This window comes from Solanum pennellii, chromosome 10, assembly GCF_001406875.1.
Source record: "Solanum pennellii chromosome 10, SPENNV200".
In the NCBI taxonomy this organism is placed as follows: Eukaryota; Viridiplantae; Streptophyta; class Magnoliopsida; order Solanales; family Solanaceae; genus Solanum; species Solanum pennellii.
Window position 1 is genome coordinate 82,380,842 of NC_028646.1, and position 54,130 is coordinate 82,434,971.

At 30.3% G+C, this 54,130-nt stretch overlaps 4 protein-coding genes and 5 non-coding genes across 10 annotated transcripts; 3 read left to right on the top strand and 6 right to left on the bottom strand.

The window, feature by feature from the left end:
- The first annotated feature begins 4,544 nt into the window (after positions 1-4,544).
- On the top strand, positions 4,545-7,279 carry LOC107032514 (tropinone reductase homolog At5g06060-like). The gene is made up of 5 exons (XM_015234117.2): positions 4,545-4,717; positions 4,837-5,044; positions 6,483-6,702; positions 6,776-6,882; positions 6,962-7,279. The coding sequence occupies exons 1-5, from the start codon at positions 4,626-4,628 to the stop codon at positions 7,154-7,156; spliced, it is 822 nt and encodes a 273-aa protein (XP_015089603.1). The 5' UTR covers positions 4,545-4,625; the 3' UTR covers positions 7,157-7,279.
- An 8,440-nt stretch (positions 7,280-15,719) lies between these two features.
- Positions 15,720-15,793, bottom strand: TRNAI-AAU. Its single transcript has one exon. It is a non-coding gene; the product is annotated as a tRNA-Ile (tRNA).
- A 6,767-nt stretch (positions 15,794-22,560) lies between these two features.
- TRNAV-CAC lies at positions 22,561-22,634 on the bottom strand. The gene has a single exon. It is a non-coding gene; the product is annotated as a tRNA-Val (tRNA).
- Positions 22,635-23,023: 389 nt separating this feature from the next.
- On the bottom strand, positions 23,024-25,504 carry LOC107032202 (BEL1-like homeodomain protein 9). The gene is made up of 4 exons (XM_027912045.1): positions 24,509-25,504; positions 23,908-24,197; positions 23,757-23,817; positions 23,024-23,687 (listed from the first exon to the last, which is right to left on the bottom strand). The coding sequence occupies exons 1-4, from the start codon at positions 25,094-25,096 to the stop codon at positions 23,439-23,441; spliced, it is 1,188 nt and encodes a 395-aa protein (XP_027767846.1). The 5' UTR covers positions 25,097-25,504; the 3' UTR covers positions 23,024-23,438.
- Positions 25,505-34,628: 9,124 nt separating this feature from the next.
- On the bottom strand, positions 34,629-36,531 carry LOC107032056 (aldehyde oxidase GLOX). The gene has a single exon (XM_015233615.2). It carries the CDS (start codon positions 36,367-36,369, stop codon positions 34,765-34,767), a length of 1,605 nt encoding a protein of 534 aa, XP_015089101.1. The 5' UTR covers positions 36,370-36,531; the 3' UTR covers positions 34,629-34,764.
- A 3,838-nt stretch (positions 36,532-40,369) lies between these two features.
- TRNAG-GCC lies at positions 40,370-40,440 on the top strand. The gene has a single exon. It is a non-coding gene; the product is annotated as a tRNA-Gly (tRNA).
- A 3,748-nt stretch (positions 40,441-44,188) lies between these two features.
- Positions 44,189-44,260, bottom strand: TRNAP-AGG. Its single transcript has one exon. It is a non-coding gene; the product is annotated as a tRNA-Pro (tRNA).
- A 1,562-nt stretch (positions 44,261-45,822) lies between these two features.
- On the top strand, positions 45,823-45,894 carry TRNAP-AGG. Its single transcript has one exon. It is a non-coding gene; the product is annotated as a tRNA-Pro (tRNA).
- Positions 45,895-46,059: 165 nt separating this feature from the next.
- On the bottom strand, positions 46,060-49,686 carry LOC107002442 (rop guanine nucleotide exchange factor 7-like). 2 transcript variants are annotated; one of them, XM_015200477.2, is made up of 7 exons: positions 48,841-49,686; positions 48,351-48,467; positions 48,094-48,248; positions 47,761-47,835; positions 47,381-47,668; positions 46,928-47,284; positions 46,060-46,817 (listed from the first exon to the last, which is right to left on the bottom strand). In XM_015200477.2, exons 1-7 carry the CDS (start codon positions 49,388-49,390, stop codon positions 46,347-46,349), a joined length of 2,013 nt encoding a protein of 670 aa, XP_015055963.1. In that variant the 5' UTR covers positions 49,391-49,686; the 3' UTR covers positions 46,060-46,346. The 2 variants fall into 2 exon arrangements, with proteins under 2 accessions (XP_015055963.1, XP_015055962.1); XM_015200476.2 differs by having other exon boundaries at positions 46,101-46,817; positions 47,381-47,671; positions 48,841-49,555.
- Between the last annotated feature and the right edge of the window lie 4,444 nt (positions 49,687-54,130).

Below are 54,130 nucleotides of genomic sequence, written 5' to 3' on the forward strand. Positions count from 1 at the left end.
AATTTTTTTTTATAAATCGCTGCCCTGGCAGCGATTTGTAAGAAGAAAAAAACTTTTTGGCAAAATCGCTGCTGGGGCAGCGATTTTACTTTTTCAGTTGAAGTAAATCGCTGCCGGCGGAGCGATTTTACCGTTTTGGTTTATATAAAATTTTATATACCCTTTTGGAATTTTTGTTAATATTTTCTACCGTTTGAGTTTCGGACTCCCCTTTTCTCTATGGATGTTATTGGAAGGTGCAAGAAGATGGATTTTATTTTGGACGTCGTCAAGATGGTAGATTTTATAAGGAACACTCATGGTAATTAACAAAATGTTGCATCTACATTAATCTCAAATTTGGATAATTATATAGATTAATTTCATATTTTTTTCCAAGACATGTTTGTTTATGTTTTGCCATAGACTAGGATAAAATCAAAATCTTTCAACTCAATATTTTAAATCTAAATTTGTGGCTTATTTAGCATTATATAAGTGGAATGGATGAAATCCTTATTTCCCCTCACACTACACCTCGATCTACAAGAGGATTTGACAAACACTTTGTCTTGCATGATCAAGTCAATGGGTTTAATACTTGAAAGTTATCTTCAATTAAAAGAAGATATAATAAAGTATAGAACTTGTAAAATCATGCTAGTTATTTTTAATTGTTCTATGAGTATGATTAATTATGTCATCTCTAAAAATAATGAGCTTAGATATTATCTAAATTATTCGCATTTTGGCACCTAATCTTGTCTGGTCACCTCAACTATTTAAATGATTATATTATGTTATAGGATTGATATTTCCCTTATTATTTTCATTTTACATAAAATTGTTTCCTTTTGGAATGCATACACATATACATAATATTAATCTTTCTTTAGAATCAATTCCAAAGACAAAAATCTCACTTATAAGCTAACAAAATGTAAGGAACTTAGCAAGATTCGCCTTTCTTCTCATCATAACCAAAGAAAAATAAACCAAGTCGAGGTCAATCTTAGGGGTGGTAATTGGATGGGTTGTGTCAAAATTTGGGTGGATTATAGTGGCTTAAGATAATAATTGAGTCAAGATCACCTAATTCAACACAAATTTGGCGGGTTAGGTAATGGGTTGTATAATTGGCCAAGACTCGATTCAATTTAAATTTTACTAAGCTTAATTATTTTTTTCTTTATTTTGACTATGTATAATATGAAATTAAAAAAAATAGTCTTTTAAAAGTATTTTGACGAGATTTTGCCATGAGCTAATTTAGGTTACGTATCAACCCAATTTTTAATGGATTGAAATGAGTTGAGTTGAAATTAGTAGAGATAATAAATGACCCGCCTAAACTTGAACAAATTGGACTGATTGAGTTTAATTTTGCCAGAACTTCTCAATAGTGCAAGGTTAAGTGCAAAAATTAATGATAAAGAGAAAGGTTGTAGCTCTTAAAATTACTCATGCTTTATATTGGTTCTTTCTTGTCTTGAATCCATGTATATTTAATTTGTGTTATTTCTTCTACATCAAAATAAGCGTTATTTTAGCTTACTATCGTCATTTAAAAAAAATTGAAGGTATAGTTTACATACTAATAAGCATATCTCTATTGATGAGATATTTTTTAGAATTGAACATTTTATTAGTAAGAAGCAATAGATATTTAAAGTAATAATTGAAAAGATGTAAAAAAATTTATTTTGAATTTTTGAAATAACACTTATTTTAAAACAGAACGAATATGTAAGACTAGTTCACTCTCACTATTTCCCCATTGGGTGGTTCCTTATAGCCACGCATTGACATAAGTGTCTTTATTGATCACTGGATTGTCTAGTCTACATTATATGATTCAAACAGATAGTGTCAAGTAAAAACATGTTATGTGCATATTAATTGAGTTGCCCCCCCAAGGATGCACTACTGGTTTGAAAAAAATCACCATGATATAACCAATATTATTAGGTGGTCACCTTGTCGGGATTAGGGGGGAAATTTGGACACCTAACTTTTGTGTTACTATTTCATTTTTGATTAGACATATTTTGTTGATTTCTTAACATCTATGTTTCTGTTTTCTTTTTTTGTTCAAATTGATAGTGTGCTACTGCTAAGTGTTAAGTCAACAATGAAAGGTGATAATTGAACATAGAGAAAAGTTCAAAATATTGTCGTATGGTGTGAGATAATAAGTATTATAATTTGATGAATAAAATATAGAATTATTTTTGTTCAAGTTGCTGATTCTCAATTTGTTTGTTGTATAAAGCTTTTGCATGTTTCCACTATTTTGCTAGACATAGATGACGGTGAATTCAGAATTTAAAATTTATAATTTTTATTTATTTTAAATTTAAAAATAAAAAGAGACGGAAAGGTAACAAAGCTAAAGAAGTTTTATTTTTGTATATTGGATCAACAATACTCTCTATTAATGAAATCTCAAATTAAATCATATTTCTTATCGATTAATTATCAAAATTTTTAATATAAATATAAAATTTACACAAAAGTTACTAAGTTCCAGAAAACTATCCAATTGAAGATGATGATGATGTGAATATATTCTATGCTTTTAACCTAACTCAAGCCGAATTACCCAAAATCCACCCTAATATATATACTAATTCACTTATCTTGGTTTTCTCCAACTCTTCCTTAACTAACTCCCCAAATCTTCCGATTCGTTATATTAACAGAGAAGTATTAAAAATATTCATAAATTTCGTGTGAATTATTCGTTTCATTATATAGAACTATTGATAACCTTAAAAATAACATTTCACTTGACTAAGTTAACTTAAATACACTCCGATCTTGCAACATGAATGAAATATGTACACCCCTTATAAATTCTCACCAAGTTTAGGGGTGTTTTCAACACTTCTCTTGGCTTTTTATCAAAAGTCTCATGCTCCTACAAAAAATTGAAACCACTTGCTATGTCATGTTGCACTATGAGGGTGTATCTAAGTTTAGTTAATTAATTAAAGGAGTGTTTTTAAGAAACGAATGATTTGCATTAAGTTTAAGGATGTTAAACTGGCTTATTAAAATGTCTCAATTTTAGGTCACTATTAAAATTGTCTATTTTAAAAATATAAATGTAGCTGTTGAAATATTTAGAAGTCACTGATTTCTTACTTTACAACCTTTTTATTATTGGCAAGTAGTGACTAGTTGAGGCCTAAAATTGTAAATCACGTTTTTAGAAAGTATCAAACCGGTATATATATATATATATATGTATATATATATAGGTTGCTTCGCCCTGAACTTAATTATTACCTCATAGTCAAGGTCATAATGCGAACTATTTTGATCCTAAGTAAATTTTGGACTGATTAAATCATGATCCACTTATTTATTTGATCCCTTTGCCACCTCTAAACGATTGATAGCAATTGGTAGATAGATGGAATATAAATTGCAGCCGTTCTATGTTATACCTGCCAATGAAGAAGTGTTGAAATTTGGGGTTAGGAGATGGAAACTCGAGAGAGGAAATTATAAGGTGGAAAATTAAATTCTTATCAGTAAAGTTAAAATTAATAGTCAAATCAATTAAACTTCAACTAAGTATATGTATTATTGTATTGAATTTAACGAAATAAGTTGTCTAGCCTCTTCTTTTTCTTTTTCCAAGTAAACTTTTACCTTAGTCCCAAGACAATTATATTTCACCATAGAATTCTTACTGATTATATTATTTGCTTGAATTCATTTTATTTCAACATTTTACAAAGTAAAAATGAAAAGTACTAGTGTATCTATATTTCCAATTATCAATATGAATTCTAGTAGACTAACAAGACTCCATGAAACTATTAGACCTAAATAAAACTATTAAGATAATTAAACAATTTTTAATTAATTCGTATCATCTGTATAAATATATTTTTCATCGTGCTTTATTTTATTTTTTTGCTAAATGTAGATTGATATTTGATAACAAGATATTATAGTCTTTCTGAGACAACTTCCTTCAAAAGTAATTTTATACCTATGATCCCCTTTCAAGATCTTCATTTATTATGGTTGAAAATTTGTTAGTTTCACACATTAAAAGTATAACATAATCAAGATAATTGGTCCATAATCCAACCACTCAACACCTTCTTGCTTTGTTTTTGTTTTTTTTTTCCTTTCGGTGTTCGGGCCGTATTTTTAGTGTTTGAAGATTGTATTATATCAGAATTTATTCATTTTGAGTGACATTTTCAATATGATTTTTTTATATATATTTGAATTTTCGGTGTTTGAAAATTGTATTAAATTCTTACTATATCAGAATTACGCATTGTAAATTTCATTTAGAGTGACGCTTTGAATATAATTTTTTCCATATCCAAGCTCGAGCACGAAAATCCCGAATTATAATAGTCTTAATTATTGAGTTAATGTAAGTATCTCGGAAACTAAGAAAATAATAAACAAATAAATGACAACCGTTTAAAATCGCGTCCATCATTTCTAGCCGTTGATCAATTTGCATTGACTTTGTCTTGTATTAAATCTTAGGATGGGATGAAGTTGTATTTATAAATAATAATAAAGCCCTTTGTTGTATTTAATTCTCATTCTAACAAGAAAATACTGAGAGTGTTGGATCTTGAAAATTTGTGTTCTTGAGAAAATCAAAGATGGAAGAACAGAGTAGCAGTAGTAACAGAGTCCAGAAATGGTCCCTCCATGGGAAAACAGCTCTAGTTACTGGTGGAACCAGAGGTATTGGGTAAGTTTAAATAGTCTGAGGTTCAAAAAAATTACAACTCCTCTTGTTATTGGTTGAACCAAAAGTTGAGAGGTCAAAAATTACGTGTCTACAACTGACTGAGGGATGATTTTTGTTAGGAGTGCAATAGTGGAGGAATTGGCAGGATTTGGAGCAAGTGTTCATACATGTTCAAGAAATAAGAAAGAGCTTGATGACAAGATTCAAGAATGGGAAGCAAAAGGATTTAAGGTGACTGGCTCTGTTTGTGATTTATTTTTTAAAGAACAGAGAGAACACCTTATTCACACGGTTTCCTCTGTTTTTGAGGGCAAGCTCAATATACTGGTAACTCTTCTAACTAAATACTTCTTTCTTTTGTTCTCATCGTTTAATGTTTAGTATTCGTATTTTAAATTCGAAAAAGTTAGGATCCATTTGAGAGTTTAATTAAGAATTTTCTTATACCCAAAGTTTGAAATTGATACTTTTAATTTAACAAGGAGCAACATATTTACTATATCATATCTTTAGATGATTTTTAATTAAATATTATTTTTCTTTAGAAGAAGGAAAAAAGAATTAATGAATTGAGTTCTAGAGCCAAACTTTTTAGTAATGTTCGATTTATGTTTGTAATATTATTATAAAAGAAGTCATTCTTTTTGTTTGTTGGTATTAAACCATAACCACCGGCCAGATTAAATTGGATTATATTGGGTAGGGCTATTAAAAATTTCTTCTATTTTCAGAGTTTCAAATTGAAATTTCTAATTTGTGAGTGAAAAGATCATATCGATACGTTCTAATATTCTATACATATTTTGATAAATCTTTTTTCTTTATTTTTGTTCAAGAAAAGCAAGTTATTATATTAAGTACAAATTAAAAAGTTTTACTAGAACATAAAGCCTAAAGGATCTGATCTTGTTGGCTCAATATCATCATAATCTTAGCAGAAAGTAAATAAAGCATGAAAATAATGGTCGCTCCAAAATACAAACATCTTTCGTCATGTCCTATGTTGTGTTGTTCGAATTCTATAGAAATATCAACAAATATATCGAATCCTTCATTTTTAAAGAATTTAACATAATTACAATAATATTTTTGAAAATTCGATCAACTTCAATCATGCGAAGCGTTTGTTTACATTGTTAGTTATCGTGTTTGTCTCCCGACAAATATGATAAATATTATACATGATTATTTAAAAACTTAGAATTTGGTTAAAATGAGGACGGAGCACTTGAAGTACATAAAAGTTAATTAAAAGCCGCATCTTTTATAAATCTTTATTACTTTGAGAATTAAAAGCATGTATATTAAATAATATATGTAAAGAAGTACTTTTAATGTTTTTAATTCTTTAAATAGTAAAATCATATGTAGAATTAATTAAATAAATGTATAAAAAGGAAGGACGTCAGAACTAGTATGCTGAATTTTGCAGACATATATACGTAAAACAAGGTGGTTAATTAGAGACAAAGTGAAATAAGAATAGGACTATGGATGGCATAAAGCCAAATTTAGGTGACAAATTTCCAACAACATAATAAATGATAAAGACAAAAATGTTATAATATAATTCTCAACGTCACTTTCTTGTATTTATAGCTAATTCCCATCTCTTGTAACTACTTACTGACATATAGGGTCATCCCAATTCTTATAATCCAAAACATATCTGATATCCACGTTAACTAAATTTGAATTTGTCTCAATTCATATGGTATTTTTTTAAAAAAAAAAATTCAAGGCAACATATTTTTTTTTATTGTAGGTGAATAATGCAGCAATAAGTATGATAAAAAGAACAGCAGATATAAGTGTGGAAGATTATTCAAAAATTATGGGAACCAATGTAGATTCACCTTTCCACATCACTCAAATTGCTTATCCTCTTTTGAAAGCATGTGGAAATACTGCTAGCATTGTTTTCATTTCCTCCCTTGCTGGTTCTCTAGCACTCCCTGCTCTTTCCGTCTACGGAGCCTCTAAAGGTAAAATTATATTCATTAATATCATTTTGACGAATAAATAGTTTTTAATTTCAATTTTATGAATTTTGAATAGGTGCAATCAACCAACTTACCAAGTTTTTGGCATGCGAATGGGCTAATGATGGAATTCGCGTTAATACAGTCTCTCCATTCGCTGTCAAAACTAGTATTTTAAAAGCGGTAATGTCCCAATTAACATTTAAAGTCGTTATTTTAAAAATTCAAAAAAATTTAAATTCTGACTCTGATGACATGACAGGAGGATATTGACCCGTCATTGGTAGGGAATTATTCAGAATTGATGTGTAGAACACCATTGAAACCAATAGCAGAACCTGATGAGATATCTCCATTGGTTGCATTTCTTTGTCTCCCTGCTGCTTCACATATTACTGGTCAGATCATTCTTGTTGATGGTGGATTTTCAGCTGGTAGTTTCAAGTTTCAGTCTTAATTAATTAAATATCAGAAAAGAAAAAGAAAAATACTATATGGGATGGCAAATTGTTTTTTCATATGAACAATATTGTTCTTGTAAGCTAAGGGTGAATCTATCTTTTCGCGATATTATTACTCATGTTTGACCATAAAAATTATCCACTTTTTATTTCCTGAAATAATGTTTCACTTTATTTTTTTTTAAAAATAGTGTTTGGCACGTTAAACATTACCTTGAGGTTACATGTTATACTCAAATATAGGCATTATTTTGAGTAACTAATGGTCAAAAACATATTTAAACCATCAATTTTAGCGAATTTCATACCTTAAATATTACTCTCTTTTTAATAAAACACACACGGATGTTGAGTTGGTCAAATATTTGCTCCCAATTAACAATAAGTGTGTGCAAACCAACTCTACATCGAGGTGTGTTTTGATATAAAGAGACTGATAATTAAGGTTTAAAACTTGTAAATTGGTGATGAATTAGGTAGTTACGTAAATAGAACAATGGATTGTTAAAGATATGAAACTCGACCGCAAAAACGTAATAGTTTAAATGTATTTTTTTACTATTAAATCTTCCAAATATTCTTTGTGAAAAATATTATCAAACTACAATTTCAATTTCAAAAATTCTAAATGAGTTGAAAAATATTTGAAATCTAAGCTCAACCACCTACTTAGTTTTGCTAATTATTTTACGAAATTCTTAAGTTCAAATAGAACAGTATTTAGTTGAGTAATGGTCTAATTAATACTTATCTAAGTGACAGTTGTGTCATTTTCTCCTAAATAATCAATGAATAATTAGGACTATGATTACGTAGAAGATAATCAAGAATTACTATCAATTTTCACTTTTTGTTTTTGTCAATTTCGTTGTTGGATATGACGTGAATAGTGGTCTTGAACATGCTTGAGATATTGATGTGACTCTCAGTCAATTTTTCGTCTATCAACTAATTCATGTTCAAACGCCTATTTAATATTTAATGTAAATTGAACTATCGATTTATAAAGCAACTAAATTAAAAACATTTCAAAACTATATATGAATTATGTAATCGCAGTTACTACAAAATTTTAGAAAAGAATTATTTCTTTAAAAAGTTTTTGCAAACAACTCAAGGGAATGTAATGTTTTTCTTTTCCCTCGGAGAGAAAAGATATTGAGGTTGAAGTTTAAGGAACAAAGATATTCGAGTATTGTTTAGTTTTTCTTATTAATATTATTATCATTACTTTTCTACTATTTTATTTTTTTATTCTTTTTATTTTATCTGTTGTTTACTTTGCTTCGGTTGATGCATTATTTATCGATCATTGTCATTGTTCTTTTCTTGTTTGTTTTTAGTAAGATTTCTTCATTACTGTATTTTCTTTTCGTAATTATTATTTATATGTTTTACTTGAGCCTCGAGGGTCTAGCATTGGAAATAGCCTTTTTACCTTCCAAAGATAAAAATAAGATTGTGTACTCTCTCCAATCTTCTATATTGCACTTACGATTCTACATTATTATTATATAAAATGTTGTAACATAAACAAATACAAATACTAACGATGCTTTATATAATGAAGTAATATTAATAAATACAAACCATATTAAAGCAAAAGCACCATGATCCTTTTCTTGGAGGGGTTAAATTGCGTAGCACAAAGCCACAAATTGGAATGTGGAGTGTTTGGTTGGCCTTTACTCAAACCCAAGAAATGAAAAAAAAAATATTAAACTAGTCATAATTGTTAAGCAAAAAACTTGTGGACAAATATAACCCATCATCTGCTCACCAAGAAAGTGAAACAATGTACAATAGACAAAATCCATCTTCCATTGCCAAAATAGTCAAACTCTATGACGTTGTCGGCCGGCACGGCGTCAATAATTAGGAACTACGCGCTCGATAAAATTCAATAATTTTGCTCTAATTTATGTAGTAGTATATAATTAATCCATCAAAAATTTAGTATATTCTTAAATTTTTTATAAACTTAAAATTTTAAACTTTATCTTTATGAGCAATAAAACAACCTACCAAAAGCTATAACAAGGTGTTATATATATGAGGATCGGATCTTTTCCCGCTTAGTGATACTAAAGTATTCTTAATTAGTAGGTGGTTTACTCTTTTAATACCTATTTAACGTGAATTCATATTAATCATGGAAGCAAAAGTTTGGAATACATGCTTCCTTAAGCGAAAAAGAAAGTGAAACACAACTAAAATAATATGAATAAATGATGAAAATATTCTATAGCTAGACTTTAGAATCCATTGTTAATCATATTTACTGATAAATAATTATAAAAAAAATATTATATTAGTTATTACGAGTAATTTAGGGAAAAAGTTCATAACACGTGCAAAATTTTAAAGGGAAAAGGAACCAACAAACCTAGGTAAAGTGTATGGATTTTGGGGGAAAGTAGAAATATTTGAGCATATGAAGGAGTCCATGCCCTAATATGTAGAGACAAAACACTTCAATCTTTTTATATATATATAATATATGGTGCATGCTTAAATTCAATTTTTTACTAATAAATAAAAAATATATTACTCCCTCGTAATACTATTTGATTTGTTATAGAGTTTAAGAATGAAAAAAAAAAAGAAATTTGAAACTTATAATGTTCCAAGATAAGTTATATATACATCTAGATTAAAATTGATATTTTAAAATCAAATTGTTACTAAAAATAGAAATATAATATTCTTATTATGACGGACTAAAATGTCAAATTTATCGCATAAATTGGGACATATGAATAGTCCGCATATAAAATGTTAGGTTCCTAATTTTGGGATAATTAGCACCCCCTTCTTTCATTTTTGCCTATCCTAATTGAAAATCAAGACCTAACATTATGATAATTTATCTTTTTATTAATTACTTTTAAAAGGGTATGGCAAGTCAAATACAACTAAAATGACAGAGAAGGTAAGAATTAATGTTACGAGCGTTCTGGAAGGGTTTTTTAAATTTATGAATGCAAGTTGGATTTTTTTGTTTAATTTTTGCAAGTTTGATTTAAAGGCTGCATGAATGGATAATTAATTAACCGGAGAATTCAACTAAATAAAAATAATGTTTGTTAGTCAATATATTGAACTTTTAATTTAAATGATTCAAAATAATACTCAATACCAAACCCATACTTAAGTTATTAGTAATTAATCATAATGGATCAACTTTTAATTCGAAGCATAACTTTCACGTGTTTCAAGTTAAAAAAGAAATTATTAATCTCCTAAAATTGGAATATACCTTTAATTAATTAATATATAAACATATATATATAATTTATTTGTAGGCTCGTGGTACGACAAAAGTTTAGCTCCTCAAACTAAATTTCATATTTCAAGAGATATTAGAGATCGCTTCTTTGCGTTAGCTAATGCGGATATAAGGAGAGATAAATTTTCGGCTATGATCAATGTCCCACTAGCTAAACAGGCGTAAAAAAAGTTACTTAAAAAAAAGAAGTAATATTCACCTTAAATAGAACTCGACGAATTGCGTTTTGCCAGATGTAGATCGAGAAAATATTGAAAATGAGGCATTAGACACGACAAATACACTTGCAACCTAATTATAACGAGGATATGAATCTAAATAGGATGATTTTAAAGTCAATGATTAGAATAAAAGGTCAGTAAGTGATTCATCCTTATCTAATTTTTTTTATCAATATTATCTTATTACTCTTCCATAATCTTATTTTTCGATTCTAATGTCTCCTTTGCTCAGTTATCATATTGTTGTTGTTGCTATTATTCTATTCTTAATTACGTTTTTTTAGTACTTTCCATTTGTTTTGAATATATTCTTGATTTTATGTATGTTTTACTTGAACTGAGGATCTATCATAAATAACTTCATCTCTATCTTCAAGTACGTAGAGTAAGGTTGCATATATATGATCAATACATTTTTCAGTTCTAACTTATGAGATTACACTAAAAGAGTGTTTCGATTGACTTAAAAGTTGGTCACACCTATTTTTAAATCAGTTTTTGACTTTTGAAAATGTTTGACAAATATAAAAATAACTTGAAATAAGTAAAAAAATACGACTTAAAATAAGTCGGGAAGTGTTTGACAAGGTTAAAAATAACTTAAAATGAGTTTAAAATGACTTAAAATAAGTCAAAAATCAAAAGTAGGTCTCCCCCTACTTTTTATATTTTGACTTAAAAGTCATTTAAATTCGACTTTTTATTTTTAACTTAAAAACTTCTTTTTTTAGCCAATTCAAATGAACTCTAAGTATGTTGTAGTAAAACTTAATGAAGGCTAATTAAGAATAAGATCTATTAAATAATATTTTAAAATAAACTGATAATAGTGTGTATATATATATATATATATTCTATCGCATACTCGGAACAAAACAATGACACATAGCTCATCATAGACTTAGCCTATTTAATTTAATATGTCACAATTTATTTATATTTCCTATTGCTAACACGTCCAAACACTAACTCAACTGTTCCAATTGTCACCCTTAATTTAAAAATCATCTCATAATTACAATAATTTCTTGATTGAATATTGTTTCCTTGACAAAAGACAAGTATCATAAATAAGTATACCAATTGTTATTCCTAGTCGTCCATGAGCTGGTCTCACTATATATATATATATATATATAGAACCACCAAATAATGTATATAATGAGATGGATAAACTTTTTTAATTTTTAATTAGAAATATTGTATAAGATTGTTGAAAATAAAATAAAATATTTTGACAGGAAGTATTAATTCTTCCTCTAATAAGCCTGATACGAAATAAGTGCGACTAATCAGAATTTTAAAATATCAAATATCAAATAAAAAAATACAATATTATTAACACCAGCAATGAAGGATCCCACATGCATGGTCTGTTGATGACAACATTAAATTTGGTTTAGAAATTGAATAGTGTGCTCAGCAGTCACTTTTAAAGTTCCTCAATTCAGTTGGTGGGATATGGACAGTAATTAGAAATATGTCATTAATTATCATATATATATCAGCCATGCCCATAATATTTTTTAATATCAAAATTGTTTTGATAGAAACAATTTGTTGACTGATGGATTGTTTGCCTTATTACATGGTCTTGGACATATCTTTTTATCTTATGATTGAACTTTTAGAGTTATTTTTAAATTTCATTTTTTATCAATCGCGATGTGAATAATCATATGCATTATCTCAAATAAACATGGTGAAGACACTTTCTAAAATTGCATATGAACTTTAAAGTCAGCTATAGATCTTGCAAAAGTTTTTTCCAGTATAAATTTTCCGATTAACAGACGTCAAGCTAACATAAAAAGCACAACATATCATACGCAGGGGTGAATCTAACTTACAACTTATGGCTTCACTTGAGCCCAACAACATTTGGCCAGATTCAATATATTTAAGAATTTGCTAAATATCTATAAACATTTAACAGTGAAATCAATTATTATTATTATTATTATTATTATTATTAACAAAGAAAGAAGCAACAAAGTCTCCTTTTATATTGTAATCCATTAATGTTACCACACCAAAATATGTGATGCACTGGATAAGGTTGCTCCTTCCTTTACCAGAGGTATCGAGTTTGAGTCCTGACTATGAAAAAAGCTATGATTCTTAATCCCCTGGGCCACAGAACTGAACATCAAATTAGGCTATTAAGTTGTACAAAGCCCAACTCAAGCATTATCCTATACTGTGTTGCTTTCACATGGTAAGCAACTCCATCCATATATTCATATGTTGTGTATCAATTGATACCTGTAACCAATATTTATACCAAATTAATGATCGCAAAATACATAGAAATCATTCATATATGTATTCATCACTTGATCATATTTATTCTAACTTTAGTTTTTCACTGCTTGTTGATACTACATTCTTTCATTGATCCCTAAAAAATGTTGTTCATCTCTTGAGCAAGTTAAAGAATGTTTGGGAGGGCCCAAACTATTTCAGCCGTTGGGCTTAGTCCACGGCCCATTGGAGACAACAGTTGTGAATAACTCAGTTCTAATGAATCTTGGCAATTGGCATGTTGCGTTTTGGAAAACTACGTAATACACAAACATTCCTACCATATCACTAATTTGCAATTTCATATATGTTACCAGATACACTGTAATACGGAAAGAGTCAAGTGAGAACAATAGGGAGACGAGCTATATTTGTCTATGTATATTAGATACATCTGAATCACACTAGATTTAGTGTGATTCACATGTATCTGGGATATCATGAATTCGAGCGAGCGAGATAGGAGGAAGGAGAGTGAGATTATCTATGTATAATCTTGAACAAATTACACCTAATTTTAACCTCATGTATCCCGAGATACATATCTATATATATAGACATATATCAAAATTTGGACTTTAGACTTTTTTTTTAATATATAATAATATTATTATTATCATTATCATTATCATTACTGCTACGACTTTAGACTGAGATATGTGAAAAGAGCTAATCCTCTCTCTTTACCTAACACCCAAAGGCGCACATTGTTTTATCCTTAATGGCATTAGGAGTAAGACAGACATCTTGATTGCTACTTTGAAGCTAACTCTTTTTTAATCATAAAAAAAGAAATTGGCTTAAAGATAATTAGTGGAGTAATTGATTAATTAGTGATGCAAGTTATGATTTCATCTCAAGTGGAGTCTATCTTAATTATTTAGTCTAACAAGCAGCAAAATCAAATTAGATGTCTAACAAAAAGTCATATGCAAGTATTTAATTTAATAAATTCGTAGATATATAGTAATATAAATATAATACTATTACGAGTATAGGCTATGATCGACCTTGTCAATAGTTTTTTAACTTCAATCTACTAGCAATAAACTTATTATAGAAGTTGTGGACTAAAACCTAAGGTTTTAAAAATATTGATTGAATACAAATGTTGGATAGAATAAGTTCTTAATTAATTACGAAGGCATTTTAGTTTTTAATTAGCAAATATTATTGACGAATCAGAAGAGAGTTGGTGGCAAGTTACATTTAAATAGTGATAGTTGGGGGAAAAATTAGTTAGAATTATATTAACCCCTAATTATTAGTTAAAATATAGAGACTTCGCCATGGGTACACAACTCTCCTAATTACTTAGTATAGTATGACTCGGATGATTAAATTTCTATTTAATGTAATTTTCAAATATACAGATTTCATTTAAAATGATATAGATCTTATTAAAAAATTAACTCTATATAACGAAATAAATATTTATACATATCAACTAAGTTTTTAAATATAGATATAAAATCTAAATCAAAATTACTTACTTTAGATGAACCATAATATAAATTAATTTAAGCCACAAAAGCCTAACTACGACAGATTATATATAGTAGTATCATAGGAAAACCCTGGATACTAATTAAAGCATTATAAAATGCAGAATCCCATAGTTCATTTAGGGTCATCCACTGACCAATAGATGTTAAATGAACCAAACTAAAATATTTTAATAACTAAAAATTTGTTAAAAGTCAGATCAAGAGAAATAATTATAAATTGAAATTTGGTGAAATGTAAAGTAATGTAGTTTAAATGTAGCTTTCACGTGTGGAAGTTTTTTGCTTAGAAGATTCCTCATACTATATTTCCTAATTATCATTTACAGCTAAGACTATCCTATCCAATAAATCACACCTTATTACTATATATATTCCCCCTTCTAAAAAGTCACTCAAAAAACAATTTCTTCTAAACTTGCAAACAAAAATAAAGAAATAAAATGGAGGGGTTGATACCATTGGTTTACAAAGCAATAGTTGAGTACAAAAATGGTATGTCTGAATCTCCTTCGACTTGTTATATAAAACTTCGAGGTGATTCAGGACGTTATGAAACGTCTGATTTACAAATTTTTGCTGATACTATGTTTTCGACGACTTCATCATCACCTTCTGCCAGAATGGTGTCGAGTGGAGTTCAGTCACCCGCGTCTACTAGGTGCCACCATCGAATTTCCTCTCGTGTTATGAAGTGACTGATGATCTTGAAGTTGAAATTAAAGTTCAACATATAATAACTTTTACTCTATAGCAAAAAGGACGTCAGACTTGTTTGGGATTAAGGCATAATTGTTGTAAAGTGTGATAATAAGCTTCTTCTTAATTTTCTACTACTAGGGAGTATTTCTTTTTTCTTTTGTTTGATGGTGTTTAGTAACCAAAGGGACTTCAGACTTTTACTTACTTTGATGGTTTCTTGTTTGAGGATAACCAAAGGCAGTTCTCAAACTTTTGCTTTTCTAGGTGTAATAAAAATTTGTATGTATAATACATATTGGTTTATTTTGTGTATGCAGGATATATTGTCATAATTATTTTATTTTAATACGCGTCTTTCAAAAAATATTCCTTAATGTATTATTTATCTCTTTATGATATAATATAATTTTAATACTGAATCTTGAATATACGCAAATCTATAAGTGTGTGACCATTTATAAAATTTTCTCATCTAGATAGTTTTTTTAATGTAGAAAGAAAGAAAAAGAGAAATTGAAACAAACGATAAAAAGTATTATGGCCCATGCAGGTCTCGAACCTGCGACCTTCGCGTTATTAGCACGACGCTCTAACCAACTGAGCTAATGGGCCATGCTATTTAAATTGTTTTTATTATATTATACATATGCTAAACAATTGGAAGTTCTAAAATATTTAAGTTAATAGAGGAAGATTTCATTGTTTGAGTCACAAACAAACAGGAATTTTTAACCAAACTAAGCCATTATATAAAGTAAATTATCAAAATAATACATTTTTCTAAAAATTTACAAAACTAATATAAACGCATTTCGCAGTAATATTTTAAGGTATATTTTGTTTTTTAAAAATTAACAGCAATAGTTGATACACGTTAAAGTAACATTTTACTCCTAAAACGTTATTTTGAGTAACGTTTTACTCCTAAAACGTTACTATGAATAACGCTTTAGGAATAAAACGTTATCGTGAGTTCTTCGTACTTTCTCAATACAACGCTGTCAACTTTTAAAAAATAAAATATACCCTAAAACGTTTGTGTATTACGTTTATACTAGTTTTATAAAATTTTAAAAAAATATTATTTTGGTGAATTGCTTTATATAATGGCTTAGTTTGGTCAAAACCTCAACAAACACTAACCAAATAATATGAATTGGCTTTGACCAAGTGTCATTCAGCCCGTTATAATGACCAAAGGGAAGTTCTTCGTACTTTCTCAGCTGAAATGATAACTATGTATGTGGTGGCGATAAACCTCACTAGCCGTGAAAAATAATTACTATTAACAAAGGCAACCATAAATATTTTATCATTTTTTGATTACTTTATCAATTAGGTGTACAACCGAGAAAGCTGGAGCATGTAATTTAGTCATATACATTTGTACTACATCATATGGCACCCCATAGTTGAGCAGTAGCTATATATACAGTGAAAATTTGATTTCAAAATGTAATTGAACTACAGTGAAACTTGAATTCTAAAAATCAATTTGCTATATGCTAATTTTGTGCCCTGAATTTTAATCTTAGTTTGTTGAAGTTCAATGTTATCGTGGAATTGTATCAACTATGTATTGAAGTAATCTTGTTATAATTGTATATTATATTGAATTCGTATGAAATTTTTTTTTAGCTTGCTATGTATATATGTTTGTAGTTGTACTATCAAATTTTGTATGGAAGTTGTTGTATACAATAAATATTGTTGTAGTGGCAGAAACAGCGGAGGCCGCGGGCGCGGCGGTCGGCAGGGCAGTCGTTCGCTGTACGATGGTCAGCAGCACGGCAGCAACAACAGCCTGCACTCCTTCGGCAGCGGCGGGCAGTCATCTTCCAGCGGCGGGCAGGGCACTTACGAGCGGGATCGTCCAACTTGTCAAATCTGTCAGAAAACAGGACACACCGCTGTTCGTTGCTGGTTTCGGTATGAGGAGAGCCGAAATAGTGATAACCGTGCCAATTATGCATCTCAAGCCGGCCCTTCCTCTGAATGGCTGTTGGATACTGGGGCCAACATGCACGTTACTTCTGATCTATCCAAGCTTAACGCTCCAAATCCATATCATGGCTCCAATGGTATTACTGTTGGCAACGGTGAGTCCCTTAATATTTCTCACACTGGCACGGGTACCATTAAAACCCCCACCGCTATCTTTCACCTAGGTAACCTTACCCACGTCCCTTCTATTAAATCCAATCTCCTTTCAGTTCACCAATTCACAAAAGACAATAATTGCTCACTCTTGTTCACCTCTAATGATTTTCAGATCCTAGACAATACTACCAAGAGGGTGATTTTTCAGGGCCCCTGTGAGCATGGTCTGTACGTTCTTCCTGGCACAAGTTCGTCTGCCCACCCAGTTTCAGAAAGCGTTCCTGTGGCTCCGGTGGCTCTTTCGGCTGATGGCCACAGTCTGTTGTGGCACAGTCGTCTGGGTCACCCGTCTACTCAAATAATAAATTCTTTAATGTCTCAATTAGGTTTTTCTTCCATTCATGTAAACAATTGTGACTCCTGTTCAATTGCTAAATCTCATAAATTACCTTTTACTTTATCTGAGAAGCGTACAACTGCACCTTTTCAACTTATTCATTCTGACCTATGGGGTCCTACTGCTGTTCCTTCATTTGCTGGTTTTCGCTATTATATTTGTTTTGTGGATGATTTTACAAAATACACTTGGTTGTACCCACTAAAACACAAATCACAGGCATACACCACCTTTGTCACTTTTGAAAAAATGGTCAAAACACAATTCAATTCTCATGTTAAACTTTTTCGAAGTGACAATGGAAAGGAATATGTCAATAACATCTTTGGCCAGTTTCTGCAATCCCTGGGAATTATACATCAAACCTCCTGTCCATACACTCCCGAACAGAATGGGGTGGCTGAGCGTAAGCATCGCCATCTCATTGAAACGGTGGTTACTCTTCTACATCAATCTCATCTCCCTGTCTCCTTTTGGGTAGAAGCTCTAGCCACCGCAAACTACCTCATTAACAGAATGCCCAGTCACACTCTCTCCAACAAATCACCCTATCAACTCCTTTACCAAGAACTTCCCAATTATACCAACCTCCGCGTCTTTGGGTGTCTTGCCTACCCTTGGCTACGCCCTCATATTACTCACAAATTACAACCCCGATCCCGTCCTTGTATTTTTTTGGGCTATCATCCTACCTCCAAGGGTTATCGCTGTCTTGACCCACAAACTCATAAAGTCTACATATCTCGTCATGTCAAATTTGTCGAAAATGAGTTTCCCTACGAGTCTATTTCCTCCTCCACAAATACATCATTCATTGGCGTCCTTCCCCTTTTTCCAACATACTCACAGGGTCCCTCACCACCTTCCCCCACACCTCCACCCACTACCCAACCACCCCTCATCACCCCTTCGACCGTCACCCACAATACACCCGCAACCACCACCCACACTCACAACCAACCCGAACCACCCCATACCCACAACATCTCCAGCCCGATCCGTTTTGGGTCCTTCCCGGCCACCCCCGAATCACCACCGCCCGTGCCACCCCCCAATACTCATCCCATGTTAACCCGTGGCAAAGCCGGTATCTTTAAACCCAAAACCTTTCAGGCTACCATACTACCAAATACACCCCTTCCCGATAGTGAACCAACAACCTACTCTGTTGCCTCAAAAAATGCTTATTGGCGTCATGCTATGGATGACGAGTTTAAGGCTTTGACTGATCAGAAAACTTGGGTTCTTGTACCTAAGCCCCATGGGCGGCACCCAGTGGGCTGTAAATGGGTGTACAAAATTAAACACAATGCAGATGGCAGTATTTCCAGGTACAAGGCTCGTTTGGTTGCTAAAGGCTACAATCAGGAGTATGGGCTTGATTACTCCGAGACATTCAGTCCTGTTATTCGGCAGGAAACCATTCGCCTGGTACTGTCACTCGCCGTGCGCAACAATTGGCTCATCAATCAGTTGGATGTTTCCAATGCTTTTCTTCATGGCATGCTTGATGAAACTATCTACATGACGCAACCACCGGGCTATGTTGATCCCCGCTTCCCTCAACATGTTTGCAAACTCCAGAAGTCTCTGTATGGGCTCAAGCAAGCCCCCCGTGCTTGGTACACACGTCTGAAAACGTTCCTCCAGGGACTCGGCTTCACGTGTTGCGTACACGACACGAGTCTGTTTACTCGACATTCAGCACACGGTACAGTCATTCTTCTTGTCTATGTAGATGATATCATTATTACAGGCTCTACTGCAGCTCTCATTCAGGATGTCACTCGAGCTATGCATACTACCTTCAAAATGAAGGACCTTGGCCCGTTACATTATTTTCTGGGAATGGAGGTTTCTCGGACAGGCAGCGGCTTGTTTCTTCATCAGTCAAAATATGCTCGAGATCTGTTGCAGAAAGCTGGACTGGAAAAATGCACCAGTCAACCAACACCGATGGCAGTCTCTTCGTCTACGAATGGAGCCGACACCCCCTTTGCCGATATCACCCACTTCCGCAGCCTCATTGGGGCTCTACAGTATCTGGCCATTACCCGTCCTGACATCCAGTTTGCTGTCAACCGAGTTGCTCAGCGCATGCATCAACCAAGTGAACATGATTACCATTGTCTAAAACGCATTCTCAGGTACATTTTTGGCACTCTTGGTCGTGGTTTACTCATTCGACCCGGGGACTTGGAGCTTCGGGGTTTCTCAGATTCAGATTGGGCGAATGATAAAAATGACAGAAAATCTACATCGGGGTTTCTCATTTTTTTGGGGCTGAACCTGATCTCCTGGTGTACAAAAAAACAACTCAAGGTCTCTCGATCCTCGACTGAAGCTGAATACCGCGCCCTTGCTCTTCTTGCTGCTGAGACCATGTGGGTCACATATATTCTTCGCGAACTCCGCGCCACTCACACTGTTCCTACTCTCTATTGTGACAACAAATCAACCATCTGTGTGGCCAAGAATTCCGTCCTACACACCAGAATGAAGCATGTTGATACCGATTGTCTCTTTGTTCGCGATGAAGTTCAGGCCGGCACCATGACTGTGCAGTATGTACCCACTGAAGAACAACCGGCTGATATTCTCACCAAGCCTCTCCCGAGCCGACAGCACGATTACCTCAGTTCCAAGCTTCCGTTCGCTTCCGCTCAGCTCAGCTTGAGGGGGGATAATAACAGATAGTATTAAATAAATAGTATTAAATAATATTAGTATTTACTGTGTACTAATCCTAGTCCTATTAGGATTAGTACTCCTTTATCCTAGTCCTATTAGGATTAGTACTCCTTCCTATATCTCCTATATATATCTCCCATTTATTAGGTTAACACTTCAATACAATCAATATTCCTTCAGTATTAAATTTCCAAAAAGTAACAATCTAACACAAGCAAAATACATTCGATACAATTTTCATACACAAAAATTGTGAACGAGATTCATATACAATAAAACTCTTGGTATGTACGTAGACGAAAATCTCCTACTATATTTAATAAATATAAATATAAAATTGAGAATGATTAGCCATTAACAGACCTCAAAATCCTGCATCACAAGTGCAAGAAGCACTGCCAGAACCTCCTTTGTCTCTTTTACCATGAGACCACATCTTCTTGTAGCTAAGGCAGCAACAAACTAGTCCTAACAATACCATGAACCCTGTTGCCATTGCTATACTCTCACCCCACTTCTTCGTATCCATTTTTTTTAAAATTTCTTTTGGAGATCGATCGAATATGGTTCCGCCTACTCAAAACTAACAAGGGATATCATCTCCTCTTGTTAAACATATCAATAGTATATCTTTTCTACAAAAAGATCTATGTTACACAAAGTAAATTAGTATAGTTGGAGAGGAATATATGGAGAAAACAAATCATCATGTGGTCTAAATAGTAATTTTCAACTTTAAAAGGGTGTCTTTAATTTAGTACCAAGGAAAACACTTTTTTTTTTTTATTTTTTTAAAAAAAGAAAAAGGTATGCAAGTGTGCAGCCCCCTTCTCCTTTATTTTTCCCCATACTATGAGAATTTTCAAAGGATTTATATTGAAAAAAATGTGTCAAAAATCCATTGTCGGTCATTAAAGGAGTTCCAAGCTTAAATTTTTTAAAAATCAATTTGTTGCAAATGAACTTTGTTTTATAACAAAATATGAAAATCATTGGTGATCGCTCTAGCTAGCTAATCTATTGCAAAAATGTTCCCAGATAATTATACTTTTTAACTTTATAATAATTCAACGATAATTCATAACTAAAATGAATTATCATGAGATATTTATTGTTTAACTATGAAATATGTACTTGTTTGGATAAGTCAAATATAATGTCATTGAAATTAAAAGTTATTCTAGAGTTGTTCCAAATATGTATTCAAATTATTTAATTATTATTATATGTTGAGTTTGTAAGAAAATTATTTTAACTTTGCATGTGTATTTCTAGTTATATTTAATTTGTACTACTATCCATGTGACCAAGAAATTAAAATAAAATAATAGCAATACATAGTATAATCAACTTCAACAAAGTCTAACAAATCCAAAAAAAATAGTGATTAACGCGTTGTTTGAAGAGAGAAACACATAAGTGCAAATTATAATATCACAACTTAGACTTTCCGACGTATAGCCATTGGCTCATGAAAAAAGGAATATGATACTAGCAATGATCATTTTTTTTCTTCTTTTAATTAGTAATTCCCATGCAACTTTTACTTGGTCGGGAATTTTTTCTTTTTTCCATGCAACTTTTATTTTTGTAAATTGTTAATTTATTTGTCCCACATATTAATGTAATATAAGCTTGCAAGAAAAGTGCGCGTTTGGTGTCACAGAATTCGATTGCATTACATATAAAATAATTGTACTAATTACTTTATGGAGTTATTACTTTAAAGAGCAAAAACAATCATCTGATTGAACATTTTGAAGGTGATTTTCTGTCTGATTTTATTCTGGAAGGGGTATTTCTATAATGTACTAAACAAACAGTTTTATTAATATATGAAAACATCTTTGAACCCGACAGAAATTATTAATTTTATTCTTTAATTATTGATAGTCTTTAAAACGCCTCTCTACTTAATTAACTAAATTTAGATTCATCATGATATGCCATATGATGTAGAAAGTGGTCTCGAATTCTTGTAGGAGCATGAGATTCTTAATAAAAAATCGAGACAAGTATTAAAAATATTTTTAAATTTGGCGAGAGTTTAAGGGCATATTCACACATATAGCAAGATCGGAGATGTATTTAGGTTCAATTAATTAATTAAGATTATTAAAGAGTGCTTGAGTTTAGGGACAATAATGATGTAATCCGGTTTACTAATTAAAATTAAAAAATAAAACAAAAATGTCTGAGCCCGGGTTCGAACCGGGGACCTCTAGTGTGTGAGACTAGCGTGATAACCGACTACACCACCCAGACTGAAATGCTAGACCATATCATATTATTTAACTAATAAAAAATATAACATGCTGTCAAATAAATGAGGAAACAATCTAGTGCTCTACGTACAGAAAACAAAAAGTATAACTATAGTCAAAAGATTATATTTGTCACAAACGCTAGAACTAAGAAAAAGAAAAAAAAAATTCATACCAAAAAGAAAAGAGAAACAAGAGCTTGAATTTAAAATGTAAATTCAGAACAAGATTACAACTTCACTTGATGTGTTTATCTCAAGTCAACCATATGCTTGTTATGTGTTCGAATACAAAATTTATTTATTTAATCATTACATAATTTTTAACAAAATTATTATATTATAATAAATTGTACTGATTTTGATATAAACTAAGAATAAGAAAATTATATAAAGTTATAAACTAAGAATAAGAAAAAGTATATAAAGCTAAAGTGTATTACACACGGTTAAGGTATGGATCTGAAACTAATAAGTCATAGTTAAGGTACGAAACTCTTCTCCGGTATAAAACTCACACTTGTACTATACCCTCTTAATTGATTTGTGAAGGAATGAGTTTCTACTCCTAGCTATTGCAAGGACTTCAACATCCAAAGTGTTGATGGACCTGTTTAATGACAACTTGCCCATCCCTGCACAATCTTGAGCATTTTTGATGGAACGCTCTAAACCTAGTGGACTACTTTTACTGGCTTGAAACAATTGAATAAATACAAAACTATATAGATTAAAGATATTATGATGTTGCAAAATATGCATATATATAGAAATTAATTAAATGCATAAAAACTCAACCAACAAAATCATGCAATAATATTATTTGGATCGATACCAAAACGTCGTGCAGCATTTCTTGGGAAAGATAAAGCGTTGTTCTTGTTTTGATGATTTAGTCCCAATGTTAATGACACCCCACCTGATGATGATAAATTCATTTCTGGATTATTGTTGTTTTGGGCTTGTGAAGAAGATTTGTTATTTTCAAGCATGTGTATCTCTTCAACCATAGGCTTCCATACCCTAACTCTTGCATTGATGAACCAATTAGAAACCTATGTTCAAAAAGACCTATAATTACATACATGTATATATGGATCAAAGAGATGAGTCGATTGCCAGACCTGATTCCTTGACAGACCAGTCTGTTTTGCCAACATTATTTTGTCAGAATCTGTGGGATAACTGCAAAGACATCGAACACTGGTAAGTTAAATTTAATTTCCACCATAGATAAATAAGTAACGTAACTCTCCAATAAAAAGAAACACTTACGGGTGCAAGAAATGGTCAAACAACCAAGCCCTAAGAAGAGTTACAGCGCGCTCCGGTAGCCCTCTTTGTGGTCTCCAAACATATCCTCCTCTTTCCAAATTATTACAGACGTTGCCATCACAATTTATTTCACTAGACTTCATTTGGTCACAAATCGATTTTATTAGGCACCTAAAGTGTTTACACAATGCTTTTAAAGATAGGTTTGCATTTCCAACTCCAGCAACTGATTCAAACGATGACACTACTCCTTGTAGCTGTTCATAATATTCCTTATACCTTCTATAGACCTGAAATCAATCAGCCTTAGCTTTATAATATCATAAATAGATTACTAAACACAACTTCTTTTTTATCATAATAGTCTTAATCAGAGGTATTGAAGTCAAGTGTTGATATAAACCTCACTTTGTTAACGAAGACTTTATCCTAAATTCAGTCAGGCTATTTCACTTGTAAGGAAAAAAAATGAATCAATTTATTTATTTCTTCAACAGTGGACCACTTTGTAAAATTTGAAATCAAATCTCATAGTTTATTAATGACTATATATATAGGTTTAAAACCACACAAATAATTTTAAAAATTAAAAAAGAAATACCTCATCAAGCATTGAAATGAACTTGGAATTGTTCCTCATGTGCTCATGATTAGATACATCATCCATAGTTCCAAGAGAATGATGATGATCTTGTAATAATTTGTGAGCATAAATCCCAGAAATATCTTGCATCAACTGTTGTGCAGGTTTTAAGAATCTTGATCCCTTGAGAATTGAAGTAAAAGGTCCAACAATAGTACTGCCACCACTCTTGGATGACAAAAACTCATTATTACTACAACAATCGACTGTTGTTGTTGTTGTAAATAATGATCTCAGCTCCAGCGGAACAGTAGTATGATGATGATTATTAGATGATAGAGATAAAGATAAACCTTGACCTGGAGTTATATTATTCGAGTTTACATTCATATCATGATTTTGATTAGTGTTGTAGAGGAAAGGGTTATTATTAATTTGTTGAAAAGAGGAAGATATAATTTGTGGATCCATGGTTTTATTATCACAAGGATTAAGGAGAAATGATGGATTGTTGTTGTTGTAAAAATAATTAGGATCACCTCTAAGCTTATCTCTTCTGCTTTGTTGTGGGACATGATATGCTTCAAATCCTTCTTCTGCAGCCATTAGGGGAAAGAGATCAAGAAGAACACATTACTCTATTTTATTAAAAGAATTTATTTTGATAGAGAGAGAGAGAGATGTAGGTGGGAGTGTGAGTGATGTGATATTGATGAAATGAAAGGCTATTATTATTATGACTATCTAAGCTACCTACCTAATCATATCTTTCACTTCTTAGATGCAAAATATTTACAAAAGATGTTTTGAATTTGAATTATGATATGAAAATTTTTACTAGTAACTAAAAAAGTCACTTTACTTGTAGCAGGGTAAAGAGATACACAACACATGTTCTCCCTTTGTAACTACAAAGTCACTTTCTTTCCACTTGACCAATAAATGCAAGTCTGGGCTCTCCTCTTCCTTTTAACTACATGGGGATATGCAACCTCTTCCTTTTACAAAATTATTCATAATTGTAATAAGGTACATTGATTATGGGACCAACTATAATTAATGAAATTGAATGGATCACACCATATAAAATGGGATAGGGAGTATATATAAATATATTCGTATTTTCATTTTTTGTTTCGTCAATAGATTCTCACCAACTAAAAATTTTGTGTGGTAATAATTAAAGAGATAATAAGTATCTAATTAAGGATGACAAAATTAAATTCAATTCATTTCTTGTCTCAACTCATCATGATCTGCACAAATTTAATTCAATCCGTTTAATACCCCTTTAATTATTTGTTTTGTGACTAAGATGACTATTCCAAATCAAGATTTAAATATTATACGTTTGTGAACAATGTGTTTAAAGCACAATTTGTTAGGCCGTCGCACTGTGTTTTGTAATTTCTCATGTTTATTTTTTGGTAGGGTTATATGTTTTGTAAAGCATATGGTGGTGTACATTAATTTGACAAGTTTAGTGGTTCAAACAGTTAAAAGGAAATATCTCATAACACTGTTCGTCAACAGAATCCAATAATTGATTACCTAAATCTTTTTTATTTAGCTATACCCTATTAAACAAGTAAGACTTGTAATTTTAACTTTCAACTAGTGTGACAACGACATGGTAACAAAAGAGAAAATTAGATTTTACTCATATCATAAATCATAATTCGAATTTATTTAATTAGTTGAAAAATCATGAGTAAATCTTAGTATAGCACTTTAATAATAGTAGCTAACAAAATTACATTCCACTATTCATGATATAATATATCTTCTAAGTCCATAGGTACTATCACAAAGAAATATAAGGAATAATAATGTCATGCATGCAAATATCCAAGCTTATATTATTATTATTTTGTTCCATAGGCTGCCCTCTCTCAGCCTACTACGACAATTTCGTATGGATCTCAAAAGAGACGTAATTTTTTCTCTTTTATTAAAATTGAAACTTTATTTTTTGCCTTAAAAAAAAGAAAGTAAACCAGACCCGTTGGTTCAGATTTGGTTGAACCCTAGATTTGTCCTTGTTTGTGAGTTGTGAGCATCAACTACCAAAATAATTTCAAAATTATAAAAAAAAATAACAGACATTGCCAACAAAATTGAAAATTAAGATAATAATAGTTGCAAAAAAAAGAGAAATTAGACGCAGTCCGATTATCAATTTTATATTATTTTAAAATTATTTTAAATTATTTTTCATATTTGTTAAACATTTTGACTGATTCTTAAAACAATCTAAACGAGCTCTCAATCTATATCCAGTTAATTAAAGTAAAGGTGGTGCGTGGGTCTGTCCAAAATACAGTAAAAATTCACAAAAATAAAAGTTGCATGCATATAATTGCGTTTGCGTGTTTATAAGTTAAAATTCTCGTGACTCTTTTCCAAATTTTTCAATCTGACTCACTCACTCCACGACAATTGAGGCACCTTTTATTTCTAGCAAATTAATGTTTTTTTTTTAAAAAAAAATTAGATTTATTTATCTTAATTTAACAATACATGAAACTTAAGAAATTAAAAGAAAAGAAAAACTAATTTAAAAAAATAGATAAACAAATTGAAACAACTGAACTTGTAACTTTTGTTTGGATTGACTAAATGAAGTTTTGACAGTTATAGTTTAACCACTCTTAAATATATATTACGTAACATTTTTTTTATAACTATTCCTAAAACATATAGTGATATTGAATCCAATAACATCAATTCACTAATGTCAATAAACATTTTAATATTCTTTATCAATATGTATATATTTATTTTCGGTAAAAGCTACTTTATTAAAGTATAACCTTATTATTAGGTACAATTTAGAACACAATAAAGATGTAAATTTACAAGGGAAACTTCCTCCAACGATTTTGCAGGTCTTCGACTTTGGAAGAAAGGATGAGAACAAAGAGGAAAGTGATCGACATGATATATATGTTCCCTTGGTTGGCTTTTGATGAGAAATTTAATATCAATACATTTCTATCAAATCGTACAAAATAATAATGTATTTCTAACTTATCAAGAATATGGCCACAAGTATTGAAATATAAAAGAATTTCAAGAAAAAAAATTTACACATCAAATTAGTATGATGTGGCTATTATTTCACACGTCGAATGTCATTTATAATCACTTGGGTAATTAAGACAAATTATTGTATGAGTAGATGACTATCATTAAAAGGATTTGGACCAAGTTTAGTTTAAGAGAAATTTAATTAATACATATCAAATTTAAAGGGATTTTCAAGTATTCTATCACCATTAAATTTAAATTCTATTCAATCGGTAATAAACAGAAGTCGCTGTAAACTCTCAACTTTTTTTTATTTAAATATAACAAAAAAAATTAGGAAAAAGTAACAGATACATTTTGTAGTATATTTGGGCAAAATAAATGACTTTAGTAGATACTAGTAAAATGATGTGATGGTGCTGGAGCCCTAGACATATCAACTCCGACATTGTCTATCAATATTTTAATTTATATAATACAATTTAAATCATTTTATATAATTATAATATTTATATCAACTTACATACATACATTGTTTTTTATCAATATAAATTTGTGAATCAGAGTTTAAAATAAATGAAACTTTTTTGATCTAGTAACATTTTTTATGAATTTGAATTTTATACTTACGAAGTTCAAATTTCATATAATATAATATAAATTAAAAATAAAAAATATTTTATGTAAAGAAAAATTTGAAGACAAGTTTTGAAAATATTCCAAAATATAGTATAATCTATTAATTTCATCTTTAAATTATTAATATCTTTAAAAATATTTATTCATTCGACTAACTAAATGAAAATACATATCTCATAGAGTATCATTAAATTCTTATCAAATTTAGAAATATTTTCAATATTTTTTTTAAAATTTTTATTAGAATTTTATATTAATGACGAAGTTCGAATTTTCAATATTAGGATGTGTTATTGAAATTATATGTGTTTGAGTCAAAAGCAAATGGTGAGTACTATCTGAGGTAAGGTAATTAAGGTCAGAGATATTTTGCAGAGGAAAACAGTTTTGGCAGTAAATAAACTCTCGCTCGTCTTTGCCGAACGCTTGTGTACGTGTCAGTCCTTTCTACTTTTACCAAAACTAGCATTATCATATATATATATATATGATATATGTAAAACTAAAGGCAATATGATTTCTTTATCAACTTTGGTGTATTTTTGATTTTATTTTTGTGACTTCTTTATATCATTTTTGACTTGTCAGATTTTCTAATTGATTTTTTTAATTTTGAAGGTATAAAATTTGAGAAGAAGTTAGGTCAAAATCAACATTTTAAGTGAGGAGAGTCATTCATTGGAATTCTATTGTTATATACTATTTGTTTCTACGAAGTTACAAATGGTTTCTTAATTCTAAATCATTATAGTGGAACAAACCTAAGGAAGATTATGGTGGATATTAGAGGTGGAGCTAGGTAGGAATTTGTGGATTCGAATGAATTCAATAGTTTTTTCGTAGATTCTATATTTATAATAGAAAATTAAATAAAGATATATATATATATATACTAACTTGTAAATTCCTAACAAAATTAACTGATGGCTCAGTGGTAAGGAAGGGGTCATGGAAATGATTTTTACGTTAGAGTTATGGATTGTTAATTTTAATTCCACATCTGATGTATATAACGGACAATTGCAAAGACTAGACAATGGGCCAAAAGTAAAGGCAATTTTTGATGCAGATAGCCAACAACTAGGCTTGATTGAAACATTGAAAGGTTTTGAATTTCCTCTGGTGACCATTTGCAGACAGCACTCGTGAAAACAAAAACATTTTATTAACTTCATACTACCCCAGTCAGAGTGTGACACAACCTTAAATGATAAAATTATAAACATATTTGTCCTACTTCAATGATAATTCTATATGTTGTGGGCTTTGAGTAGAGAGAGTTGTTACAAGGTAAAATATTAGGAATGACTAAGTGCTCTATCACTCTAGTTTTGTTATTTGCGCTCCATAGCTATATTTTTGTTTGCTATGGAGCCTTACAATTCACAGACTAATTCTTCTGTGTTTATAGATTCTTAGCTCAAGTGTACCATAGCCCTATCCTGTGAGGCTGTATTGTCCTCCAGTTGGGCTGAAAGAATAGTAAATGGGCCAAGTAGTCGTTTAAGGCCCAAAAGATGTGGGCTATTATTACATTTGTCCTAATTTATGTGATATACTTAATTGGAAAAATTACTAATATACACTACTTTAATTTATTTAATTTCATTAATTTTCCCTACTGATGTATTAAATTACAAGAATCCCTTTTTTTATCCCAAATGATACTAATTAAATTTTATACATTAAATTTCATGTCCAACACATAAAAAGATACTCAAATTCACAATTTAAATTAGATACTTAAATTTTTATATACTTATCAATACTTCATATAAATATGATACTTAAATAACAGATGTATGACAGTATGATACACATGTACTATTATTTGATACCTTAATATATACGAAATATAAGTAAAATAAAACAAAGAATCATTCTATCATGATCACCAAAAAATGATACTTAATAAAATTAATTGAACATACTAACAAATATATTCAAAAATCATTATAAGATTAAAATGATACTTAATACAATTCATCTTATACTAACATATAAAAAAACAGGTTAACATGATACTTACAAAATACTAATTGAAACTATATATATAAACGAAATATTAAATTTAAAATATATTTCTTTGATACATTAAATTTCATGTCCAACACATGAAAAGATATTCAAATTCACAATTTAAATTAGATACTTAAATTTTTATATACATATTACTATTATTTGATACCTTAATATATACGAAATATAAGTAAAAATGAAACAAAGAATCATTCTATCACGTGATACTTACAAAATACTATTTGAATCTATATATAAACGAAAAATTAAATTTAAATAAGTTTCTTTGATACATTAAATTTCATGTCCAACAAATAAAAAGATACTCAAATTCAGAATTTAAATTTGATACTTAAATTTTAGTTACAATATATCATCTCAGCGGAGCTCCGGCGACAAATACTTATCAAAGGGCATCGTTATTATATATCCGGAAAAAATCGTTTATTAATATATCCCCTTCACATGGTACTATTATTGTTGCTATTTTTATTTTTTCATGGAGTTGATTTGCCCAAATTCCTGGGAGTGAAATTAGTTACAAGATTAACTTAAATCAAGTGAAGGGAAATCAGTTACCCTTGATTTTAGTTATAACAGTTATAGAAAAAAAAATATTTGGTCATTTATATTTAAGTATCATTTCTATTTTATAAAGTATTCGGAATTCTTAAAAATAAGGGATTTTTGGTAAATATTGATATTATAGGGATAGAATGTAATTTATCATTTACAGTATGTCATTTGCCTAATTTTTACTAGTTTATTTGCCAGGGAGTTTAAGAAAGAAATAAAAAAAATTACTAACTAGGTTAGATAAGAATTTTTAAAAAAAGTATCGCTAGGTTATGCATATATAATAGCTCAGTGATGTAGTTTTTCCTATTTTATTTCATGTAGAAAAATGATATACTGCCTTGGTTGCATTTTACTTGATCCATTTTGACTTAATTGTCTCCGTAAATATATAATTATTTTAATGGTGTGATTCGGTAAACTGCTTCACTATTCATCTTTTGATCATCTAAATAAAGTATCCAACGTAGTTATTTAATGATAAAAATAATATTGTAATAAATTTATTTTAATTTGTTAAAGTAGACAATCAAAAAATAGTAAGGATTTAATAAAATGAAAGAATGTCTGTTTTTCTTGTGAAATGTACCAACAACTTGTGTTTGCTTAGTTATTTAATTAAGATTCTTTCTTCTTCTTTTTTTTTTGGTTAAGTAATTAAGATTCTATATTCCAACAGAAGGCATCATCATCACATATATACATTTTCTTAAAGTGATTTTTGCATCACTGTCTTTTTTATTAAATAATTTCTAACTATTTTCTTTCACTTAGAACCTACGCTAAATAATGTTCATCCCTTTTAACCAAACGAAATTGAGATTATTTTTGCCTTTGTTTGTTGGAAGGGGGAACTTTCCATTATTACATCTTCCTAATGCCTAATAAACTTTTCATTATTAAATCTTCCTAGTGCCTAATAAACTTTTCATTTTTGGGAGTTGATATTCATTGTTAATCATAGGAGAGAAACATTATACATTATTGAAATTACAAAAAAAAAATAGATATTATAAAATATTAATTTGCAATATGAATTCAATCGATCTAATTGAATTCATCTTTTTAAGATTACCTATAGAGATTTATCTTTTTTTTTTTTAATTTTCAATTTGATATCCGATAAAAAAAAAAGAATAAATAAATTGAAATTATTATTATTTAGGATTTCATTAATCGATACTCCTAAATCCTAAATCTATCACTACTTCCACAACCATGTTTTGACTCTGACTAATTTATTTATTCCCACAAGTATTATTCATATGTTATAAAATACACGGAGGTCAAAATATTAATAACTTAATTTTTTTTTTGATAAGTAAAAAAAGGGAAGATCGTTGTATAAAGTGCATGAAAAAGATGTTTTTCAATTGAAATTTTAATAGTATTATTTTTTTTAAAAAAATAGTAGGTATCAAAAGATGCTAGATAAGAGATGAATATATGCAAAAGGATTGTTGATGATGGACACTCTCATGTGCCTAAACAGAAAACAGTAAAGTCTAAAGTTTGCTAGTGGGACATGATGAGCATGACAAAATAATGTAAAAAAGTTTTATTTGATTATCTATTCCATCCTAACCAACATATTATTTTGTCTAATTAATGTTTATATATAGTTGGTTTTTGGCCCTTACCAAATGGATCTTTTCTTTTTCACATGATGTCCAAATGCTCATATGAAAATTCATTTATTCGTTTATTTTATCTAATTAAATGCATGCTTTAGGCTTGGACGAATTAAAAATCTTTGCATCGTAAGTTAATTTTTTTTATCTTTGAATTCATTATATTTTTTATGCTTTCATATCAGAAATACTTTGAGTTTAACTTTTAATACTTCAAAGATACATCACATCCACATTACCACACCAAAGAGAGAGTGAGTTTGACCATATGACTTCCAAATTAATGAAATATTTATTCATATATTTACATTAGAGATAGAATAATACTGCTTGTTTGTATGCAGGCATATCTATTGGAATTTTTACACACAAAATTTAACAATTTTACATACACAATTTTTCTCATATATATATATACACACACATGCTAATTGTTTTAGTTTCAACAGTCGAGTGGGCGTTTATTTCATTTTTTTTTTTGTTTTAAATGGCCTACTTTATTTAATAAATACCATTATATAATGTGTAATCAATGTATATATACATTATACAGTAGTTATGTAATGAGTAAACAAAAAATTAAATATTTATACCACTATCATTGCAAGCGACTGAAATTTTCTTAACCGACTTGCTATAAATTTAAAGATCACATTTCTATTATCCTTAAGCGTTAGACAAGTAATAGGAAAAATATTTAATATAGTGATTAGATTGTTTATTATTAGTTAAAGGTTTCAGATTCGAGCCTGAGTATGTATCCTAAAAATACAATATACAATTCAAATTTAATTAGAATTTAATTGTGAACTTTAAAAATAGAGTAAAAAACAAAAACAAAAATATGAAATATTCATAATTTTTAAGAAGAGTATTTAATTATTCTAAGTACACTGATGAAATAGAATGGAAATAATCACGTGATTCATAGGAATGGTCTTTAAAATGAATGAATTTAAACTTTTTGAACTTGTTTTATGAATGATATTTGATTTTAAAGATTGGTCCATAAAATATAGGAACCAAACATTTAAGACCATTCATTATAAAGATTTAGGCTAATTTTCTATAGGCCAAGCACATATATAACTCTTTTGATACTCTAATTCAATCTTATTTCATTTTAACATAGGAATTCCATTTTTATATATCATTTAAACACAAATAAAGTCATTTACATGAAATATGAAATCGACTTAAAGAATTAAAATATAATAAAATTGAATTGAAATGCCAAATTAAAATTTAAAGACAAAGAGATTGAATTTATATTTAGCCTTTCCCATAAACAATTATTGAAACTTCAACTAGCCGTTGTAGCAAATGAATTACAATTCAAAAATACAATTTTCAAGCATATGTGATTTGGCTTATTTTAAATATGCTTAAGCTTAAATAACTTCTAAACAACTCTATAATATTGAATAAAGTAAAAAAAAAAAAAAACTTATAAACACACAATTATAAGCTAAAATAACAAAATATAAGTCAAATCTATAAACTAGAAAACCAATCCAAACAAGGTATCAATTACATTCCTTTCATTTTTATTTCTTACAATAATCATAAGTCCAATTACTTTTTTCTAAATAATTTCTACTTCCACTAACCTTCTCCGTATTGTTTCTAAAGGTGCACTCGTTTTTCGAATTTTAAAAAAAAATATTCATACGCATCCGATATCCATTTTGTTTCACGATTAAATCAAATTTATATAGAAAAAATCTATTTTAAAATTAAATCAAATTACATTTATTTAAATTCAAAATTTTTAATTAAAAATTAAAATATACTTATCATTTCTCTATATGATATCTATGTTAGCTAATCTATAGTATTAATAAAAGTATTATAAATCATGTTATATATACTTGAAGGAAAATATGAAATGATTTTCAGTAGATCTCTTAATATTATTGTCACTTTTCTCGGTGTTGTTTTTATTTATTTCATTGAACAACAAAAACAGAGCCATTTATTATTGTATTTTGTTGGAACGTTTAAATTCAATAAAGCTTTTACTAGTAATAAAAGGAAAAAAATAACACCAATGAAGTAGTATTTCTTCATCTATAATCAAAAGTTTTGAGATCGAATTTTTTAATATAAAGTTATCTTTGTTAATAAATGTTTTATCCCAATATAGGACTTTTGAGATTCACCTAATATAATTTTTTTTTGACACAAGTTCAAATTTAATCAGATTCTGAAAAACAAACACCAAATCCAAAAAAGAACATAAATGATAAAACTATAAAGTACTTGGGCTTTATATTATATTTCCAATTTATTTGAAAGGATAAAATAAAATAATAAACTCTTGTAGTCTCATTCAGACTTTAAAGAGTTTAGAATATAAACTAAATAAATAAAAAAGTTTCAAACAACTATCTGGACCCATCGTGCTACGCCTGGCACTCCTTGGTTTACAGCAAATACCATGTAATATCCCGGCGGCGCCACCTTCCCGTCCGGCGGTGCTGTACATCCGATCCTATATTTACCGGCATCATCGGGAATAGCGCTCGTTACTTTCAATTTCACAAGCCTTTGCCCCTGTGAAAACGAATGTGTTGAAAATGGAGCACTCGCTAAATTCACCTCAATAATGCCAACCACCGGCAGCTCCACCGTCACTGCCACCCCAAAATCCTCACCGTATTTGAGCTTTTCCGGCAATTCTACCAGAATTGGTCGGAGGTTTGCTCTGTCTGCTGATAAATACTCCGGAGAAAATGCTTCGATCCTTAATTCCGTCGGGAATTCCACCCCGAACTTGTAAAAAAAATGTGGGTTGCTTCCGGCGAGCAAGATCCGACCGTCCGGAAGCAAATTGGCTGTGGAGTGATACATTCTTGGAATTGTACCGGGATTCAAAGTCATGAATCGGAGTCCTAAAGGTTCATCTGGTCTGTATAAAACTGGGTTCAAACAAGGATTTGACGCCATTTCAAAGCCTTGTGTTCCTGCTTGAGCTCCATTAATGATAAGAATTTCTCCGGTTGGTAACATCACCATATCACCCATGATTCTCGCAAAGGGCATATCTTCCATTTCCCAAACTGGGTTTTCTCCGGTGGCTTCAATTCTACCGCAACTCCCATGTGCAGGGGTATCTGTACTCCTCTGTAAATAAGCCCCAAATTGAGCTCCACCACAAATAACAATGGTGGCAGAGGAATAATCCTGTGTTAGGGCCAACATAGCTGATGATCCTGCTGATGGGTAGTTTCTTGGACCACCGTCGAGTATTGGGTAATGTTTAACTATATTATTTGCCGTAAAATCATACATGACGGCTTTATTGTTGGCGAAAATGAAGAGATGTCCATTTGGTAGCAAATGAACATAAGGATAAAGATTATCATGTTGTCTATCTTCAGCTAGAGTTAAGAAAGGGAATTCCACCGCTCCGGTTTCTCTCGGTGGAAAAAACTCAACACTACTAGCAGCACGGCCGCCGACAATTATGATTTCTCCGGTGGGTAATATCTGATTCGTGGAATACCATCTCCCTTGAGAAAGCTGAACATTTTGAAGTTCTTCCCAATCACAAACCGAGCTCGAAGATTCACAAGGAGTGAATTTTCTGAATTTGCGGAACCCATCAAGATCACCTCCGGTATGAAGAAGGGTACCGTCGGGGAGAAATTGGCCGGAAGAACACCAAGTGTCTGTGAGGATCCTAAGAGGCCGAACTGAATTCGTTTCCAAATCAAGAAGAAGAGAGTGAGCATAACAGTCTTTTTTCAAAATGGGGTCATTGGGGTCGTTACGGCAATGGTGGGGAGGGAGTCTTTTTCGGGAAGGACCAATATCGGTGCGGTCAAGGAGTACAACGGTGTTGTAATGGGTGACGGCGGTGTGCATCGAAGCAATTCCGGCGTCAGGGACGAGGAGTTCCCACGTTCCGGGGAGGTCAGCAAGTGAGGGAATGGTGAAGAATTGGATAAGGAAGATGAAGATGAAGTTGGAAGTCGTCATTAGACTGAGTGAGTTGGAGTTGATAGAGTGTTGGTGTCAAATTCGATGTCTAAATACACCCAAAAAACAGAGTATGAGGATTACATGAGTTGCTAAACAACACAGCATATGTCATAAAGTATAGATTACTTTATTTAGCTACCGCTTGATAAAATGAAAAATTTAATTTAAAAATACAATATATGATATGATAATTTAAATGACAACTTTCATATATAACAAACAAAAAATTTATATTTGTATGTTATAGCAAAGTTTGCATAATTACACTCCATAGTAAACATAAAACTGTATAATTCGCTGGCCTAAATTGTGTAGTTCGCTGGCCTGCATTGTATAATTCGTTATCCTATTTCACTGCAATTTTATAATGCACAATTATATAATTCGTTGCCTATTTCGTTGCAATATTTGTATAAAATTTGTTTTGCATACAATTGAATCGAAGTAAAATGTATGTATATTGCATAATTATAAGTGTATAGGAAGAATATATATGTTTTTTTCTCGCTTTATACAAAAACAGAAACACAATATATACACTTCTATTGTATAAAGCGAGAAAAAATTGTATTTTACTGCAATTGTATAATTCGCAATTGTATATTTTGTTGGCTTTTTTCGCTGCAATATTTGTATAAAATTTGCATTTGTCTACAATTGAATTGAAGTAAAATGTTTGTAAATTGTATAATTAAGTGTATAGCACGAAAATATATGTTTTTGCACGTGTATATATAATTTTCTCTCCCTTTATACAAAACAGAAACACAATTTATACACTTCTGTGTATAAAGCGAGAGAGGCGAGCAGAGGGAGAGTGGCGAGCGAGAATGGGACAGTGGCGAGCGAGATTTTTGGGAGAGAGGCGACTGACAAACTTTGGCTAACGTTTGCTATGGAGCACAATTAAATCAAACCGTAGATACTCCATTTATTTTAGGTTATTAGTTTGCTATTATATACAATTATCCATAATTTAAATACAAGGCAATAATATAATACATAACATAATAATTTAAATACAAGACAACAATACAATACATAACATAATAATTTAAAGACAAGATAAAATATAATACATAACATAATAATTAATGGATGACAATAATAATTTAGTAATCCGGTAGGTCGCTTTCAGATCTAGCACTATTCGAAAAATATTATGATATGATTTCGAAAATTATTGTGATTGTGATTATTGATTTCTTTTTTGAAGTATTCGTTGTTGTTCACTTTGCATGTAAATCACGAACATTTGGATCATTAATAGTTTCTCAATACACCAATTTAAGACATCGTAGAGGCTCTAACTCCAACTATAAAAGTGGTAGTAGATGAAAATCTTCAGTTTGAACAACTTTTAGCTAGACATAAAAAAATTAAGGACAAAAATTCTCATTATCTCTATAAGGCATTATAGAGCATTTATGAGACTAACATAATGAATTTGAAAATTGAGTGCTTATACGATTGTATGTCACTTTTATTTGAATTTGCCCTCCCTAATTTATGTATTAATATTTTCTTGCAATTTATATTATTTAAAAATTTAAGATAAAATATAATTACATTAGAAATTATATAAGGTAATTATTTGAAAAAAAATAAAAAATTTATATTATGAAATAAGAAAATTAGAATGAAATAGAAATAATAAAATAATATTAAAGAGAGAGAAAAAGATTCTTTTTTTGAAAGTAAAATAGAGAATTAAGTTGGAGTTGATTATCTGAAAAAATAGAGAAATCTATATTTAAAGAGTAAAATAGAAGATTGAATTGGAGATACCCTAAGAGATTAATTACTACCCATGTTGGACAAGAAAATTATATGGGAAATACTTTTTAATATATTCATACCTAATATCTTACTAATATTTAAAGGTCAAATACATAAGCAGATTCCTAAATTTATTGAGTTTTTCTCTCCATGTATCTTAACTATACTATTTTTCTATTGAAACATTGAACTACTCATAAGTTATTCCTTCTAAACACCGTTGACTGATGTAGAAATAGATTTTGTGAAGGGTATTAATAGAGGATGCATATGTTGTTTCAGAATTCATTAGTCTAATTGATACTGTGCGAATATAATTTTGTTTTACTTCAAGTCATTTGAACACATTAGAAAACAAATGAGACTAACACACAATTTGTCTTCATTCCTTCAATCAAAATCATTATAATACAAACACAATTAAAGACATTTACAATAGGAAAGCCGATCAAAATCAGTGTTTAAGGAAACAAACTATGAGTGGTTAAAGATTCAATAAATGGCATAGTTGAGGTACCGGAAGAGAAAAACGCAACAAGTTAGAAATCTGTTTATGAGTTCGGTCATATTTAAATAAAAATATATGAGGAGCATTATATGGTAACTTGATTTCTAAATGAGTTATACAAGTTTGTTTAGGATTCTTTCTTGACTTACCAAATAAATTTTAGAAAATATTCTTACGAGTTTTATTCCTCGCTTTTTTTCAGGTTCCTTCTCCAACAAGAACATTGAAGCAATTGGCATACACCATTGAAGGAATATTATTAATGGTAACTTTTTCTTCATTAAAAATTTATTCATAACTTATTCGAATTATAAGCTGGTATTTAATAGAAATAGATCAAACGGCTAGAGCTAAATAAAATTTGTTAGTTCGTACATTCAACTTTGTCGGACCTATTAATTAGATCACAGATAAAATAATATAAGATAAAAGCCCAACAATAGCTAAATCAAGAAATTGAGATAGGTTTTGGTCTCAAATGAATCAAATTTAATACTATTTCAAAAACTAGGAAATATACTCGACATCAAGTCCCTCATCCCACCATTGATTGTGACTCAATAATTATCTTTACTTTTAATGTCTATAGAAAAGGAGGCACTTTCTTAAGAGCTAATATAATATATGTGTAATATAATTGATATTCTATTAACATTCTTTGGCATCTAATGACCATGTATTGAGGTCACATAGGTGTGGCAAATAAAGCTGAAAAAGTTCTATGATTTTTGCTTTAATGTTCAATATGTCACATATAGGGGTGTGGGGAGAAAGGGGATTTTTTCTTTATGCAATTGTAAGAACACTATATAAGAGAGCATGGAATGTAGCATGTTGTTATGTAATGCAATGTTTGGCCAAAAAGAAAGGATATCAAGTAAAAGCAATGGACTCTATTTAATGGAGTAAAGATGTCAATGTACCATATCAAACATTAGTTGTAGTGATACTTATTCACCCTTAATTAAAAATTTCAAATTTGAACTCTGACGATGGAATAAATTTTTTTGAAATATCATATCTAAATATAGACCATGCAATATGTGATTCAAATTTAATTGAATCTCTAATGCAAACTCCAAACATCAAAGAGAAAAAAGAAAGAAGATGTGAATTTATCTTAATGCTTTTATTGTGTAATGACTTCCATGTGAAGAAAATGATACCTTTCCTTTTTAACCATTTTTAACTTTTGCTTTCATGACTTTTAATTGCTAAATTTGTACTTCCTTTTGATATTTGATATTTCTATTTATTATAAATATCTCATGTCCCATTTGAAGCCAGTGTTCATGACGGCAATTAGCTAGAGCTATCACTTAGCATATTCTTGGAGGTAGAGTAGGACCACATTTAATTTGAGTTTATACAGATCAACTATTAATTTTATCCAAATGAATGTTTGTTAACTTGGATTTTACAGAAAATGTGTTTCATTTTTAAATAGAACATAGTGAATGATTCGTCAATCATGTTTTGATTGCAGTTCAACTCGACGAGGGATAATATCACTATATCTTAATCAGTTGGCAGTTCCATTCAACGATAATTATTGGGTAACATCAACCTTCTGCCTATGACAAGGCTCAGTCAGATATATGATCGAACACGACACTTTGTTTAGTGAACTTAGTTAAGAATTAAAGTCATGCCTTTATTATCAATTACTATCTGAGATTATAAATAAAAATAAATGGGATTTATCACCAAGCACCAGTGGTCTAGTGGTAGAATAGTACCCTGCCACGGTACAGACCCGGGTTCGATTCCCGGCTGGTGCAATTCTTATTTTTTACAGAATGTTTTTTGATTGCTTTCCTAGTTTTGATCATTATAATATATGATATTTATTTAGCTTCGATAATCTTAAGTGAAATAAACTTTTAATTGTTTACTTACCATATCTTATGTTAAATTCGTATTTTTATTTTATATTTGAAGGTAATATTTTTTATAAAAGTATAATAAAATCTAAATATAAAATGCTCTAAATGTAACATTAGGTGTACATATGATATTGGAAACTTTCGTTCAATAGTGTGATATTTTACAATTCAGTATATAGATAATCATGATTCGTCCAACGTCAACTTATATATACTACTCATATAATAAGAATTAGGACTTCGACTTTTTCATAAAAAGAAGGTGTCAATTATATCAAACTAACACTTTTAAATGTTGACGAAGTATCAAGTTTGCTCACTTTTATATTTGAAACATGTTTAAACTATAAATTTAGCCTACCATTGACTTGAGTGTTTAGTTTGATTCAAATTATTTATTATTAATTGCATATATATCTCAGAATTGATTCTATCATGTCAATGAATGCCTAGATCTAGATGGTTATTCTTAAGTGATTACTATATTGTACTAATTAGAAAATTTGTATGCCCAACTAATTACATGATGCCTAGTTCCTATTATTTGATAGATAATAGGAAAAAATGTGATTTTAATGTCTACTTGATTAATGACGGATATTTGTGCCTCACTGCCTCATTGAACTAGGTGATCCGACCTTTGGACCAATTACAACCTTCTAAACTCGGTGGATACCCTTCTCCACTTAAATACCAGGCTTCACTTTGCGTGGTGTGAGACTTGCTTGAACCTGCGACCTAAGGCACAAGTCCTCCACCTTTTGCCACTCGAGCCAGGCCTTGGGGGCTGGGGTATATTACATTTATAACATCCCTTGACCTATTAGGTATTTAAGATGGTATGGATAATTATCTGCTCTTTAATTAGTGTATTGGAACTTTGTTTCTCTGTAAACATGAATGGTTCAACTAGATTGTTATAGGGTGCTTAATTCTCAAAAAACTACCTTGTCCTTGTTGATTGTTGTTTTTTTTTTTACCTAATGATCTTTGTCTAGTGATGAATCCCATAATATGTTTGCGTTTTGGAGAACTACGTTTCGAGGTCAAATCCTATATATATGTACTAAGTATAGATAAAAGTTGCAAGCACAGAAGATCAAAATGAAATGTCTTAGCCTTTTATATTTTTGGTGTAAAAGAATATGATGGGGAGGTAGTAACTGTAGTTGATTTTAAGAGTTCTCTGTATATATCCTTGAATATTTGGCTGAATCTAAAGTCCCGGTTTGTATGTCCATGCTACATGTACTAGTAAATATTTAGATTGCTTCATATGATGAAGTCATCAGAAGTAGTGCTTTCATTCATTTTAATTTACGTGAAACTGTTTGATTGGATACAAAGTTTAAAAAATAATAAAATACTTTGTTATATTTATCAAATTATTCTCACTAAAATCTCTTTAGTGCATACTTTTCGTTGACTTTTCTTTACAATGAAGTGTTAAGTGAGATTTAATAAAAGATAAAATGAGAATGATGTCAAATAAGAAAAATTGACATTTAAGTCAATATAAGTCAAATAATATGAAACGGATGAATTATTTTGCATTTAAAGAGGTATTTTCCTAGTTGCTACATGAAAATGTCCACGGTTGGGGGATGTCCAAGAATCACAACTGTGCAACTAACAAGCACATCTACCGGCATCTCTTTGTTAGAAAATTACGTTGTGTACCTAGAATTAAAATATTTTTGTATATATCTATATTACATACTGACACTCCTTGGCTTCTACACAATTTTATTTCTTTATATTTTGATATCCCTTAGACCAAATTCTAGCTCCGCCACTGCCTTTTGGTGTTTGACTTGTTCAGAATCCTAAGCTGGCATTCACAATTTGCAAATATTTTTATCTAAATTGAATGCAGATAAGTTGTATTAAAAAAATAGAATTTGAATCTAACTCAAAATTAATGCGGGCTCAACATCATATGAAATAATGAAATGGATAGGATTTGATGTTGATTAATATATCTAATTCAACCACAAAGAACAGTAATGTCCGCCTATAAGAACAGTAATGTCCGCCTATGTGGTACTCAACAACCTCATTATGATACAAAGACAGTAATTTCTACCTTTTCTAAGTTTATTTTAAAATATGTATTGTTTCCCATTTGAGAGGCAGGCTAGTTAAAAAATGAATAAAAAAGGGTTAGCAGCTTTTGCTTGGCAATGTTAAAAATAATATTTTCTCCGTTTAAAAAGAATGACTTACTTTTTGATTTTGTAATTCTAAGTTAAAGTTATGTCAAATGTATCAAAATGTCTTTAAATATGTCACGTGAAAAGTTAAAGTTTTAAATTTTGCCAAAAAAGAAAAAGGGTCATTCTTTTCAAAACATACTAAAAAGAAAATGAGGTCATTCTTTTTTAAACGAATGAAGTGTAACTCAAGTCTATTGCTTTCTAAAACGAATGGAGTATAACATTCAAAATAAATAATTAATAAATACGATTGGGTCTAAACGCATTTTGTTTTTTATAAATTATACTCAATAAGTAGTGCATGATCGAATAATTGAAAGGGCGGATTACAAGGAGTTTAGCTACTTGTAATTTTAGAATTCAGTTTCCCATTGATAAGTGTCCATTTTCCAATAGAATAAAAATTCTTTTTCAACTGTTACTACAACTGTTAGTCAAATTTCATAACTGTCATAATTCTAGGAGATATATAGTTTAAACAACTTTGATTAAGTCAATATATGTAATGCCAATATTCTATAGGTTCGTGAGGCGGAGTTAAATGGGGTTTATAGTTCGGACGAAGTCAATTATCTTATATTTATACTAGAAAATTATATATATAAAAATAATAAACCTTCAAACTTTTAATCCTGGCTTCGACTCTACTTGAAGAAATTAAGATCTCTTCACCACTTATAAAATGAATAAAATATTAATCTTTTCATATCTCTTAACTATAAAAATAAAAATTTTTCGTAAAAAGATCATTAAACTAAAATAAAGTGATAAGTGGCCTTTCATAACAAACAAACGCTTAAAAATTATTCATGAAACACAAAGGGAACTTTCGTTCCACTTGATGGCTATAAATAATACAAAGGCTTTGTTCAATAGCAAATGCATTGTCTCAAGACTTCAAAAAAGCATCTTTAAGTCATCAATGGATAAAAAGATTCTTCTTTGTTTAACCCGTAAATTTTTAATTCGCCCGCTCCATCCCTCATAGCAAACACTTTTCATTTTCAATCAATTTCGTGTAATTTTTTTAACATCTTCTTTTTCTAGTTATGTTTGATACTAAAAATAAAATTCATCTTTTTCATTAAGTTGTATTAATTTCATAGGATAGTGACTTAAAATTTTATTTTTTTGAGGTCAATCGAGAAACATGCAAGAAATTGTATTATTTTTTATTGAACCATTTTCATTTATCATCTTGAATATTTTATTAGCTTTAATGAAATTATCTCAACAAATAATGCTCTATCACTCAATAACATGTAAAATGTTAAAATTAAGTTTGAACTCACATAAAATCACATATACCCTCCAAATCGCCCCACTTTAATTTTAAAAAACTCACTTCAACCCGTCCCATTACCATCCCTAATTGTCACAAGAACGGACCGGAAAAAAAAAAGATGTTTATATAAATTAAAATCAAAGGGGCATTCCGAGAATTGAACTCGGGACCTCTCGCACCCTAAGCGAGAATCATACCACTAGACCAAATGCCCTGTTTGGTACCATGCTTTTACACTTACAAATCAATTAACACAACATATACGGTGTAATTGTACAGAGCGAAGTTTAAAAAGGATAGAGTGTATGCAAAACTTTATTCCTACCTCACAAGTTGTTTTCGATAGATGCTCAACTCAAGAAAAAAAAAGTTAATCGAAATACAGTTAAACAATACAAAAACTAATTTAAAAGATTATTTCAAATGAAATCCAACCCGACCCGTTATAAAAGTTGTGATTATAAAAGTCAAATATCAATATGTTAAATTATTGAGATTAATCGGGTAAATTGGACGGGTCAAGACCCAACCTGTTCTTTAGCCCATTGAGCCCAAAGTAAATTTGGGTGGGTCAAGATCCAACCCAATTTCTATTCAACCCATTATAATATTTTCAATTTTAACCCAATCCGCCCATTTAACACCCATGTGCACTCATATAAGTAAGTTATGTTGATCGAATGGGACCAAAGTTTCTAATTATGTGCTGAAAAATGATTCTTGCAAAAAGCAAAAGATGTGAATATTGAGAGCTAGGTCACAAAAAATTGATGAATTCATAGATCTAGTATCCCTCCTATGATCCATTGTGAACTATTTTATCTTATTCATTATTCTATTCTATTTCTGTTCAAAAAAAATAACAATCTGAATATTAACCTTTAAAAATTGATGTATTATATATTTATAAATTTTGCTATTAAGTATTTTCTAAATAATACATATAGAATTTAAACATATTGTAGCTTATAAAACAGTATTCCAATAATCCAATGGCCTGTTTTCGATCTTATATCAAACAAACAAAAGGGCATTAAGTGTGTTTGTTATGTTCTTTACAAAACTAGTCATAAATGAATTTGACTACTTTTTTATGCATGATTTCAAAAAGAATAAAAGGTAGAGACAGGAATAAAGAGATAAAAGAGAAATAGCAAAAATCTATAATACACATCTTTCCTAGGACACTAAGTTAAAGAATTCGAAAAAGTAATTTAAAGAAAAGTCAATTTTGTCATCATCAACTTTGGAATTTTGTGAAATTTTCATTAATAATATAAGCAATTGAAAACTTTTAGCATAAAATGAGCATAATTTCAAAATAAACATTTTTTTATTGAAAAGAGTCAAAGACCTATTCTAAAAAGTATCTTAAGAAAAGGCACTAACTCTAAACGCGAATACTATATAGTTAAATCGTTATAAGTATATTTAATAATACTTTGATTTCACTATGAATTTTGTAAGTTTTCAAATTAAAGAGCAATGTCATTGGAAAACTCAACAATGTATGTAACAAGTCACATTATATTATTATATGCAATATGTTAGGCATAGTGTGGATTTCATTTGAAATAATTTTTTGGATTAGTTTTTGTATTGTTTAACTGTACTTCGATTAATATATTTTTTTGAGTTGAGCATCTATCGGAAACAACTTGTGAGGTAGGAATAAAGTTTTGCATACACTCTATTCTTTTTAAACTTTGCTCTATACAATTACACAGTATATGCTTTCTTATTTGATTTGTAAGTGTAAAATCAAGGCACCAAACAGGGCATTTGGTCTAGTGGTATGATTCTCGCTTAGGGTGCGAGAGGTCCCGAGTTCAATTCTCGGAATGCCCCATACTAAATTAAATTTGTGCTAGATTTTTTTTTTTCTTCCGAACTCTCGTATCCGTTTCTACTTAGTTGTCACCACTCAAAATAGGAAAAATTATGTTATTTATGCATTAATTTTGTAAATGACATATTAACGAACTTCTATTTTTAGTAAATACAACATGCAAATAGGAACAGAGGAAGTACAATCTTTAGTACTTGTATTATTACTTGAAAAAACACAAAACTGACTGATAATTATACATGGTACAGGAAAATACCATACAACATTCTTCTGTACAATCCAATGTAACATTACCACCAGACTTGGATCAGACATGGCTAAAGGAACAGAGGATATCAAGTTTATGACCATAAAAGGTACTTGATAATGGAGTGGTATATGCTAAAACACCTATTTCACACTCAAATACATCAAAAGGGAGCTTCTTGAGAAGCAAAATATACAGGAGTTCTTATTCTTTTGCAGCTGAGTCATGTGTCAATGGGCTGATAACTTCTCTTGAACATTCTGAAACATCTTGAGATGTGCTTGAACATGAATCTGATCGTTTGAAATCGTCCTTTCCATTTGAATCGATGCTCAAATAATCAGTTAAGACCTTTTTCACACCAAAGCCTCGAGTAGAAAGCTTGCTGCCTTCAAACATTTTTGATCTATCTCCCTTTGCAGGACTAATATGTTGGGAAGGGGAGAAGCTTGGTGTAGTAAAAGCTGTTTTATATGGGGTGCCGTTGACAGGTACTGAGAGAGGCGTCCCCATGCTCTTATGTGCAATGATACCGACTTTGGAGATTGGCACAAATTGATCTGAGTGTTTATTCAAATCATCTGCATAAAGAAGGTCATCAACGCGTGCAATAATATTGAATGCCAGGCTTTCAAGCACTCTCGAGTAGCTCTCCAAAATAGATTTGCCAACATCCTGAGGAACAAGAAGATTAGGTACTAAATCAATAAATCATGATTGGCCAAGAGAGGAAAAGTTCTTTCCTTTAAGAAATGAAAACTCGTTAGTGGGATTTCATATCGAACCTTGTTATATTGAATTTTGCTCATGTCTAAGGTTGTCTGTGGAAGACCAGGGAACCTTTGCTTTAAGCAAAGCAAAAGGCTTTCAGCTCTATCAGCAAGTAACTCCCTCTTATCGCCATCAACCATCAAATCCTTAACCATTTCCCATGAGGATTTTGAATTGGATCTGTGCGTACTACCAAAAGGTTTTGAGTGAGCTCTTCTGCGCCACACATAAATTGAAGACTCCACTCGGTTTGCTATCTCAAATGCTTGATGCTCAGAAGAAATATCAAGGCAGTCAAGCAAACATTCAGGTGAAAATTGGTCCGAAGTGATATAACGGTGGATGAGATCACCTAAGCTAGCTTTTCCGTTCTGCAAGATCAAAAATAGAACACCTGCAAAATGAGTAACCTCCAGGTCTATTTTAGTATAAAAACACGAGTTAGTTTCTCCAGGAAAGCTCTGTACCTTAGGAAGGCCTTCATAATATGATTCAGGCACCTCCATTTCAGCTAAGCTGTTGCTGTTAATCGCCATTGCAGCTTTCAGGATTTGGTTTGTGCAATCACGTTTGTGCTGCAACTGCCTTCTTGCATTTTCACTGAGACCACCAGGGGGAGTTCTAGGAACCGGTAGCCACCATTTCTCTTCTTGACGAGGGAGAGGATTTCTGAATGAGGACGACCCATCGGATTCTGGAGCTAAGATTCCTTGGTCAACATACCAGAATTCTGTGCTTCGGAAACTGTCTAATATCTCCTGTGAAAGAGGCAAACACGTGACACTATAGCTCTTAGCATTGAACAATAAAGGCTGAATGCCCAAAGAGCAAGGAAAAGCTATCTTACAAGGAGCATATTGTCCAGTTTACGGAGAGCTGGAAGATTTACGTAAAGGTCTGACCGTGGCCTAGAAGTCATAACCTAAAACAGAAGAGTGAATAAGTTAACACAAATGTTCATTCAATTTGTTTTTCCTATCGTAGCTCATTAAACTGATTGTTCCAAATCACAGGGAAAAATGCAGGAATTTTTCCATGTTTTAAGCATAAGAAAAATGTTTGATATAAAACATGAGTACAGCTCTCAGGAAGCAAACACCAATCCAAGTTACAGACATTTTCTATAGTGGTAGATAGATAACTTGAATCACTGGAACAATGCCAAAGAAACCGCATTTACCTCAAGTTTGCTGCCATCTGGAAATGTCTGCCAAGAAGGTATGAGTTCTACAATATGATCACTAACACAGAGAAGCCATTCCATTTCTCTCCGCCACATTAACTTTTTCTCTGGAGCTAAAGGTTCTAATCTCCAAATTTGCCCAAAAAGAGTAGCTAATGGAAAAAAAGAGAAGGGAAAATGAAGGAAAAGAATGTATACTTCGTAAACTGAAAACTCGCTACAAACTGAATCCAATACTCAACAAAATAACTTACCACATAAATTAGTGATAGCATTAGAAATTGCAAGTGCTGTGCAAACCCCATTTCCACAACCAGACATGTCTTCTCCCAGCAGCAATTTTGAGAATCTCTCCTTCATCATTTCAATCTCTACAGAATCCCCACAAGTCCAATCACAATACAGAATCTTAATTACCAGATTTGATACAACAAAATAGTGTAATCCCACAATGTGAGGTTTAGGATAGAATGTACCCCTACCTCTCGGAAGTAGAGAGGCAATTTCCGATAGACTAAAGGAGAAAACAATCCAAAGATGATATGATAACAAAAGTGAACAGTAATCACAAAAAGTTAATATGATAATCGAAGTATAAGAAACTAACATATAATAATCAAACTCAGAGCAGACAACACACTATGAGAGCAATACTATGACAAATAGTATGGAAGGATAAGCGAGACAGCACTCAACTATCTAAGACATATAAATATGCACAAGAATATATATAAAAAATCTTACCAGACAAACAAGACCCTTGTTTCTCCAACTTCCTTTTATCTACAAAGGGCTTCTCTACTTCTTCAGAAACATCAGAATTTGCACAATGCTGCACCTCATCATCCTGAATATGCCAAACAATTGAAGATGGAGAACAAGAATCCTCAGACCCGCTATTTTCTTCATTCACATTTTCCTCTGACACTAAAAAAACAGAACTTGAACTACTCTCTATTCCAATTTTTTCATCCAAAGACTCCCCATAACCCTCCATTACCCTTTCTGCCCCATCACTCTTATCAGACAAAACCTCCATTTTATCATCAAGAGAAGAAGCAGAATAAACAGAGTTAGTCATCACAATGCCATCAAAATCAAACCTTTTACTTCCAAAACTCTTTGACACTTTAGCTTTTTGATACAAATTCTTGATGGATTTTGAAACCTTAAACTTCAATACAGAAAAATGGTTCTCTTTCTTGGAACTTACACAAGGGTCTAGTTGAATAAAATGCTTGAGCTGTGGCTGAAATTCTCTCCTTTTGTCCTTGTATGACTCAAGTCTATCCATAAGTTTACAACTCCAACCATATCTGCTTCTCAAATGGGGTAAAAACAGACAACAAATCAAGAAATGGGGTCAATTTTTTTTCTTCAAAAATATTAAAAAAAAAGAAGAGAGAATCTTGATTAGAAGAGTGAAGGTGGGCAATGATTAAATGCAAAAATATAAGCGTTGTGAAGTAATGAGAACTATGATGGCAATGAGGCCACAAAAGCAGACAAAGAAACAACACAAGAAGTATTTTGGTGGGCTATGGGCATTTGCTTAAATGAAGAGCCTTTACTGTCCTTGTCAATGTCAAATATAGTGACATTTGCTTTTGTTGGGCTTTGCTTAAACAAGGGCTCTTAAAACATAATTATTGTTTATGAGTATAATATTTCAATTTTGTTTCGAAAATATAAAGTAATATAATAGTTTGGTGCATATGATATAGTCACGGGAGTCGTGTAAGGGATGGATCAACCCACATGGATGGTTTGGTAGGCCTATAGATACTTCTGATTGAATTTGAAAATTTTGATTCGCATATTTTTAATGATAAATCATAAGTATTAACGATTTTGATTTATTTTTGTTCTAAATTATACAACTTTTTACAATTAATAAGAATTGAGGTCATTGTACCTATAATATCATATATTAAGTTCTACTTACTTATGGCATGACGTGAGAGTGAGATGTAAAGAAGAAGAAGAAGAATATATGTATTCCATTTAGAAGAAAATTCTTACATTCGACTTAAGAGTATAAATTAATGGATAGAAAGGTTGGGTACTAGTCTATTGGAACATTTGGAAATTGTACTTATTAGTATGGACACATATAGTATAGGTAGACCGAATATACTGTATAGAAAAATGAAATTTTTGAATACTCGAAAATCAATATTTAGTTTAAAATCCATAAATTATAAAAATAAAATTCACAATCTAAATATTAAAAAATTTTGAATTTTGATTTAGCTTAAGTTGTGTCCACCCCGCTTATTCATATGTATATTAGTTATGTAAATTTAAAATTACAAATCAAACATTGTATTAATTTTATACATAAATTATTTTACCTCACGGTCCATTATCAAACAAAATATGATTTATACAAAAGTTTTACATTCATAAGCCGTCTCCGAGCCAATTACAAAATAACTTCACCAAGTTTTGAAAAACTTTCAATAAGGATAAACTTTAGGCCTTAAATAGAATTTTGTAGCTAGAATATCACTACCTAAGCTTTTAGATTTTTCTAGTTTGGTGATATTTATTGAGATCTTCTCTTAGTTGGATAATGTTTGAATTACCTTGGCAAAATTATAACTTAAAAAATAGGAATAAAGCAACTAAATTATGTAATTCAAAGTCAAATCTATGTAATGATAAATTAACTATTTTTTTTTAACTCAATTCATATAATAAATTCTTTTTAGTCTGTATTAAAAAATATAATACATTTTTTTGTTTAGTAATAATTTAATTTTAAAATATTTATTATACTGATTTATATTAACACTATGTTTATTTACTTTAGATCAACAATTTACAATTCTCTTTTTTAGTTAAATTTAACGATAAATCAAACAGTATTTCATAAATTTTAATAAAAAAAATATAAATGTATGATTATAGATTAGGCATGTCACTATCAATTTGTTGTTGTGATGGATGGCCTTTGCTTGAACAAGGGCTCTTGCATAATTATTGCTTATTTCAGTGGCCTAATACAATATTTCAACTTTCAAAGTTCATTTTGAATTTTTAAGATGACTTGGGTCAAGGGAGTCGTGTAAAGAAAGATCACTCAATTAATTGAAGTTCACCATGGTTATCTTATAAAATAATTAAATAAATTTTGAATGATATATATAAAATTAACTTTTTCTATATATAGAGAGAGTTAATATTGAATATCGTAGTTTTGTCATTATAGTATTAGACTGTGCTATCATGTTGAGAATTTATTTTCCTATTTGAAGTATCAAATGTTATTTTTGTCTACTTTCATTTTACACACTTAAATTTTAATTAGAAAAAAAAACTATTTCGATCTTTGTCAATAATCGATACAAATAGAAGAGACGATGCTTTTGAGAAGACAGCACTTCTGTTATAATTGTTGCAAAGAAATAAATGAATTGCTTATTTTTCAAATGATGAAAGCTAATATATACAAGAAAATTACGTATGGGAGAGTGCCGAGGGTGACAAATACTACTAATTTGGAGTTTAGGGATACAAGTTATTAATTCTTGCTCTATTAATTTGTATTCGCGCAGGATTAACATAACAAAACGATAAAATACTTATTATTGAAATGTTCATAATTTTTTCGACTTCAAACCCATCAAATCACTGATTAAACAATGAAGAAATTATAACTATTTTAAGCGAGTGTCAATTGAGATTCAAATTCTTCACTACAAAATTATAATATTGATAGATAATTCTTTTTGAAATACAATTTCAACTTCGAGTATATTACTCTTTACTAATAAGTAAATGATGAATTAACAATAGATATAATTTTATAGCTAAATAATAAAAAAATTATGATATATAATTTGATTTAGCAATGAATTAGCTAGATAGAGATTACTAAAAAATTTTATGGTTAATTTCATATTTTCTATTACTTTAGTAGTAAGGTATATACAAAGATGAGAACAAAACTGAAATGCAGCCAAATCCAAGGCCACCAGCCAGCAATAAGGTTAAGTGATAAAAAAGGATGTTATTTTTTTTTTTTGGTCATATGAGAACCCTTCCTTCACAAATTAAAAGGGTCCCATTTAATACTTCCAAACAATGAAACAAATAAATATCTGTCTTCCTTTCAAAATAAGTGTCATCAAAGATAAATATTTTTTCATTCGCTTTTATTTATTTATATTTTATATAAATATTTTTTCGTTATATCTTATCATTTTTAACACATAAATAAAGACAATTTTCTTTTCATGTTTTATTCTTAAAATTAATTACTTATTTCTTAAATTATTTTATTAGGTCTGATACCAAATATCAATTAATAGAAGTAAACAAAAGAAGTAACTAGTTTCTTCTTTTTATTATTATAGCATTGTATTTAAAAAATACTTCTGATCTACCCATATTTATTATTAATTTTTTCAATAAATGTATAATAAATTAAAATAACACTTATTTTGAGTCGGAGCATATGAGTACCAAGTGGAGACGTCCACAAAGCAGAAACTTGTAGTTGCAGGAATGTCAAGTTTGGTCAGTGGTCCCGCTCCCTAGCTCCAAACTCCCCCAACCCTAGGGCACCTTTTTTTTAATTTTTTTATATTCATATCTTTTTATATAATAAAATAAAATAATAATAATAATAATAATAATTAAAGATGCTTTTGTTAATCGACTGTGTGAAACAATTTGACATGTTTAATTTACATTTTGACCCATCAAAATAAAATTACCTATCAATCTTTTTTTCAAATTATTCCCTCGTACTTGTAGTAGAAAACAATGGATATATAATTAATTTACTCATTAATAAGCTGTATAACTGGATTTTAGGTAACTTAATTGTGTACAAAATAAAGGATAATTACACAAGCACGATTTTATAGTGTGATTGAATACTCCATGAATGAACAAGTTAAATGTAAAATTATTTGAAAAAAACTTACAATTTCTAGTAACGAGTGCAGACTCATCTCTAGAATTAAAGACACGTGTGTGTATATATATAGAGAGAGACTATGAATTAGTTCATATGGCAATTTAGTTATTGATATTACATAATATATAAAATTATGATTTGAAATCAAAATTTCATGCGTTTTTAAATATGATTTCATTTATAAAGACGGAAGTTGTAATAATTCAATTAGTTGATTATCTAAATTTTCACCTAACTTAAAGTTTAAAACACTGAGAACATGTATTCTTTTTTATATATTTCAATTGTATATCTCTTTCTTTTTTTATGATAGACATGGCAAGCTAAGAGAAGTATTGAGGAAAATGATATAGGTTCTATGGAGGGAGAGCTATGAATATGACCTTACTTTCACAAAGGAATAAACATTACCATAAATGGGCCATTGTTGAAAATGATATTATTATAGTATATTTTGGGAGCTGAATATTTAATCTGCTATTTATTTCTTTGGAATACTATTAATCATAGTATCTCTCTATGCATCTAACACTTTAAAACACCACCAACGATAAGGTTTTCACTTTATTTTTTTTTTTAGCTTTCCTTGGAAGGTATAAAGTTGTCCATTTCATTTAATAAGGTCTAGATCAAAATTTCGGTTGTTCAATTTAAAATAAGAAAAAATGTGAGAAGATAATTCGATACACTTAAGTTTTTCACATATATATAAAGAGAGTTACGTTTAATATACGCGGTATCTATTTTTTGATCACGTGGCTAGCGCTTTTACTGCGAACTAAATTGTATTGGGCCACTTCTTTAATAAGGCTGGACATAGAAGTATTGGGCTTTATGTCCTTTGAGCCCAGAATGGGTTAAACCCTGACAAAAAGGTGGTGTTAGTTTTAGGAGAAACTTTTTAATTACACAGATATTTTTACTAATTCTTTTTATAATTTAAAATAATTATATTTTATATCATTAAGTCATAATTTCATACCAGATACACCTAAACATATTTTATGCTATCAGATACATTGAAATAGGGAGAGAGGCGAGCAAGAATAGGAGGGAGGTCAGTCATATTCACGTGAATCACAATGGATATACATTAGTTATATA

Coding starts and splice junctions, on each gene's coding strand:
- LOC107032514 (XM_015234117.2), top strand. CDS start 4,626: ATGGAAGAACAGAGTAGCAGTAGTAACAGAGTCCAGAAATGGTCCCTC. Junction 5,045..6,482: donor AGGGCAAGCTCAATATACTG/GTAACTCTTCTA, acceptor TTTTTATTGTAG/GTGAATAATGCAGCAATAAG. Junction 6,703..6,775: donor CGTCTACGGAGCCTCTAAAG/GTAAAATTATAT, acceptor AATTTTGAATAG/GTGCAATCAACCAACTTACC.
- LOC107032202 (XM_027912045.1), bottom strand. CDS start 25,096: ATGGCTGCAGAAGAAGGATTTGAAGCATATCATGTCCCACAACAAAGC. Junction 24,198..24,508: donor TCATTTCAATGCTTGATGAG/GTATTTCTTTTT, acceptor GATTGATTTCAG/GTCTATAGAAGGTATAAGGA. Junction 23,818..23,907: donor TTTGACCATTTCTTGCACCC/GTAAGTGTTTCT, acceptor ATGTCTTTGCAG/TTATCCCACAGATTCTGACA.
- LOC107032056 (XM_015233615.2), bottom strand. CDS start 36,369: ATGACGACTTCCAACTTCATCTTCATCTTCCTTATCCAATTCTTCACC.
- LOC107002442 (XM_015200476.2), bottom strand. CDS start 49,390: ATGGATAGACTTGAGTCATACAAGGACAAAAGGAGAGAATTTCAGCCA. Junction 48,249..48,350: donor TGCTATCACTAATTTATGTG/GTAAGTTATTTT, acceptor TTTTTCCATTAG/CTACTCTTTTTGGGCAAATT. Junction 47,836..48,093: donor CAGATGGCAGCAAACTTGAG/GTAAATGCGGTT, acceptor CTTCTGTTTTAG/GTTATGACTTCTAGGCCACG.